This window comes from Gossypium arboreum, chromosome 4, assembly GCF_025698485.1.
Source record: "Gossypium arboreum isolate Shixiya-1 chromosome 4, ASM2569848v2, whole genome shotgun sequence".
NCBI classification, from domain to species: Eukaryota; Viridiplantae; Streptophyta; class Magnoliopsida; order Malvales; family Malvaceae; genus Gossypium; species Gossypium arboreum.
Genome location: NC_069073.1, coordinates 34,535,448 through 34,607,536, shown reverse-complemented (window position 1 = coordinate 34,607,536; position 72,089 = coordinate 34,535,448). Strand labels below are relative to the sequence as shown.

The following is a 72,089-nucleotide window of genomic DNA, read 5'->3' as shown; positions in this document are numbered from 1 at the left end:
TAAATTTCATATTGGAAATGGATTGATCTGATTAAAATTTATACAAGCTTACTAAGTATTCATTGCTTACGTAGTTATTTTTCTTTACTTTTCAGACTATTGGAAGCTCGTCAAAGATTTATCACACTATCCAGCAATTATATCGGTAGATTTTGATATCTTGGTTAAGGTTAGAATGTCATGTATAGGTATTTTGACTAATGTTAGCCTATTTGTTTTGGTTGTGGAAATGACTATTTGGTTAGTTTGCATTTTGGCCTTGTGTTGGTAAAATGATATATATTATAAGGTGTATATAAGTAGCCTTGTAATGGTTGATATATGACTTGTTATGGTTGAATGATGGTAGATAGAAAAGTAGTTGAATTTGCATATTAGATATGACATATAACTTGTTGTGAATTGGTGTTTTGCCATAGTAAGCATATATGTATTTTGATACTAATGATTATGTGGTATAGTTGGTACCAAATGGTATGTTTTGGTAAGTGATTTACATGTTGTGTAATGATGCAAACTTAGTTAAAAGTTAATCAGTTATTTTGGTCAAATTGAGTACATGGTTATACATGTTTTAATGTTGTCATTTGAGATGCCTTTGGGCATATTGGTTAGATGTTATTATACCATATGTGTTTGGCTCGATTATGCATGATTTTGGTGCCTTTTGAGGGCTTAATTATATGTGTAAAATGGATTATAGGTGTAACACCCCAAACCCGAGACCATCGCCGGTGTCGGACCCGAGGGTTAACAAACCAAGTTCACATGTTTTTGCCCACCAATTTGACATTTCCAGTCAGGCTGGAAAACTGCGTCACTGTCGCCTTAAAAATCATATCTCGAGTTTCAAAACTCGGAAACTGGTTTTGTAAATTTTCCCTGAATTTAGACTCATATATACATCCATGGATTTATTTCTAGGATTTTGGTCGGGCCAATTGGTACAGTTTATTAGTTAAAGTTACCCCTGTTACAGGGATCGACTGCTCTGACCTTCGCGCGGTATAACTTGAATATCTCTCTGCACAGGGCTTTAATGCTGGTGTCGTTTGTTTCTAATGAAACTAGACTCAAAATGGAATCTGTACATATAAGGTATATCTCCTAATTCTTTTGGATAATTTATAGTGAATTTTTAAAGTTGCGACAGGGAACCCAGAAACCATTCTGGCCCTGTCTCACAATAGCTTTAATATCTCTTAACCTGTAACTCCTATGACCGTTTCGTTTCTTCCATATGAAAATAGACTCATCAAGGTTCATTTACATAGCTTATTTACTATCTAATTCCATTCCTATGAATTTTGGTGATTTTTCACATTCATGCCACTGCAGCTGGCAGCATCTGTTTTAAGATAGGACTTACCTATTTGGTGGTCTCCATGATTCAACTAGCCTTACCATACATAGGTTCATGTATGATCATTTTAACCATGCCAATGGCTGATCATATGACCAACATTCCCATTTCCAAGCCATAGCCACATCATGACACAAAATATATACATACAACCCACAATTAGTCTAAGTTCATGCTTCCTTTTCGAGCCATTTTCGCACGGCCGTACATACTTACATTACAACATATTTAACAAACAAGGGTAGTCCTATACATGCCATCTCAAGTTCAACCAAAATTTATACCAAAATGGAGGCTTGATAGTGTGGATGACTTGACTTCAACGATCCCAAATCCGATTGCCTCGAGCGAAATCTAGAAAACTAAGAGCCAAAGCAACGGGTAAGCATTTTATGCTTAGTAAGTCTCAAGGAATATAATGAACTATAATTTACAGCAATACATTCACATAGCCAAATGCATCATTTCATTAATACACATTCTTACTTCATACTTCATCATTATATAAGTTCGCAAAGCATCAATCAATTCAATAACTGAAATTCATTAGTCGATTGAGCGAATGTTGCTCAAACACGCCGACTTTCCAATGCACATATAACGTACCTTATCCTTTGGGCTGTCCGAGTGTACTAATTAAATTCATTTCAGCAACCAACACTCACCTCCAGCCCAAGATTCTTCGAATATAACCGGATATAATCACGTGCACAAATGCCTTGGTCTTAGCCGGATAGAATAACTCATACGAATGCCTTCGGCCTTAGCCCGGATATAGCCACTAGCACAATTGCCTTCGGTCTTAACCCGGATATAATTTCCAGCATAATTGTCTTGGGCTTAGCCCGGATATCATTCAATTTCTCATGCACACATACATCAATAATCATTGGACATACATATTTCATTTTCGTTACTAAGGCTCAAACACAATTAATATCATTAGCATATTCGCCGGGACTTAGCCCGGTGGAATTCAATTACTCATACACACATAATCAATAATCATACACATCCATATTTCATCTCACATAATTCAAGTAAGGTCACTTCTTGAGGACTTACCTCGGATGTTGTCGAACGGCTTTTTCGGCTATTCGATCACCTTTTCCTTCCCTTGTCCAATTGTGGCCCTCTTAGCTCTTGAGCTAATTCAAACAAATTCAATTTATTAAAACCTCATTGTGCTTGCTTATGGCCGAATATGACAAGGATTTTAAATGGTCATATGGCCACTCTTTAGCTTGAATACACAATGGTCATGCACATTTTATACTACATCAAGCAATTCAATACAATTTATTTGAGCATCAAGGAAATGCTAAGGCCTTCAATAGGCTACCCAAGGCGAATATTCATGTACATGTTGAGGTCAATTTTGCACTTAATACCTCACAAAAACAGCATGCAATCTACTAATTGATGCTTTGCACATTGTGGCCCAAAACTTATAATATAGCATCAAGCACTTATATGTGTGCTAGGCAATTGTGCTTGCAATTTCACAAGCATTCTTCCACATTTTCTTCTTTAAATCAATATATTCATCACTTAGTTCATAACCAAACATAATGTGCAATCATATATATGCATATATGAGCATGGCCGAATTTTCAAGGTGTCCATAGCCATCCAAAACACAAACTTTTAACTAACATGCAAGAAGCATGAATCATGCTCAAGAATGCATCATGGCCAAGTATGACAATCATGCTCCTTTTCAACTTTAATCATGATAAAACAAAGAGAAAACTCAAAATCTTACTCATGAGTAGAAAATCCATCATTGCATGCATCATCATCAAGCTTCACACTTAGCATGCAATGGCTTTATCACTATAACAACTTTGGCCAAATACCATTTCCATGGCATACCAAAGATTTGAGCCATGGCTAACATGCACATCAAGTTAGCAACCAAAACATGCATGAAACTCCCAACACAACCTCATACATACCTTAATCTTGATGCAAATTTAGCCAAATCACCTTCTAGATCTCTTCTAAACAAAGGAAATGAAGCAAAATCCCTTCTTCCTCTTAGTATTTTCGCCAAAAGGGAGAGAGCAAGCATGAACAAATTTTTTTGTTTTTCTCTTCTTGGTTGCACGGCAATGGGGTATGCCACTCTCACACACATTTTTTTCATTCTTTTCTTACCCATGCTTATTTGTTTACTATTTCTCCCTAATGCCCAACAAAACATGTTTCATGACATGTTTAACCCATATTTCTTTGTCATGGCGGCCATTACTTGTAAAAGGGGAATTTGACATGCAAGTCCATTATTTTGCATGCATGCTTTAATTAGTCATCACATATTTCCCTATCGTACTTTCAAAGTTCACTACTAAGTCCTTTCTTATAAATTAGCACCTAATTAATAAAAATCGAGACACGAAATATTTACGCATACCAATTCCACATACAATAAGTACGGAATATAACACTTAATTATTCTTGTGACTCGGTTTCGTGGTCCCGAAACCACTCTCCGACTAGGGTCACATTCGGGTGTCACAACTCTCCCCACTCAAGAGATTTTCGTCCCAAAAAGCTTACCGTAAATAGGTTCGGATATCGCTCTCTCATAGAGTTCTCGGTCTCCCAAGTAGCTTCTTCTATCCCGTGCTTGAGCCATAACACTTTCACTAGCGGAACCCGCTTGTTTCGCAACTCTTTCACTTCTCGTGATAGGATACGAATTGGTTCTTCCTCATAACTCATATTAGCTTGAATTTCAATTTCTGATGGACTAATCACGTGCGATGGATCGGATCTATAACGTCGAAGCATCGAAACGTGGAAGACATCGTGAACCTTTTTGAGTTCAGGGGGCAAAATCAAACGATATGCCACTGGACCGACTCGCTCTGATATCTCATATGGCCCAATGAACCTCGGGCTCAACTTGCCCTTACTACCGAACTCGAGTATCTTTTTCCAAGGCGATACCTTGAGGAACACTTTATCACCCACCTGATACTCGATATCCTTACGCTTCATATCCGCGTACGACTTCTGACGATCGAAGGCTATCTTCAAACTTTCACGGATTACTTTCACTTTCTGTTCAGCATCCCTAATCAAATCCACCGAAAATCTTGCTTTCACCAAGCTCGGTCCAAAACAATGGTGTACGGCATTTACGCCCGCACAAAGCCTCGTAGGTGCCATCTTAATACTCGATTGAAAGTCTGTTGTTGTAAGCGAATTCAATCAACGGCAAATACCGCTCCCATGAACCACTAAACTCGAGGACGCAACATCTTAACATATCCTCAAGTATCTGAATTACCCGCCGGATTGACCATCGGTTTGGGGTGAAAGGCGGTCTTGAAATGCAACTTGGTACCCAAAGCTTCTTGCAACTTTTTCCAAAACCGCGAGGTAAATCTCGGATCTCTATCCGACACGATAGAAATAGGCACCCGTGTAATTTCACAACTGAGAAACGTACAATTCCGCTAATTTGTCCATTGAAAAATTCAGACGTCGACGGGACAAAGTGGGCCGACTTAGTCAATCGATCTACCACGACCCAAACCGCATCCTTCTTACTTGTCGACAATGGCGGTCCGGATACAAAGTCCATTGTGACTCGATCCCATTTCCACTCGGGTATCGTGATTGGTCAAGTAATCTCAAGGCACCGATGTTCCGCTTTCACTTGTTGACATATTAAACATCTTGAAACAAAGTCGAGATGTCTCGCTTCATACCATGCCACCAAAATCGACGTTTCAAATCATTGTACATCTTCGTACTCCCGGGTGGATTGCCATTTGGCTACAATGGGCTTCATTCGAATTATCGAAATGAGTTCAATTCCTTGGGACACACAGACGACTTTTGAACCTCAAACAATCGTCATCGCCGATTTGAAACTCCGAGTCCTTGTTCGAACACACGCAGCCCGCTTTGCAACCAACTCGTTGTCGACTTTCCGAGCTTCTCGAATTTGGTGTGTCAATAGTGGTTTGGCTTTCAATTCAGCCACTAACACACCGTCGGATCGGACGGACAAGTGCACATTCATCGTCGTAAAGTGAATAACGATTTACGACTCAAGGCATCCGCAACCACATTCGCCTTTCCCGGGTGATAGTCAATGATCACTCATAATCCTTTAACACCGAGCCAACGTCTTTGTCGCAGATTTAAGTCTCTTTGGGTCATCAAATATTTGAGACTTTTGTGATCCGAGTATACATGGCACCTTTCACCAAATAAGTAATGTCGCCAAATCTTTAAGGCGAATACGATGGCGGCCAACTCGAGATCATGAGTCGGATAATTTTTCTCATGTGGCTTTAATTGCCTCGACGATAGGCCACAACTCGACCTTCTTGCATTAATACGCAACCTAACCCAAGTAGAGAGGCGTCGCTATAGATAACAAACTCCTTGCGGACTCGGGTTGCACTAGAATTGGGGCTTCATCAAATAAGTTTTCAGTTGATCAAGCTTTTTGGCATTTCTCCGTCCATTCAACTTAACATCCTTTTGGAGTAGCCGTCATCGGCGTGGCTATCGTTGAGAAGCCTTTACAAATCGTCGGTAATAACCTAAGCCCCAAAAGCTCGAACCTCGAGAATATTTCTGAGGCTTCCAATTAAGTATGGCTGAAATTTTATTCGGTCGACTCGAATACCCGATGCAGATACCACATGACCCAATAAGCTAACCTCTCTTAACCGTAACTCACACTTGTTGAACTTAGCATATAATTGCTTGTCCCGTAAAATTTGCAAGACTAACCGCAGTGTTCAAAGATGTTCGGTCTCATTTCTTGAATAGACCAAGATGTCATCAATGAACACGACTACTTAATCGATCCAAATATGGTCTAAAGATCCGATTCATTAAATCCATAAATACCGCAGGGCATTAGTGAGCCCAAACGGCATCACTAGGAACTCATAGTGACCATATCTCGCTCAAGGCGCCTTGGGCACGTCTCAATCTCGGATTCGCAATTGATAGTAGCCCGATCTCAAATCTATTTTCGAGAACACCGAGGCTCCTTCAGTTGATCGAACAAGTCATCAATACGTGGCAACGGATATTTGTTCTTTATCGTCGCTTTGTTGTCGACGATAGTCGATGCACAATCGCATGGTTCCATCCTTCTTCTTCACGAACAACACCGCGCACCCAAGGCGAAAAACTCGGGTGAGCAAAACCTCTATCCACCAATTCTTGCAACCGAGCTTTCAACTCCTTTAATTCGTTGGTGCCATACGATACGGAGCTATCGAAATTGAGTGGTACCAGCACCAATTCGATGCCAAATTCTATTTCCCGAACAGTGGTAAACCCGCAATTCTTGGGAAAACATCCGGTATTCACAAACCACGGGCACAGATTCGGGTTTCTTCTCGATTCCTTGTCATCGAAAGCACGACGCAAGGTACGCTTCGCACCCTTTTCTTACATATTTCTGGGCCAACATCGCTGATATTACAGCTGGCAACCCTTTTAAGTCCGTGGACTCAACCCGAATTATTTCATTATTCGCGCACCTCAAATCGATAGTCTTGCTCTTGCAATTTACAACCGCATCGTGCATGGTCAACCAATCCAAACCAAGAATAACATCGAACTCATCGAACGGCAAAAGCATCAAGTCCGCGGAAAACAAGAACCTCGAACACTAGGGACTTTTCTTGCACACTTTGTTAACAAGCACGTAATGACCCAAGGGGTTTGACACCCGAATTACAAACTCAGTAGACTCAATGGGCAAAGTCTTACTGGATGCTAAGGTTTCACATATATATGAATGAGTAGAACCAGGGTCAATCAAAGCAATTACATTTGTATTGAAAAGAGTGAAAGTACCGGTAATAACATCTGGAGAGGCAAAGATCCTCGGCGTGCGCGTATGGCATAAGTCCTAGCAGAGCACGAGCCTCGGATCCGATGGTAGCATCTCTAGATCCTCTCGACCGCCAATCGACATTGCCCATATTTCTAGGTGGTCTACCTCGGCGATGGTAGCACCCGGTTTGCACTCGACTTGCATTCTGCTCATGCATCCTCGGGCAATCCTTCATAAAGTGGTCGGCCGATCCACACTTATAGCAGGAGCGATCACGAAACCAACAGCTCCCGAATGCCATTTGCCACAATGTGGACACTCCGCCTCTCTCGGCGATCATTTCCGCCACCGGCGATCGAGGTGACTCGTGTGGTCACAGGGGTCGATCGCGTCCTCGTCTAGAAAAGCCCAAACGCCTCTAGACCGGCTCGCATCATCTCGAAATCTCTTCGATGCTTGTTGAAGAGACTTTCCGAGGACCTCTTCGAATTCTCCAATCCCCACATCAGCTTTTTGTCTCTCCTTTCTAAGCTCTTCTACTTTACAAGCTCGCTCAACAAGTACTACGAACTCTCGTATCTCGAGAATGCCAACAAACATCCTTATATCATCCTTCAGCCCATCCTCGGCGTTTGCACATAATAGCTTGGACGAAATGCATTCTCGCAGCATCGGCTAAGCCTCACAAACTTTCGTTCAGAGTCGGTAACGGACATAGAACCTTGCTTAAGATCAAGGAACTCCTCCGCTTTTGGTCGATGAATCTCGATCGATATACTTTTTCGAACTCGGTTAGAAAGAATTCCCAAGTCACTTGCTCTCTAGGCACCACAAGTCGAGTACTCCACCAATAGTAGGCGGACTCGCGTAGCAAGGAGATGGTACACTTTAAGCACTCATCGGGTGTACAGGATAGCTCATCAAGCACCGGATAGTGTTATCTAACCATAATTCACTCGCTTCGGCATCATCATCATCCGTAGCCTTAAATTCAGTGGCCCCATGTTTTCAATCCTATCGATTGGGGCTTACCCGACCTTATTGGGTCGATCCACCGGAGGTATTGTAGGTGCGGGGTTGCATTAAATCGGGAATGGAGGTGGTGGAACAGTAGTGTTGGTTCGAATGTATTGATTAAACCATTCGTTCATCACACTATAAAAGGCTTGCCTAGCCTCATCATTAGGATTACGGCCATAGGTTGAGAGTCCGCCGCGCTGTCCCTTGCGCGGAGCAGGCGCCACACTCTCCACATCATCAGCTATCGCTTCGGTTGGGATCGGGATCCATTGCTATAAACAAACATGAAGTCAAATTGTCGAATTCATCACACTATCGATTCATCATTTAATGGCATGTATAGCTAGACCCCAAACACATCACGGTAGTCCTAGAATCGACTAAACCGTGGCTCTGATACCAATAAAATTGTAACACCCCAAACCCGAGACCATCGCCGTGTCGGACCCGAGGGTTAACAAACCAAGTTCACATGTTTTTGCCCACCAATTTGACATTTCCAGTCAGGCTGGAAAACTGCGTCACTGTCGCCTTAAAATCATATCTCGAGTTTCAAAACTCGGAAACTGGTTTCGTAAATTTTCCTGAATTTAGACTCATATATACATCCATGGATTTATTTCTAGGATTTTGGTCGGGCCAATTGGTACAGTTTATTAGTTAAAGTTACCCCTGTTACAGGGATCGACTGCTCTGACCTTCGCGCGGTATAACTTGAATATCTCTCTGCACAGGGCTTTAATGCTGGTGTCGTTTGTTTCTAATGAAACTAGACTCAAAATGGAATCTGTACATATAAGGTATATCTCCTAATTCTTTTGGATAATTTATAGTGAATTTTTAAAGTTGCGACAGGGAACCCAGAAACCATTCTGGCCCTGTCTCACAATAGCTTTAATATCTCTTAACCTGTAACTCCTATGACCGTTTCGTTTCTTCCATATGAAAATAGACTCATCAAGGTTCATTTACATAGCTTATTTACTATCTAATTCCATTCCTATGAATTTTGGTGATTTTTCACATTCATGCCACTGCAGCTGGCAGCATCTGTTTTAAGATAGGACTTACCTATTTGGTGGTCTCCATGATTCAACTAGCCTTACCATACATAGGTTCATGTATGATCATTTTAACCATGCCAATGGCTGATCATATGACCAACATTCCCATTTCAAGCCATAGCCACATCATGACACAAAATATATACATACAACCCACAATTAGTCTAAGTTCATGCTTCCTTTTCGAGCCATTTTCGCACGGCCGTACATACTTACATTACAACATATTTAACAAACAAGGGGTAGTCCTATACATGCCATCTCAAGTTCAACCAAAAATTTATACCAAAATGGAGGCTTGATAGTGTGGATGACTTCGACTTCAACGATCCCAAATCCGATTGCCTCGAGCGAAATCTAGAAAACTAAGAGCCAAAGCAACGGGTAAGCATTTTTATGCTTAGTAAGTCTCAAGGAATATAATGAACTATAATTTACAGCAATACATTCACATAGCCAAATGCATCATTTCATTAATACACATTCTTACTTCATACTTCATCATTATATAAGTTCGCAAAGCATCAATCAATTCAATAACTGAAATTCATTAGTCGATTGAGCGAATGTTGCTCAAACACGCCGACTTTCCAATGCACATATAACGTACCTTATCCTTTGGGCTGTCCGAGTGTACTAATTAAATTCATTTCAGCAACCAACACTCACCTCCAGCCCAAGATTCTTCGAATATAACCGGATATAATCACGTGCACAAATGCCTTCGGTCTTAGCCCGGATAGAATAACTCGCATACGAATGCCTTGGCCTTAGCCCGATATAGCCACTAGCACAATTGCCTTCAGGTCTTAACCGGATATAATTTCCAGCATAATTGTCTTCGGCTTAGCCCGGATATCATTCAATTTCTCATGCACACATACATCAATAATCATTGGACATACATATTTCATTTTCGTTACTAAGGCTCAAACACAATTAATATCATTAGCATATTCGCCGGACTTAGCCCGGTGGAATTCAATTACTCATACACACATAATCAATAATCATACACATCCATATTTCATCTCACATAATTCAAGTAAGGTCACTTCTTGAGGACTTACCTCGGATGTTGTCGAACGGCTTTTTCGGCTATTCGATCACCTTTTCCTTCCCTTGTCCAATTGTGGCCCTCTTAGCTCTTGAGCTAATTCAAACAAATTCAATTTATTAAAACCTCATTGTGCTTGCTTATGGCGAATATGACAAGGATTTTAAATGGTCATATGGCCACTCTTTAGCTTGAATACACAATGGTCATGCACATTTTATACTACATCAAGCAATTCAATACAATTTATTTGAGCATCAAGGAAATGCTAAGGCCTTCAATAGGCTACCCAAGGCCGAATATTCATGTACATGTTGAGGTCAATTTTGCACTTAATACCTCACAAAAACAGCATGCAATCTACTAATTGATGCTTTGCACATTGTGGCCCAAAACTTATAATATAGCATCAAGCACTTATATGTGTGCTAGGCAATTGTGCTTGCAATTTCACAAGCATTCTTCCACATTTTCTTCTTTAAATCAATATATTCATCACTTAGTTCATAACCAAACATAATGTGCAATCATATATATGCATATATGAGCATGGCCGAATTTTCAAGGTGTCCATAGCCATCCAAAACACAAACTTTTAACTAACATGCAAGAAGCATGAATCATGCTCAAGAATGCATCATGGCCAAGTATGACAATCATGCTCCTTTTCAACTTTAATCATGATAAAACAAAGAGAAAACTCAAAATCTTACTCATGAGTAGAAAATCCATCATTGCATGCATCATCATCAAGCTTCACACTTAGCATGCAATGGCTTTATCACTATAACAACTTTGGCCAAATACCATTTCCATGGCATACCAAAGATTTGAGCCATGGCTAACATGCACATCAAGTTAGCAACCAAAACATGCATGAAACTCCCAACACAACCTCATACATACCTTAATCTTGATGCAAATTTAGCCAAATCACCTTCTAGATCTCTTCTAAACAAAAGAAATGAAGCAAAAATCCTTCTTCCTCTTAGTATTTTCGGCCAAAAAGGGAGAGAGCAAGCATGAACAAATTTTTTTGTTTTTCTCTTCTTGGTTGCACGGCAATGGGGTATGCCACTCTCTCACACACATTTTTTTTTCATTCTTTTCTTACCCATGCTTATTTGTTTACTATTTCTCCCTAATGCCCAACAAAACATGTTTCATGACATGTTTAACCCATATTTCTTTGTCATGGCCGGCCATTACTTGTAAAAAGGGGGAATTTGACATGCAAGTCCATTATTTTGCATGCATGCTTTAATTAGTCATCACATATTTCCCTATCGTACTTTCAAAGTTCACTACTAAGTCCTTTCTTATAAATTAGCACCTAATTAATAAAAATCGAGACACGAAATATTTACGCATACCAATTCCACATACAATAAGTACGGAATATAACACTTAATTATTCTTGTGACTCGGTTTCGTGGTCCCGAAACCACTCTCCGACTAGGGTCACATTCGGGGTGTCACAATAGGTACATGTTGAAAAGGGTGAGAAAATGGCTTGTAAAATAGCTATTTTCGTCCACACAGGTAAAGACACGGGCATGTGTCTCAGTCGTGTGTGACACACGGCCAGGTAGCACGACCGTGTGTCCCCTATAGTTTTCAAAAGGTTGCAAGTTAGGTTTTACACGGCCTAACACACAGGCGTGTGAGGTTATTTCAAAGGGTATGTGTGACCCAAGTCAGTGAGTTACACGGGCACGGACAGGGGCTGGGACACGACCGTGTGTCCCTATTTCGAATGCTTACGTAGCCTAAGACATGGGTGTGTCTTTTGGCCGTGTGACCCCTTCAGTTTGTAAATTTTCATCTTTTCCCTAAAATTTCTATATGTTCCTGATTTAGTTTCGATTTGTTTCTAATGTATTTTTAGAGCCTCGAGGGCTCTTATAAGAGACAATATGTATGCTATTGATTGGTTTTACTGTGATTGATGATATGAATTAGATATACTAAAATTTTTTTATAGTTCTGAAATTTAAACTCCGGTAATGCTCTGTAACCCTATTCTGATAACAGATACAGGTTAGGGGTGTTACATAGAATATATTATCTTGTTATTTTTTTATTTGAGTATTATTTACAAAAAAAAATCAAATAATAATAACAGGAATAACAACAACAATAAGGGTAAACTACACTTGTAGTTACTCAACTATTGGTAAATATTTTTTTTAGTCACTCAACTATTTGATTTTTTTTTTTGTCAGCGAAGGTTAAATGACTGATGGGAAGATGACTCGACAACTTTTAAAATTGATAAATAACAAATTTAACCATCGACATTTATGCATTGAGTCAATTTAATTTTGGTTCTAAAAAAAATTAATCTTCAACGTCTACACATTGTGATTTTTTTTTTCAATTTTGATTTTTGTTTGTGACGCTTTCACCTAAAAATCTAAAAAAAAAATCTATCAACTAATTTTGATCGAAAATATATCAAAAATAAAAACACCAAATTCAATATAATAGTTTTCATCTTCTTTTCGTTCTTTTAAAATTAACCATAAATGTCTCAAATAAAAATAAAATTACAAAAAAAATTATAAAATGTGTAAATATTAAGAGTATTTTTTTAAATTAAAATTAATTTAATTTAATGTATAAATATTAACAGTTAAATTTTAAAAACTGTGAAATTATATTTGTGTCGGTAAAAACGGATGACTAAAGAATTTTGGAATAATGGAATGACTAAAAAAGTTAAAAGGAATTTGACGAGTAACGCTAATAATAACAATAATAATAGTAAGACAACTTTTTGTAGTGTACTTGCTTGGTGTTGCCGCAGCAGTTATGTTTTGTTGCTTGTTTTGGTTAATTTATTTTAAAGTGGTCTATGGGACATTCTGGGTCCCAACTTTTCTTAGTTATCCTCTGCAAATGCCAACCTGTTCTTTTATTATTATTTTCCGCCATTTTTGCTCTCTTTCAAGCATTTTTTTTTTTTTGCCTAGATCCACTTCTCTCTCTTTGATTTTTAATTACTGCATTTTTGTTTTAATACACAATAAGAACAACTAAGAGATAGAATTGACTTATCAATCTTTTAACTGAGATCTGTGAGAATTTTTCTATGTACCAAGGTATTGTAAATTTTCAGTAGTTTCCTGGGTACATTTTTGTTTTCATTTTGAACGTATTTATTGAGTTTTTGTCTTAATAAAAATGTTCAAATTTGGAAACTTTGATATGATTTTTTTTTTTTTTTGCTTTTAGTGAAGATCTTCTATTTCTGGAATCTGGGTTGTTCTTCATTTCTCAGATTGAATTCATTTTTCTTTTATAAATATTAATTCTCATTGAATTTCATGTTCTTGAAGAACAGGAATTATTTACAGATGGGAAAAAAAGGTGGCTGGCTTTCTATTGTGAAGAAAGCTTTGAGCCCTGAATCCAAGAAATCTCAGGTTTCAATGATTTAATTCATAATTTAATGGATTTCTTTTTTCGGTTTGGGTTTTCTTAGATTTGTTGTTTTTAATTAATTTCAGCACCAAACTCCAAAGGCAAAGAAAAAATGGTTCGGAAAAAGCAAAGATTTGAGCCCTGTGTCTGTGCCTGAAGAAACTGAAGTGATAACTGAAGATGTAAAGCTAAAAGAAGCTGAAAACGAACAAAGCAAACATGCCTACTCTGTGGCTCTTGCCACCGCTGTGGCGGCCGAGGCAGCGGTGGCAGCTGCTCAGGCGGCTGCTGAAGTTGTCCGTCTCACTTCTCAGCCGCGCCATCTGGGGAAGTCAAAGGAGGAAATAGCTGCTATCAGGATTCAAACAGCATTTCGTGGATATTTGGTATATATATATATATCATTACTTTTCTTTTCTTTTTTGCTTAATTTTGATGTTTTATGTTCTTATTTATTACTTAATGAATTCAAACATTTTTGAAGGATCCGAAAATACATTGTGTTCGCCTGTTCTTTATGTAAACATATACGTATGAACTTTAACTGGATTTTCCATTGTTGTCGTCCATGTCGGTCGGTGCTATTGCTTGAATTGAAAGTTGTTATTGATTTTGAAATGATCGTTGGACATTTTGTTCGTATCGGCCTTTCTTGATGATTACTTGTGGCTAATTATGTTGATGATGATTACGAAAGGTGTTCTTGAGTGTTGGTGATGTGTAGCATAATCATAATTTCTCCTGAATCATTTGTTTTGTGAGCGATTAATCATATTCATGCTATGAGTTATGGCATTTGAGTTCTCAGGCTAGGAGGGCACTGCGAGCTTTGAGAGGGTTGGTAAGGTTGAAATCGTTGATCAGAGGGCAATCCGTCAAACGCCAAGCAACTACAACGTTAAGATGCATGCAGACTCTAGCTCGTCTGCAGTCTGAGATTTCTGCAAGGAGGATTAGAATGTCAGAAGAGAACCAGGCTCTTCAGCGCCAGCTTCAACAGAAATGCCAGAAAGAGCTCGAGAAGTTGAGAGCTCCCGTAAGTGCCTCGATTTTAGCACATTTTATGCTTTGAGCTCATGATTTCCTAAATCTTCTTCGACTTTTCGGCTTTCCTTGGACCATTTTTTTATGGATCTTGACCCTATTTGGACTTTACTGTACCTTTCACCAAACTCATAACACAATCTGTCCTCTAGAGTTTTGCATACAAAGACTGAATTTCTAGAGAGTTGAGCCCTCATGTTTTTCTTTGAAGTAATTTTCTTCCATTTGATGATCGGTTTTGGTGTATTTTCCACTACCTTCAAAACTCCTTTAGTGAAAGATCCGACCTTCCGGAAAACAATGAAGTTGGTATTACGTATGAGACCTGTCTCATACTGAAAGACTACCTTTCCCAACATTTGGACTTTGTGGAAAACCTTTTAAGGCTGATTTCAGAAGCATTTTACTTATAAGTCCTACTGTTTCTACTATTTAAGCAGAATGTATATGAACGCTGTTGAATCTACGGATTTGTTGTTTAAACATGTAATTTGCAGATGAGAGAAGACTGGAACGATAGTACACAGTCGAAGGAGCAGATAGAAGCAAGACAACATAATAAGCAAGGAGCTACTATGAAAAGGGAAAGAGCATTGGCTTATGCATACTGTCACCAGGTATCAGGTTCTATTGACTTTTTGTTTGCAAGAATGTAAATAACTGTGTAATGCTTTTCATATTTACAATCCAAATGTAGAATCATGAATCTAAATTTGATAAGAGTTAAATGACCCTTCTTTTTCTTTTCCTTTAACAGCGATCGTGGAAGAACTGTTCTAGATCAGTGAATCAAACATTTATGGATCCGAGTAATTCACACTGGGGTTGGAGTTGGTTAGAGCGATGGATGGCAGCCCGACCATGGGAAGTCCAAAGCACAACTGATAACAATGACCGTGGCTCAGTCAAGAGTATGGGTGCTTGTTCGATATCTATAAGTGAAATCAGCAGAGCTTATTCTCGAAAAGATCTTAACAATGATAACAAACCATCTCCAACACCTCAGAAGTCAAGTCGAGTTCCTAGCCGCCAGTCTCCATCGACTCCACCTTCAAAGGCACCTTCGATTTCATCGGTTTCTGGTAAAACAAGACTGCCAAGTCCGAGAGGAAGTCAATGGGGAGGGTATGAAGACTCAAGGAGCATACTCAGTACCCGGTCTGATCGTTATAGGAGACATAGCATTGCAGGGTCCTCAATGAGAGACGATGAGAGCCTTACAAGCTCACCTGCAGTTCCAAGTTATATGGCACCAACACAGTCCACAAAGGCCAGGTCCCACATACCAAGCCCCTTAGGAAGTGGCACACCAGATAGGAGAGTGGCAGGGTCTGCAAAGAAACGGCTTTTGTTCCCAGCATCCCCAGCCAGTAGTAGGAGACATTCAGAGCCTCCTAAAGTGGACATAAGTGAGGCTAGAAAGAATCAGCATGCACCAAGCAATGGAAGGCAAGTGGCTTGGTGAAGAGTGCAACAAAAGTTAGATTGAATAAACATGGAAGGGTTATTACAACTTGAAGTTCTTGTAGTGTGGTTGTGATTATCTTTTTCTTCCTAGGTTTTATGATTATTAATTATGAAAGGGTTACTTTTTTCTGGGTGAGATTTAGTTTATTGTTTGTGGTTGACAAACATTCTTAAAAATCTTCAAGTTTAGTTTCAATTCATGAAATTTGTAATTATTATGAGTAGACCTAAATGAATTTATGTCCAACTTTGCTCTTATAATCAATACTTATAATTAACTTATTTACTTTGAATTTAATATTTTGCCTATCTTTAAACAATAAAAATGACTCCAATTTGATATCTTATAATTTATTTTATATAAACTTTGCAATAAAAAGTTTTTATATTATTAAAATTAAAATAAATTATTTTTTTAAAAAGAGATATTTAAATTATCATATTTATTTTTATCTAAAACTATTCAAAATTGTTATAAAATAAAGAGAGATGGAGAGAATAAAGAATAAAGAAAATATGAAAGCAATAGAGAATGTACTTTATTGATAAAAACTTCATCGAGTCTCTATTTATAGGCATAAAAAGTATAAAAGAAGTAGAGATCTAATTCTAATAACTATTAGAATTTAAAGTGCATTAAAACTTTATATTGGTCATGACGGACATCTTCTAAATAAGATATTCATAACACTCCCTCTTAAAAGTCCACTGGTAGATAATGTGCCTCATCAAAATCTTATTAGAAAAAACCATGTGGGATAAAAAACTTAATAAAGGAAAAAGAGTATACAATCTTCTATTACAAGCTGCCTTGTTAAAAACCTTTACCCGGAAAAACCAATGGGACAAAACCTTGGTTAAAGGAAAAGAGTACAACTTGTTTTTAGACTCCCCCTAATGGCAACATTACATTATATCTTTTAGTCAAAGCATTCCAATCTTATGTAGTAGTCTTTCAAATGTTGAAGTTGGTAATACCTTAGTAAAAAGATTTGTTAAATTTTCACTAGAACGAATTTGTTGAACATTTATATCACCTATTTTCTCAAGATCATGGGTGAAGAATAATTTTGGAGAAATATGTTTCATTCTATCACCTTTAATATAATCACCCTTCAATTGAGTTATACATACTGCATTATCTTCATATAAGATAGTTGGCATCTTTTTCTATAAAGGTAAATTACATATCTTTTGGATATATTGGGTCAATAATTTTAGCCAAACACACTCTCAACTTAACTCATGCATTGCAATTATTTCTGCATGATATGAAGAAGCAGTAGCTAATGTTTGCTTTGTTGAACGCCATGATATGGCAGTTCCCCCACATGTAAATAAATATCTTGTTTGAGATTGACCTTTATGTGGATCTGATAAGTATCCAGCATCAACATAGCCAACTAATAAGGATTTTGAATCATTTGAATAAAATAACCCCATATCAATGGTCCCTCTGAAATATCTAAATACATATTTAATTCTATTCCAATGTCTACGTGTTGGAGAAGAACTAAATCTTGTTAACAAGTTTACAGTGAAAGCTATATCAGGTCTTATGTTGTTTACAAGATACATCAATGCCCCTATGGCACTTAGATATGGTACTTTAGGACCAAGAAACTCTTCATTATTCTCGCAAGGACAAAATTGATCTTTATTCACATCTAACAATCGTACAACCATAGCAGTACTTAATGGGTGTACTTTATCCATATAAAAAAAATTTAATATCTTGTCCATATAAGTTTATTAATGAACATAAATTTCATCTTTTAAATGTTCGATTTGTAAGCCAAGATAAAACTTTATTTTTCCAAGATCTTTCTTCTCAATATCTTTCTTTAAACAATTTATTGTATTTTAAAGCTCTTCGGGAGTTCCAATAATATTTAGATTATCAACATAAACAAAAATTATCACAAAATCTTATCCAAACCTTTTTATAAAGACACATGGACAAATTGGATCGTTTTTGTAGCCTTCTTTTAACAAATATTCACTAAGACGATTGTACCACTTCTATATAAACTTTTCTTTAATCTGATCGAGTAATTTCCTCAAGAAATTATATATCTTTTTGGGATTTTAAATCCTTCAAGGATTTTCGTATAAATTTCACTATCAAGTGTACTATATAAATAAGATGTAACAACATTCATTAGATGCATTTCAAGTTTTTCACGTACTACCAGACTAATAAGATGTCTAAACGGGATTGCACCCACCGTAGGAGAATATGTCTCTTCATAATCAATGTCGGGCATTTGCGAAAATCCTTGTGCTACAAAGCAAGCTTTATATCTTACGACTTCATCAATTTCATTTCGTTTTCGTACAAATACCCATTTATATCCTACCGGCTTTACACCTTTAGTTGTTTGGACTACAGGTCCAAAAACTTCACGTTTAGAAAGTGAATTTAATTCTGTTTGAATTGCATCTTTCTATTTTGGCCAATCTTTTCTATTTTTACTTTTCTTAGTAGATTTACGCTCAAGATCCTCATTTTATTTTGTTATTTCAATAGCAAAATTATAAACAAATTTATTGTTGACAACTATATTTTTTTTGGTTCCATCTTTTTCTCGTATTGACATAACTTATCAGGATCTCTTTATTTTCATCATTTCCATTTTCACTTTTAGGTACTTGAATCTCTTCTTGATTTTTACAATTAGTTATGTCATGTGTCTCTTCAAGAAGCCCCGTCTCTACTATATGACTATCCTGAATATTTGCTCCTTTTTTACAAGGATTTTTATCTTTGAAACCAATCGGTCTTCCACGCTTCAAGCATGGATTACTTTCTTTTGCACTAACATTTTGCCTTATTAGAACATCAATTCGTATTGGAGCATTTTCAACTGGTATATGAGATTTAATGAATTTGGAAGTTGATTTGTAAAATGAATTATTTGTTGAACTTCTGGTTCACATTGCTTTGTATGAGGATCCTAGACATTGATAGCTCATTTCAAGTACTTTATTAATCCAACTTTTTATTCTCTCCCCCTAATGTTGGGAAAATTGACAACTCATGTCATAACCAAATATCGAATTAATAGCTCAAAAATATTATAAGGAGACTCATATAAATATAGATTCCTAATCTCTTATGATGACCCATCTTTGTGTGTTGTGGTGGAGCAGTTGAAACATATAACGCACATCCAAAAATTATAAGATGGGAAATATTTGGCTTTTGACCAAAAATCAGTTGTAATTGGGAGTATTTATAATTTATTGGCTTGTGATAATACTCTAAAATGACATATTTTTATATATTAATTATATGTTTATTTTGAGTATGATCTTACTAATTTGAGCTATTTATGGTTTTTTATATTTCAGAGACTATATTGGAGGCAAAAGGAAATTCAAGAGAAAAAATTGCAAATTTGAAGATAAAATGGGCCAACATGCAACATAGGAAAAAATGTGATGCCAAAAATGCAAGCATGGACGACATAAGGGCTAAAGTGCAAAAGAAGAGATTTTATATCACAAGACTCTATTTTAATTCCAATTATATTAGGATAATTATTAAGGATTATTATTTAGATTCAATTTTAGGATTTATTTTTATTTATTTTATTTATCTTTATTTATATTTAATTATTTGTATTTATCTTTTGGAATTTAAGTAAGACTAAACTATCTTTCCTAGTACTATAAATAGGGGATGAAGTAACATAAGTTTCAGATTATTTTTTTCTGTAAACACTCTCTCCTCATAAAGTTTAGCCTTTTTGTTCTTTCCATATTTTCTTTCAATAAAAAATTCATTCCCATTATATTTATTTGTTTTTCCCCAAAAATCATGAGCCATTAAATTTATCTAGTCGAAGGTTTTCAAAATTCCCCAAAAAGGGTTTTTGAGGCTTAGAATCCGTACTTAGCCTTCTTGACGAATATCCATCGCTTCTCCGCATTACGGGGCTGATACTTCTGTCCATATCCCTTAAAATGTGATCTTTTCAACATGTGCAAAGGCGGCCGCTTTATATATTTTGGGAAGGTTGCACAGCCGGCTCGTTAGCTTACTGCGTCAGAAGTTGGCGAGCCCAAGAGACAAAATGGCGAGGGATTCGCCATTGAAAAGTGATGATCTCGCATAACATGATCCCAAAGAAGTGATTGTTGGCTAGAGTCAGGTTCCGCTAAATTGTAAGTCTAAATTCTTGGAGCTGGTGGTCGTAGGCGTCCTCTTCCACAATAACTAGCTTATTCTGTTTGAGAAGGATCACCTAAAAGCCGATGATAAAACCCAAGGCGGATCGAGACAACCGGAGGCTGGAATCTCTCTATAAGAACACCTTTTCCTCAACTTTATTTATTTCTATTATTTTTAATTTTTGAAATCCCAATCAAAACTTTTAATTCTGTTTTTATTTTTTTTCCAAATCAAAACTTTTAATTCTATTTTTTTTATTTCTTTTCCAAGTACGCAGGTTTTCTTGGGCACAATTTTGACCAAGATTCTGAGGAACAAGCAATTGTGCAAATTCGGTCCCTGAGGATTTGACCCTACTTCCCTTATACTATTATTTTTATTATTTTATACGGATAAGATATTTTTGGTGCTCTCAACGACCGCATCAGCTTGATACGTACAACATGTAAATCAATACAATTTCATGCTGAAATAGAAAGTTTTGTTCTTATAAGTAATGATTTAGCTATTAGTTGGAGGCATTTGATAAAAAAATTCAGCTAAATCATTTTGTGTGTTAATATGAGCTATAGGATGTTCAACTTTTATCCCAATTGACATGCAATAATCATTGAAAACTTGGGATGTAAACTCACCAATATTAGCAAGATGAATTGTTTTAATTGCATAATCTGAAATTAATCATTTAAACAAGCAATCTCGCAAACGACAAGTTGCGAGTTGATAACAAATGTGATTATTTTATAGATGCATCTATCAAAATCATATAATATCAAAACCATCCACATGGTGGATGAATGGGCCCATATTTGTTTCAGAAATGCAAGACATTAAATCTCAACTTTAGCTAGTGAGTTTCTAAAAATCAATTTTCATTGAGAATAAGTAATAAATGAGAATTCTTTAAATTAAAGAATCTTCTGGTTGTTTAATGAATGTCATTATGAATTCTCAATTAATTTTTGTATCATATATGATCAATGATGGTATAACTGGTCACACCAAGTAGTAAATGTATTTGTATTAGTAAACTTCTAGTTTAATTTAAAATGTGTTTCAATTGTACTAAATTGTAACAAATTGCTAATTTTATTATCATTCATTTTAATTTGTATCCACATATAAGTACTATTATGACATTTACTACTGGAAATGTCTAAATCAATGTGAAATTTATAATGTCACTAAGTCAATAAATATAATTTCCTAATAACAGTATTCGCTTCAGGTGTGCAACAGGTACACAACCAATGACTTTTCATACATAAGTTTTCTCTCTTACAAGTTCTCATCAGTAATATTTTACCACGTAATTTTAATTAAGAATTTATTCTGAATACTGTAGAGTTATACTCACAATTTTTAAAAACTTACAACTTTAGGTATATCCAACCATAATAAGCTTTAGATAGATAGAATTATCATATTCTATTGCTTATAAGTAAATTTTTCACAATCAAATATTTTGCTTTCAACCTTTTTAATAGGGATGATGACGAAAGAATATCACAAAGATTAAAAGATAAATATAAATTAGTAACCCAATCCCTTTTTATTCATATGAAATATAATATTTTTTCATTCACAATCTCAATATGAGGTCCATTATGAATATATTTTAAAACTAATGCATTAGCCATCACAAACTTTGTGCTTTTTAGATATTGATATATTAGCTATTATAGAGCTTTCAACTAATTTTGTAGCATCAAATATTGGAATAATATTTTTTCAATACCAAATAAGATAAATATTTTTATCTATAATAATAGAATTCATTATTACATTTTCATATCCTCCTCAAAGAATATTAATAGAAACAAAATATTTAAGCATGCGTTGTGGCCAATAATATTTCATATAACATTGATAACATAAGTTATATTTACCCTTTTAAGAGTTATCCTGGGAACTCTCATTGTTCTCTTATTTATTACTATGTTCCCACTTTTGGTGGTCCATAATTATATCTTTTATTTTCTTTATGTTTGCATTCACTTCAGGAAATGTAACAAATTTGGTAGGGCAGACTTCTAAACGCCTTTATTGATTTTTTTATTTCATAATCACCTTTGTAAACATACATGGATTTTAAATCGGAATCTATCCATTCATTTTGTCATGATTATGCTCCAATTATAATAAATATGATATAATAAATTTAACATAGTAAAATAAATCTTAAGATCTTTAACATCATCGTCATCACCTTGACTATTATCACGAGCATCCATTCTGAGATTGAATCTTTCAACATCCTAAAGATGAAGTTGTAAGGGTGGAAGTTTAAGGTAAAAAGGAATTTGATTTGTGGGATGACTTCGAAAAATTTTGAAAAAATAGAGAACCAACGTGCTGATAACGTGTTATAAAATAAAGAGAGATGAAGAGAATAGAGAACAAAGAAAATATGAAAGCAACAGAGAATGTACTTTATTGATAAAAGGGATTATTACAATACTTCATCAGAGTCTTTATTTATAGGCATAAGAAGTATAAAAGAAGTAGAGATCTAATTCTAATAACTATTAGAATTTAAAGTACATCAAAACTTTATCTTGATCATGATGGACATCCACTTAATAAGATATTCATAACAAAAATAATATATTAATAAAATTAGAACTAAGAATACATGTCATGAATATCTTATTAAGTGGATATCCATCAAAATCAAGATAGGTTTTGATGTACTTTAAATTCTAATAGTAATTAGAAGTAGATCTCTATTTCATTTATACTTCTTATGCTTATAAATAAAGATTTTAAAGAAGCATTGTAAATATTTCGATTGATTAAATAAAATAAGCTCTCTTTTCTCTCTCATTCTCTTTGTTTTTGTTCGTTGTTCTTTGTTCTTTATTCTTTATTCTTTGTCTTTTATTTTATAACACGTTATCAACACGATTCTATTTTAATTATTTTTCTCCATAAGTCACAAAAATATCCCAAAATTTACTGTTGTTGATTGCCTCCTAAAGATATTGCTATTTCAATTAAGGCTTGCGCACTATGGGTAATTATTAGAGCCTACACATAAATTTCTAAATTTTTTTGCCCTTTTATGCAATATGTTTTTTCCTTTGTTGATTGATTTTTGGTAAATTTATTTTATGGGAAAATATTATTACTTTGAGGTTTCTTTTAAACTAAGATTCATTTATTAAATTATAGTATGCATAATATTTAGATGTTTAAATATTTTATTATTAAATTCTTGTTATTAAATATTCTTGTAATTTGATTAAAATTATGGCGGAAAGTTTTATTAACCTACCATAGTTGATTAAAAGGAAATTTAATAGGATCTATTGAGTCTTATTAACTTACTAATGTTGAATGATTGTATTATGTCTTTTAAATTAAATTTATAAAATTTGATTAGAAGCTTCATAAGATTTTATAACATATATGTGAAATTAAAATTTGGTATAATGTGTATCGATAACTTTCAAGCATCGTATATAAAAAATTTGATTGTTTATTAAACGATTTTTACTATTAGATTATAAATATTATTATGAAAACAAAGTTGTTTTACTACTTGCAATAGTACTCGTGATAATTGCAAAGTTATGACAATGATGTTAAAGATCTTCATGTATATTTTACTATAATGTATTTATTATATCGTGATTATTATAATTGGAGACTAATCATGACAACATGAATAGATAGATTTTGATTTGAAATCCATACATGTTTACGATGGTAATTATAAAATAAAAATCTATTGGAACTTTTATAAGTTCATCCTAGTAAATTTGTTGCATTCCTCAAGTGAATGCAACAACAAAAGAAAATAAAATCAATATTATTTCAATATTTGGTAGTATAAAATTAGTCAAAGCTCCAAAAGAACTAATATATTAATATCTTGTAATGGCTAATCCATTGGTTTTAAAGATATTCATAATGGATTTCATATTGAGATTGTGAATGAAGAAAATATTATATTTCATATGAATCAAAAGAGGATTGAGTTATTGATTACTCTTGTTATTAAATTGAATTGACTGTTACTATATTTGTGATATTCTTTTGTCATTATCCCCAAAAGGGTTGAAAACAAAATATTTGACCGTGAAATATCTATTTATGAGCAATAAAATATGGTAATTCTATCTAAAGCTCGTTATGTTTGGATGAACCTGAAGTTACATTTTTTTTTTAAATTGTGAGTATAACTCTACAGTATTCAGAATAAGTTCTCAATTGAGGCTATGTGGAAATATATTATTGATGAGAACTTATGTATCAAAAGTCATTCGTTATGTACCTGTTGTACACTTAGAAAATAAGATTCGCTCTCAAAGTTTTGCTATTAATAGATATTGATTGGATTCAAAATCTACTACTGGAGTTTAATTTGCTTACTCTTGATAAAATCATCAAGACTCAGTGCAAATTTTTTGACATATTCCCTAAAGCAAATATTGTATATAATTGTTTAGAAATTATATTTTGTTGACTTAGTAACATTATAGATTTCATATTGATTTAGACATTTCCAGTAGTAAATATCACAATAGTACTTATATGTAGATACAAAGTAAAAGGAATGACAGTAAGATTATCAATTTGTCACAATTTATATTGACATTATTAACACAATTGAAATGAATGTTAAAGTAAACCAGAAGTTTACTGATTCAAATGCATTTACTACTTGGCATGACTAGTTAAACCATCTTGGATCATATATTATGCGAAAATTAATTGAAATTCATATGGACATTAATTAAAGAATCATAAGATTTTTTAATTTAAAGAACTCTCACTTGCTGCTTGCTTTCAATAAAAATTGATTATTAGAAACTCACTAGCTAAAGTTGAGATTTAATGTCTTGCATTTCTAAAATGAATATGGGCACATTCATCCACCATGTGGATGGTTCTAATATTATATGATTTTGGTAGATGTATCTACAAAATAATCACATATGTGTTACCAACTTGCAACTTCTTGTTTGCAAGATTAATTGTTTAAATAATTAATTTCAGATCATGCAATTAAGACAATTCATATTACTAAAGCTGGTGAGTTTATATCACAATCTTTTATTGATTGAATTTGAAAAACTTCCATAAAAACTTGTTATTTATGTGCATAATGGTTTAGAGAAATTATTGATTGAATGCATCTGATTAATATCTAAATTATTACTTGTGAGAACTAAACGTCCTATTTCAACATGAGATTACGTTGATTTACATGTTGTACGCATCAAACTAATACGTTATAAATACTCCTCATTACAATTGGCTTTTAGTCAAGATCTAAATATTTCTCATCTTTAAATTTTTGTATGTGCATTTATATTCCAATTGCTCCACCACAATGCACAAAGATGAATGAATCCTCAAAGAAAGTTGGGAATATATATTAATTACAAGTCTCCTAGTATTGTTTAATGTTTTGAATGTTTTGGAGATTTAATTATGATATGATTTGTTATTGCTATTTTGATATAGTTTTCCCGATATTAGGGGAGAGAAATAATAACTGAATGAAATCACTACTTGTAATGAGTTATCATTATCTAGATCCTTATAGAGAGTAATTTGAACTAGAAGTTCAAAAATGATAACTCACTTTATTACAAGTTAACTATTAGATGTATATACCATCTAATATTTTGAATAAAAGTCCCAGTAGGACAATCAGTTAGAATAAATAATAGATTGACCGGTTCCAAATATGAAAATACTTCTAGATGGTCATATAGTGGAAGCGGGCACTTTAGAAGAGACCTAAGAAATAACTAATAATTAAAACTCTAGAAGAGACTCAGGTACCTGAAATTGAAGATTAAAATAGTAAAAATAAGAGATCTCGATAAGTTATATCAATTTGAGAAAATATGGAACCGATAATAAAAGTGGTCAATAATGGTTTTGCATGCAATATTATTGTTGAAATAATGAAACAAAAAGAGGATCTTGAATAAATATATGGAATATATTGTTCAAAATAGAAAGATACAATTCGAGTACAATTAAATTCGAGGAGTTTTTGGACCAGTAGTCCAAATATCTAAAGGTATAAAACAAGTGAGGGTACAAATGAAGTAGTTTTGCAAAAACGAAATAAAAATATGAAGCTTTTTGCTAAGTCCTGGTATTAATTATGAAAAGATATAATATTCTTTTATGGTGGATGCAATACCCTTTAGCTATATTATTAAACTGACAGTTTATAAAAAATTTAACATGCGTCTAATGGTTGTTGTTACAACCTTTTATGAATCATTACATAGTAAAGTTTATATTAAAATCCTTGAAGGATTTAGAATGTTAGAAACATATTGAAATTCTCGGGAAATTGTTCATTTATATGAATTGAAATAATTTGAACATATGTAATAAATTTGACTGGGTGAATAGCAGTTGAAGGAGGATTATAAAATGATCCAAAGTACCTATTTATATTTTTATACAATAATTATGATTAAAGTTTCCAATGATTATTGTTGATACTCTTGAAGAGATCAAAATATATTTCCCCCAAAATTTGAGAAGCTAGTATTCAAGATTGAATATGCATAATATGAGATATTATGTGATTTTTTATGAGGGAGAGTAAATTCGCGCTGTACTCTTTTTTCCTTAACTAAGGTTTTGTCCCATTGGATTTTTTTTGTAAGGTTTTTAATGAGACAACATATTATGCATATTATAGATATTGTACTCTTTTTCCTTTCCTAGGAATTTTTTTCCCACAGGATTTTTATCTTAATAAGGTTTTAACGAGACACATTACCTACCAATGGACATCTAAGGGAGACTGTTAAGAATATCTTATTAAATGGATGTCCATTAAGATCAAGATAAATTTTGATCTCTTTTGTTTTCTCATTCTCTTTGTTCTTTGTTCTATATTCTTTGTCTTTTATTTTATAACAAGATATAAGTTTTAAATATTAATATTTAGTTTTATAAAGCAACATTTATATTTACTAAATTATCAAATAATTTTTTAATATCAATTTCAGTATTAATTATTTAGTGATTAAATTTTCAATTTATTTAATATTAAAAAGTAAAATTAGTTTATATTACTAATATTCATAAATAAAATACAAATATGAAGTAGTAATATGAAATTGTAAAAGATTGGGGGACCCTAAAAAAGTTAAAACTGGTGAGGAGCATGGCCGGTCTAGACCACCTTTTAAATGAAACCAAATTACCTAAACAGAGCCCAAAACCTCGCTCGATTTTTCGTTTCACGGACAGAACCTGAAATACGAAAGCCGGAAGCCGTTTCAACATTTTCATCTTTGGATTTCTGAGGTTGTATCCCAAATCCCGTTAAGAAAAATGGTAAATTTCTAGATCCTTTTTATTAAAATTATTTCATTTTCCCATTTTTCTCTGTTTTGCCATTATGTTTTTGTTTGGATCTAATTAAATGCTTAATTTGGAGTATGAAAGTTCACCTTTTTTTTAGGAATTATTTTACTATGGATGCCATTCAGTTTCATAACATGAATAGAGAATTTGTTTCAGCTTAATATTTCTAAAAGTAAAAAGATTATTTTTTGGGGGGAGAAGTTGTTATGGCGTTGTGTACTTTCTTTTTAGTTCCAAGTATAAACCGAACTATGTTACCTGAGTTATTATTATTTAATATTCTGTGTCCAACACATATTTTGACAAATATATGGAATAATTGAGGTTATCTGTGTCGAAACATACCCGTTTTAGATACTCACCTTCGCGTCCAGTTATAATTTGTTTTGAATAAATCTGATGCTGATAGACTCCTCTGAGTTCAGGCAAAAGCCCCTTTTGTTTATGTTGTTGTTTAAAGTATGTCTGTTGGTAAACTCATGGAGATGTTGGGATTTGGCAGTTGATGTGATTTCAATGGTAGAGAAAGAGCCAAGGGAAGCTTCAGCCTTAGCTTATGTTTTTAAGTACTTGAGAGATATTTAATCTTCTTATCAATTTATTGCTTTCATGGTATGAAACGTTAGTTTCTTGTTTATCCTATGACTCCAGATTTCTTTCTAATGTTGCTTGAATTGAATATGAGAATGTGTCTGCCATAGGTATGTGTGCGTATCTATATTGAAGTTTTTCATGTATTTTGGGGGTCATATCTCCATATCTTAATATGCATTGGACACAGATACTTCACAAAAAATGAAAGAGTTGAGGAAACTTTTAGTTTATGGCATTTGGCCAGTTTGTTAGCCTTCAAAGAATTAGTAAAAAGATGAATCTTGAATGAATTAATAGCTTGTTGGCATTCAAAACCTATGTAACCTGGTCTCAAGGGGTGAGTATCAAATACAGGTATGTGTTTGACACGGATACTTTAGAGAGAATGAAGAGTCTGGAAAACATAGCTTAAAACTTATTAGAATTTGATGCGAAGTTAAAGAACTGCTTATGCTCACTAGTTGAACTCAAATTGTCTTTATTATGTGTCTGATACGGGTACTTTAAGGAATGAAAAATGTGGAAAAATCGGTGGAATAAAATGTGACTTTCAAGAGCTGCTTATGCTAAGTGATAACTTGTCGAACTAAAACTTTTTAGCTGCAATTGAGGGTTAATAGTGCTTTTTTTTTTTTCTTTTGTAAAATAATTAAAGACTTGATTCTTCTGCTGCAATATATATAAACTTTAATTAATGAATTTCTAGATGTTCATCAGGCTACACCATTTTTTGCTGGGCTTGCAGTTGCTGCGGCAGCTCTTGCTGGTAGATATGGAATACAAGCTTGGCAAGCATTTAAGGCAAGACCACCAAAACCTAGAATGCGTAAATTTTACGACGGTGGTTTTCAACCTACAATGACAAGAAGAGAAGCCGCATTGATCCTTGGTGTTCGGTAAGCTTTGTTCCGCATAAATCATTAAGGCAATGATATATTATGAATCTGTTATATATTTGTAATATCTATTTGAGAGCTAATATTATGGTTTTAGATTCTTGAGCATACATGAATGGCTCATTTATGAACTTTATCCCCTAGAATATTAAGGCAATCATATACTTTGAATATGTTATATATTGGTAATGTCTATCTGAGAGATAATATTATGATCCTCAAGTTTTTGGTGATGGAAGTTCTTATTTGATTACTTCCTAAGTTAATGTTTGAAGTTTCGAAAAATTTTCCGGCATCCGAATCCAACCCTTGTCACTACCTTAGTAAGACCGAAGGGTGATTGAGAACTATGAAGTAAGCCCCAATACATGTATCTTCAATTAAATTTTTTTTTCATATATTTGCCCAAATATATATGTGGGACACGAGTACTTTAGGGACATGCAGTATAGATTAGGATTGGGGAAATGAAGAATGAAAGCAAGCATAGATGATTCTTGTGGCATGCATTTCTTTAGTGTTTTTACAGATTTCCATCTTTGTGATGATGTTTCTTTTCTACACCATATGATTTAACAGGGAGAACGCGACAGCGGAGAAGGTGAAGGAACAACATAGGAAAGTAATGGTAGCGAACCATCCAGATGCGGGTGGGAGCCACTACCTGGCCTCGAAAATCAATGAAGCTAAAGATGTGATGCTTGGGAAGACGAAGGGCAGTGGATCTGCATTTTAAATCCAAAATGGCCTTTGCTTTTTATTTTGGGTTTCAAACTTCTAAACCATTTGCCTACTTATATGGAAGCATACCAAAATTTATTTTTAATGAAATAATATTAAAAAAAAAAGGTATGAAAACTGTGGCTTTGCAAAAATATTTAAAGTGGTGTTGTTACACTGAAAAATATGCGGATGTTACGTCAAAATATGGGTGTCGTTGGGGGAATAAAATAAAATTTAAATGCCACATCCAACTTTCATCTATAAATACCTCAATTCTTTCATCTAAAACACAAACTATCAATTTAATAATTTCAAGATCAAACACATTGTTTTTGGTGTTTTAATTATTATTTAATTTAACTTATTTGTCATAATAGTTATGTTTTTATAATTTTAGTATTTGTTTGTTGATCAGATATTTGAATGCTTTTATTTAATCTGTTCTTTAATGTTTGTTAGAGCCATGGCTGTTTAAGGCTGGTCACTCACTCTTGTGTTTCAACATAACTTGTTTAAATACTTGTTCAGATAAAACATTTGGGACAACAATGTTGGTATTTTGACTTGGGCCTACATATATATTTTTACCATATGCAAATGGATTTCATTATGTGTTTCTTTTCATCTTAAATTTCGGTGTTCGAGTATGGCAGACTTATGGAAGTTGAGATCGACATCCCTTATCACATAAGGCTTATCATTATCATTTAAGCTATTTATTTTGTAATTTATTTGCTGAATTTACTTGGAATTTACTTGGATAATAAAATTGTATTTTGAGATAACTTTTGGAAGTTTTTATTTTAGATTATTATGCACCAAATTGAAGTTTTTATATCAACAAAAACTAATTTGAAAGGTTGTCTCGTTTAGCCTATAAATAGGTAGCTTATTCATATGAATCAATGCATCTTTTGGAGAGTGTTAATGCTGATTTTGTTAGTTTATTTGTTGTCTGTAACATGCCGATTTTGGGGCTAGTTGAAAAAGTGGTTTCAAAACTACTAACTCGAGGTCAAGGAAATTATTTTAAATATTATTTTATGTATTGTAGCAAGATTAGATAAGTTCATGAAAATTTTGGTGAATTAATTTTAGCAATTGCTTGCTTAATTACGAAAAAGGACTAAATCGGATAAAGCGCAAAAGTCCTATTTTGTTAGATAGGAGTGTCAATTAGCTAAAGAACCTAAATTGGGGGCTTTTAAAGAGCAATTAGACCCCCAATACTTAGGCTAGTTGGCTATAGGAGACAAAAGAAAGAGAAATGGCCAAAATTAGGTGGGTTGGTGACCAATTTTGACTAGAATAAGAATAAAATAAAGAGAAAAAGATGTCATCTTTTCCTCTTCTTCTTCATCACCGAAAAATGCAGCCATTAGAGGTTTTTTGAGCTTCAAAATTTTCAGCCACTTAGTCTCTCTACAACTAAGTGATTTTAATGAGTTTTCTTAATAATTTTTACATTTTTGAAACCCTTGTGTCATGAGCTTTCTAATGAAGGGACTATTTTACAAAATGGTTGAAAGTCTGAGGTTTTTCCATGAGAGCATTTAGGTTGTTTTATGAATTTTTGTGGAAGAATATGAGTCTTAGATAAGTAATAAACAACTTTTGTGAAGAGATTTCTTATGAAAACCCTAATAGGGACTATTTTGCATAAGTTGTAAAATAGATGATAAATGTGTGAAATAGAGGAAATTTTTAGATTGCTATAAGAGTAAAAAGGGTTCGGCTAGGCTTATAATAGAGAGAAATTCGATAAAAAAATCAACTTTAGAGCATAGGGGTAAAATGGTCATTTTGTGAAAGTCTAGGGGCAAAATAGTCATTTTGCCCAATTATGAAATTTTGAGTGTCTAAATTGATGTGCTGATGAAATAAATGAATTTTATTAATTTAGATCAAGAGAAGTGTGATTCGGGTCTTGATCGAGGTAAGAACAAAGTTTACGAGGATTAAGCTCGTCTTCATCATTTTGTATCGAGGTAAGTACATATGTGAATAATGTGTTATTGAAGCTTACTTTGGAATATTTTGATAATATACATGTGTAACTGGCTCATTGTTGTTATGTATCTAAATTCTATTTGTTGCCATGAATGTATTAATGACATGTTATGTGAGTAAAGTACATTGTGAGCAAGTACGATACCATTCGGCTAGTTGTGAAATCCCGTTGGACCTTAGACATAGCATAGGATACAAAAAGGGTATGTTATAAAAAATTATGTAGTCTGAACTCATGAGTTGAGTCTGAGTTCATGAGATGAATGTTATAGGTAACGTGGGTTCAGGTACTGACTTTGTGTACAGACTTATGAGTGGCTCAATGAGCGAACATTGCATGATAGCTATGGGGTCCGGGTCCTAACCTGATAAAAAGGCCCGTCAATAGCTCAAATGTGAGCGTTTCATAGCACGAGGTAGCCCTGATTTCTTATATGGTAATTAGATACAAATTCCCCGCGTATCCATTTGTATTCCGAGAGTTCAACGGGTAACATTGAAGATTTAATGGGTGAAAACTTGATGAGGTATGTATACTGAACTTATGGATAGTACCTGAGTGAGGGACGAGATGCATTAAGTATACATGAATGAAAGGAAGAGTAAGATAGAGATGTTAAAGGGTTTATATCTTTTAAACATGACAAGTTACCGTTCGACGAATATGATTTTCTTTTAATTACACTTTATTTGCATACCTGTACTTACTGAGCTCCCACACTTACCCTCATTTCCTTTCTTTCCTTATAGTGCAGCCAAGCTAGCATTGGGGATCTAGTGATGTCTTAAAGCTTCGATTACACTATCACTTAAGACCTTGGTATAGCTAGTTTAATTGTTTTGTTTTCTGACATGTATAGGGACTCGAGTCTTTTGCTTATTATTTTGTTAGTTAGCCATAATGTGTTGGCTTATATGATAAAAATGATACTCATTTTGTATAGACCATGAATGTTGGCTAACACCAATTATTATTCAATGCAATGTTGCAAATTTCTAATGGTTGTGGCTGTTTTTGTTATGCATATTATGTTCGTATTGATCTTGGTTGATCTAATGTAGATAAGGGTATGCAAAGGTGGCAAAGAGGCTTGGTAAATAACCTTATTTTGTCCACACGGGTAGACACACAGGCGTGTGTCTAGGCCGTGTGTGACACACGGTCAACCCCATGGGTGTGTTATTCAGTAGTGTGTCCCCTGCATGTAAAAATTTTAATTCAGTATGCATGGTAGCAAACACACGGGCAGAGACATGGTCGTGTGTCCCAGTCGTGTGAAGGGCACGGCCAAGCACACGGGCGTGTGCCTTGGCCGTGTGGCTATTAAGAATTGCTAACGTCCAAAACAGAATGTCCAAGTTTTTGCACACGGGCTAAGACACGGGTGTGTCATGGCCATGTGAAAGACACGGTTCATGGACGCAGGCGTGTGTCAAGAAGTGTAAAAACCCTTATAGGTTCGAATTAGAAAATAAATCCACACGGGTAAGGGACACGGGCATGCCCCAATGTGCTTAGGCCGTGTGAGCCACATGACCCATCAGTACGACCATGCCTAAATGGTCACACGGATGTGTTGCCCCTCTCACACGGGCGTGTGCCCCTGTGTTAAGTGTTATTTTCAGAATTCTTTGAAGGACTCGGATTGATTCTGAATGGGTTCCAATGTATATTTTGAGCCTCGTAGGCTCTTATTAAGGTATTTATAATAAAAAAAAATTGAAAAAGTTTTTAATTTGACCATGTTTTGGTGATATGAAAATGTTTGTATCCATGAGTTCAAGTTAGGTAATGCTTCATATTCCGTCCCGGCGTAGGGCATCGGTGTGGGGTGTTACATTTAGTGGTATCAGAGCTACAGTTCAGTCAGTTCTCGGGCTAACATAGCATGTGTATGAGTCTAGCTATACATGCCATAGATAAATTGTGATAGTTTGACGGCTCTTATTTTTTTTAAAATTGTGTTTTCATATACTAATAGATCCTGGTCGAAATATGTCAGATGATGTAGAAAGTAATGCGCCGGCTCCTGCTGAAGGGGCGATGCCATCCGATAATCGACCTCCCACAGTTAGTCAAGGAGGAGGAGAAGAGACTCGAGAGGTCTTTCTCCACATGATAAATCAATGGTACACAGAGTTCGTCTGAGCTAACCTGAATACTCAACCCCCTCCACCCCCACCTATTCCTTAACCTGTCCCTATAGCACCCCAAGGTATGGACTTTGAGAGGTGAAATAGACCTCCAGTGGACAAGATCCTGAAGCGTGGAGCCGAGGAGTTCTATGCTAATAAAGTGATGACCCTGAAAGGGCAAAATTCTGGCTTGAGAATACCATCAAGGTATTCGATGAATTATCCTGCACTCCCGAAGAATGCTTGAACTGTGCCATATCTTTGTTGAGAGACTCGTATACTACTGGTGGAATACATTAGTCTCAGTGGTGCCTCACGAAAGGGTCACATAGGAATTCTTCTAAGAGGAATTTCGAAAGAAATACATCAGTGAAAGATTTATGGATTAAAATTGTAAGGAATTTTTTGATTTGAAACAAGGCTGCATGACTGTTACTGAATATGAAAGAGAGTTCGTCTGTCTCAGGAGTGTGTATCCTCCGAGGCTAAGATGTGTCGAAGGTTCGAAGACAGACTTAATGAGGACATTACACTGTCAGTGGGAGTTCTTGAGTTGAAAGAGTTCATAGTACTTGTTGATCGGGCCTGCAAAGTCGAGGAATTAATCAAGGAAAAGAAGAAAACCGAAACTAAAATTAGAGATGCAAGGAAGAGGCATGCGAGCAAGTCATTTCCATCTCAGCCTAAAAAATCCAGAGATGTCTACTCTCATTTCCACGCATCTGCTGGACATTCGTACAGAGATTGTAAGAAGCAAGATTTGGATTTTAAGTCTCAGGCTATGTCAGTGGCTAGTGTGGGCAATGTCAGATCTTCCAAACCAGAGTGCCAACATTGTGGTAGAAATCACTTCGGCAAGTGTAGAATAAACGATGGATCTTATTTTCGATGTGGTTCTCAAGACCACTTTATCAAGGATTGCCTTAAGATGAATGATAAAGAAAAATTTCAAAGTACAAGGCTAAGTGGCACTAATTTTAAATGAAGGTCTCAGAAGAATGTTGGAGTTGGGGCTGGTAGCAAGAATATGATGAGAGACACCACCGTAAGGTCTGAAGCTAGAGCTCCGGCTAGAACCTATGCCATACGTGCACATGAAAATGCATCATCTCCTGATGTGATCACCGGTATATTTTCTCTCTATGATAATACTGTTATTAATTTGATTGACCCTGGTTCTACTCATTCATATATGTGCATAAAATTGGTGTCTAGTACAAATATGTCTATTGAGTCTACGGAGTTTATGATTAAAGTGTCTAACCTGTTGGGCAAACATGTAATAGTTGATAAAGTATGCAATAAATGTCCTTTGGTAGTTAAAGGTTATTATTTTCCGCCCGATTTGATGTTGTTACCCTTTGATGAGTTCGATGTCGTATTGGGTATGGATTGGTTGACATTCCATGATGCTGTAGTAAACTGTAGACAAAAGGTTATTAGACTAAAATGTGAAAATAGTGAAACCCTTTGGGTTGAATCAGGTGTGCCAAGGAACTTGCCTATTGTAATACCCTCAATGTCTGCCCAGAAATGTTTGAGGAAAAGATGTGAAGCTTATTTGGCTTTTGTTATGAATACTAAGAAATTGGAGTTGAAGATTGAGTCAGTGCCGGTAGTAAGTTAATATGTGGATGTATTCCCGAAAATATTGCCTGGGCTACCCTCTAATAGAGAGGTTGAATTTGGTATAGAGTTAAAGTCAGGGACCACGCCTATTTCGATTGCTCCATATCGGATGACCCCGATTGAGCTGAAAGAACTAAAGTCACAGTTGTAGGAATTGACCGACAAAGGTTTCGTGAGACCAAGCTTTTCACCGTGGGGTGCTCTTGTGTTGTTTCTGAAAAAGAAAGATGGATCTATGAGGTTGTGCATAGATTACCGGCAGTTAAATTAGAGGACGATCAAGAACAAATACCCGTTGCTGCGAATAGATGACTTATTTGACCAACTGAAGGGAGCAGCATGGTTTTCTAAGATAGACTTGAGATTTGGCTACTATCAACTACGAGTTAAAGAAGCAGGTGTGCCTAAAACCGCTTTTAGGATGCGGTATGATTGCTATGAGTTTCTCGTCATGCCTTTCGGCTTAACAAATGCTCCCGCCGTGTTTATGGAATTAATAAATAGGGTATTTTGGCTATATCTCGATAAGTTTGTTGTTGTGTTCATTGATGATATCCTGATCTATTCTAGAGATAAGGTAGAACATGCTGAACACTTGAAAACCATTTTACAAACTCTGAGGGACAATTAGTTGTATGCAAAATTTAGTAAAAGTGAATTTTGGCTTCGAGAAGTCAGCTTTTTGGGTCATATTGTCTCAATTGATGGCATTAGGGTTGATCCCAGCAAGGTTTCTGCTATTGTTGAATGGAAATCACCAAAGAATGTAACTAAGGTTAGAAGTTTTTTAGGGTTGGCTGGTTATTACAGAGGATTTGTAAATGACTTCTCTATGATTGCAACTCCCATGACAAGGTTACTGCAAAAATGAGTTAAGTTTGAATGGTCGAATAAGTGTCAGTAGAGTTACGAGAAGTTGAAGATGTTATTGACTGAGACTCGAGTATTAGTACAACCCGAATTAGGAAAAGAGTTCGTGATTTATAACGATGCTTCTCTAAATGGGCTGGGATGCGTACTTATGCAAGAGGACAAAGTTGTGGCTTATGCCTCGAGACAATTGAAACCTCACAAGAAGAATTATCCAACACACGACCTAGAGTTGGCCGCCATAGTGTTCACTTTGAAAATCTGGCGACATTATTTTTTTGGAGAGATATGCCATGTATACACCGATTATAAAAGTCTTAAGTACTTGTTGACCCAGAAGGATTTAAATCTGAGGCAACGAAGATGGTTGGAACTATTAAAGGATTTTGAGTTGATTATCGACTACCATCCGAGAAAAGCAAACGTGGTAGCCGATGCATTAAGTAGAAAATCATTGTTTGCATTGAGAGCAATGAACGCCCGATTGACCTTGTTAGAGGATGGTTCGATTTTAGCAGAGTTAAAAGTTAGACCGACATTTCCTCAAGAAATTTGCGAGGCTCAGAAGAGTGATAGTAAATTACTATCTAAGAAAACCTAGTGCAAATCGGATGTTGAATCGAATTTTCATATTGGTTCCGATGGTTACTTGAGATTTCGGGAAAGGATTTGTGTTTCTAAGGACACCGAATTGACTCGGAAGATTTTAGATGAGGCACATAATGGTTGTTTATCAGTGCACCCCGGGAGTACGAAAATGTACAATGCTTTGAAGAAAATATATTAGTGGCCAGGGATGAAGAGAGATATTTCAGAGTTCGTATCCAAATGCCTAGTATATCAACAAGTGAAAGCCGAGCACCAAGTACCTTCGGGTTTACTTCAGCCTATTATGGTCCTAGAGTGGAAGTGGGATCGGATTACTATGGGCTTTGTAACAGGTTTGCCGCTGACCTAGAGGAAGAAAGATATTGTGTGGGTTGTGGTTGATCGACTGACAAAGTCGGCTCATTTTATTCTGGTACGCACTGATTTCCCACTCGACAAGCTAGCCGAGTTATATATTTCAGAAATTGTAAAGTTACACGGATTACTTTTGTCCATCATATCGGATAGAGATTCGAGGATCACATCGCGGTTTTGGAAAAAGCTCCAAGAAACTTTGGGTACAAAATTAAATTTTAGTACGGCTTTCCATCCGCAGACCGATGACCAATCAAAGAGAGTAATTCAGACCTTGGAAGACATGCTCCAATGTTGTGTATTGGAGTTTCAGGACAGTTGGGAAAAGTATTTGCTGCTGATGGAGTTTGCTTATAATAACAGCCTTCAGTTGAGTTTGAAGATGACACCTTATGAAGCGCTGTATGGGTGTAAGTACCAAACGCCTTTGTATTGGACCGAACTTAGAGAGAATCAGATTCACGGGGTCGACTTAGTCAAGAAGACTGAAGAAAAAGTTAAGGTGATTCGTGATTGTTTAAAGGTCGCTTCGGATAGACAGAAATCTTACGTGGATTTGAAACGAAAAGAGATTGAGTTTCAAGTCGGTGATAAGATATTTCTAAAAGTATCCCCATGAAGGAAGGTTCTTAGATTCGGCAAAAAAGGTAAACTGAGTCAACGTCTTATCGGACCTTATGAAGTGATTGAAAGAGTCGGGCCTGTAGCCTATCGGTTAGCTTTACCATCAAAATTTGAAAAGATCCATGATGTATTCCATGTGTCCATGTTACGCTGATACCGCTCTGACCCTTCACATGTGATTTCTCCAATTGAAGTAGAGATTAGATCGGATATGTCTTATAGTGAGAAACCTGTTAAGATCCTAGCTCGAGAAGTTAAGCAATTGAGAAATAAGAGCGTTCCCCTTGTGAAAGTGTTATGGCAGAGACATAGGGTTGAAGAGACCACATGGGAGCCTGAAGAAATCATGAAAAGCCATACCCAAACCCTTTTATCGGTAAGATTTTTGGGGACAAAAATCCCTAAAAGGGGGAGAATTGTAACAGGCCGATTTTAGAGCTAGTCAGAAAAGTGGTTTCGAAACCACTAACTCGAGGTCGAGGAAATTATTTTAAATATCATTTTATGTATTGTAGCAAGATTAGATAAGTGCATGAAAATTTTGACGAATTAATTTTAGCGATTGCTTGCTTAATTACGAAAAAGGACTAAATCGCATAAAGTACAAAAGTCCTATTTTGTTAGATAGGGGTGTCAATTAGCTAAAGAACCTAAATTGGAGGCCTTTAAAGATCAATTAGACCCTCAATGCTTAGGCTAGCTAGCCATAAGAGACAAAAGAAAGAGAAATGGTCAAAATTAGATAGGTTGGTGACCCATTTTGACTAGAATAAGAATAAAATAAAGAGAAAAAGATGTCATCTTTTCCTTTTCTTCATCATCAAAAAATGCAGCCATTAGAGGGTTTTCGAGCTTCAAAATTGTTAGCCACTTAGTCTCTCTACAAGTAAGTGATTTTAATGAGTTTTCTTAATGATTTTTACATTTTTGAGACCCTTGTGTCATGAGCTTTCTAATAAGGGGACTATTTTACAAAATGGTTGAAAGTATAGGGTTTTTCCATGAGAGCATTTAGGTTGTTTTTTGAATTTTTGTGGAAGCATATGAGTCTGAGATGAGTAATAAACAACTTTTGTGAAGGGATTTCTCATGAAAACCATTATAGGGACTATTTTGCATAAGTTGTAAAATAGATGATACATGTCTGAAATAGAGGAAATTTTGATTGCTATAAGATTAAAAAATTCGATAAAAAAAATTAACTTTCGAGCTTAGGGGTAAAATGGTCATTTTGTAAAAGTCTTGGGGCAAAAGAGTTATTTTGACCAATTATGAAATTTTGAGTGTCTAAATTGATGTGCTGATGAAATAAATAAATTTTAATTAATTTAGATCAAGAGAAGCGTGATTCGGGTCTTGATTAGGGTAAGAACAAAGTTTACAAGGATTAAGCTCGTCTTTATCATTTTGTATCGAGGTAAGTACATATGTGAATAATGTGTTATTGAAGCTTACTTTGGAATACTTTGATAATATACATGTGTAACTGGCTCATTGTTGTTATGTATCTAAATTCTATTTGTTGTCATGAACATATAAATGACATGTTATGTAAGTAAAGTACATTGTGAGCAAGTACGATGCTATTCGGCTAGTTATGAAATCCCGTTGAACCTTAGACATAGTATAGGATACAAAGGGTTATGTTATAAAAAATTATATGGTCTAAACTCATGAGTTAAGTCTGAGTTCATGAGATGAATGTTATAGGTAACGTGGGTCCAGGTACTGGCTTTGTGTACAGACCCGTGAGTGGCTCAATGAGCGAACGTTACATGATAGCTATGGGGTCCGGGTCCTGACTTGATAAAAAGGCCCGTGAGTAGTTCAAATGTGAGCATTTCATAGCACGTGGTAGCCCTGATTTCTTATATGGTAATTAGATGCAAATTCCCCACGTATCCATATGTATTCCGAGAGTTCAACGGGTAACATTGAAGATTTAATGGGTGAAAACTTGATGAGGTATGTATACTGAACTTATGGATAGTACCTGAGTGAGGGACGAGATGCATTAAGTATACATGAATGAAAGGAATAGAAAGATAGAGATGTTAAAGGATTTATATCTTTTAAGCATGACAAGTTACCGGTTGACGAATATGATTTTCTTTTAATTACACTTTATTTGCATATCTGTACTTACTAAGCTTCCACGCTTACCCTCCTCTCATTTCTTTCCTTATAGTACCGCCAAGCTAGTATCTGGGATCCAGTGACGTCTTAAAGCTTCGATCACACATTCACTTAAGACCTTGATATAACTAGTTTAATTGTTTTTTTTTTGGCATGTATAGGGACTCGAGTCTATTATTTATTATTTTGTTAGTTAGCCATAATGTGTTGGCTTATATGATAAAAATGATACTCATTTTGTATAGACCATGAATGTTGGCTAACACCAATTATTATTCAATGCAATGTTGCAAATTTCTAATGGTTGTGGCTGTTTTGGTTATGCATGTTATGTTCGTATTGATCTTGGTTGATCTAGTATAGATAGGGGTATGTAAGGGTGGCAAAGAGGCTTGGTAAATAGCCTTATTTATCCACACGGGTAGACACACGGGCATGTGTGACACACGGTCAACCTCATGGGTGTGTTGTTCAGTCATGTGTCCCCTGCACTTAAAAATTTCAAGTCAGTATGCATGGTAGTAAACACACGGGCAGAGACACGGCCGTGTGTCTTAGCCGTGTAAAGGGCACGGCCTAGCACACGGGCATGTGCCTTGGCCATGTGGCCCTTAAGAATTGCTAACGTCAGAAACAGAATGTCCAAGTTTTTGCACACGGGCTAAACACGGGTGTGTCATGACCGTGTGAAGGACACGGTTCATGGACATGGGCGTGTGTCAGGTAGTGTGAAAATCCCTGGAGGTTCGAATTAGAAAATAAATCCACAAGGGTAAGGGACACAGGCGTTTCCCAAAGTGCTTAGGCCGTGTGGCTCATCAGCACTACCATGCCTAAATGGTCACACGGACGTGTTGCCCCTCTCACACGGACGTGTGCCTCTGTGTTAAGTGTTATTTTCAGAATTCTTTGAAAGACCCGAATTGATTCTGAATGGGTTCCAATGGATGTTTTGAGCCTCGTAGGCTCTTATTAAGGAGTTTATAATAAAAAAAAATTAAAAAAGTTTTTAATTTAACCATGTTTTGGTGATATGAAAACGTTTGTATGCTTGAGTTCAGGTTACGTAATGCATCATATTCCATCCCGGCGTAGGGCATGGGTGTGGGGTGTTACACTATCGATTTTTTTTTGTATTTATGCTCTCGTTTTATAGACATTTTTTGATAGTGTTAAATATGATTGAAAGTGAGGTGTTGAATGAGTAGTTGTAACAAATTGGGACTAGTTACTAGGGTTGGAATTACTTCTTACACGTGTAAGAGTGGATTGAGTTTTAACAAACAGGTGATTGGATCAATTGTTCAATGAACCATTCACTGAGCAAAGCTTGTAAAATAAGATCATTTTTTAACTGCGTTAGCAAATGCTGTGTGCTTATATATATATATATATATATGTTTTAAATTGTTATATATTTTCCATATAAGTGTTTGTATATATATATATGTGTGTGTTTGATATTTATATTTTAAAGACAAAATGTTGGTATTATATTGTTGTATTTATTTATTACATCTTTATGTTAGTATTATATTAGTTGGTTGAAATTTTTATATTTTATGTTTGTTAAGGTTTGAAAATTTGGATATGATAATGTGATTTATAGTAAGGTTTTGAATTTTTATGATATAAATTGTTTTAATTGTCATTAATATTTTTTATTTTTAATTTATTTTACAAATTTAGTATAAAAATGAATAATCAATTCTACTTATATGTCTATCTCGATGGGATAATTTGTCGACAAATTGGTTGTGTATTTGAACTGCGTCATCACTAGAATGAAGTTTAATATAAGAGTAAAACTTGATGAAATGAAAGAAAAAATCGATACAAAAATCACTCAATATTATGATAGAATGATGTCCAAACTATTTTACAAATTTCTAATTTACCATAATATTACCATTTGTCACCGTCCCAAGTTAGAACAATTATTTTTTTAGTTGAAACTTTTTAATACATAAAGTATCACAATGTGTTAATATGATAGTGAACTCACCGCCAAATATTATAGTTTCAGCTTACACAAATAAAAATGTGGACTTTTTAAAATCAATTAAAACTAACTTTTATGTTTAAATAGTTTCTTGTTAGGGTATATATTTGTATATAAAACCCAATAATGGTCACGTAAATTATTCAATAAGCAAAAGAAATTAAAATATTAGTTATTATCTATTTTCACCCAGCACATGAAAAAGTTCAATATTTTGTGGTTTTCATTTTTTTAGGCATAGAAATATGGAAATTAATATTACTTTTTGTTTAATGTTAAATTTAGTCCTTAATGTTTATATTTTTTTGTCAATTTAGTTCTTATCTTTTTTTTAGTTAAAATTGACCGTCAACCTTTTAAAATGAGTTAAATTTGATCATTAACATCTTAAAAAGAGTCAAATTATTTTTTAACAATAATACTAATTAGAATGTTAAATTTTTAAACGTTGCAACCCACATATCCACATGTACTCGACAAATAGTTTCATGTCAACATCAAGTATACGTAAACTGCCACACAAGTTGCCATTCCAATATTGTTTAAAAAATTAACGTTTTAATTTTCATTTTCGCTAAAAAATGTAATTTGACCCTTTTGAAAAGTTAATGGTCAAATTTAGCTCAAAAAAAAAAGAATAAATGTCAAATTGATAAAAATTGTAAACCTTAAGTGTTAAATTTGACATTATGTGTTCGTTTTTCAAGGTTAATATGTAGTTAGTCTCCTAACTTGTCCAAAAGTACGTATGTGGTACTTGAACTTTTTTTGGACCTAGTTGTTACTTAAACTAATACTATTAGTTTGTGTTGACATGGTATTGACTTTTTTTGGACCTAGTTGTTACTTAAACTAATACTATTAGTTTGTGTTGACATGGTATTGATAGTCAATCTAGTGGTGACACATGAAAACCTCTCAATATGCCATGTGGTGGACATAAATTAAAAAAAGAACTAAAAATATTTACAAATATATAAATTAATAAAAAAGTATAAATTTTTCACATCAAGAATGAACTTGTACAAATAGTTGTCCAAATATATCTAGATGTATCATTTAGTTTGTATATTTTAATTACTTTTGTAAAATATTAGTTTGTATGTTATTATTATTTTTAAAAATGTAAATTATATATATTAAATATAAAAAGCATATAATATTTTTAAAAATATAAAAGTTTGTAATATATAATAAATGAACTAATTAAAAAATAGAATTTATAAAAATATATAAATACATAAAAGAACTAATAAGCACATCCCGATGAATTTGGATAAACGATTGTCTAGATGCACTTGAATCAATAAGTTCATTCTTGATGTAAAAACCTCCGAGTCCCTCACAGCACCGATCCTCCTAATGCTGGGGATTACCTGCACAATTAATAAACAGGGTGAGTTTATGAAAACTCAGTGTGTAATCCCTCCTAAACTAAAATAGTTAATAAAATGCATGTAATTGAGAATCGATCAGGCTGGAGCCTATTATAGTAATGTAACAATGTGTGGGCCAAAGCCTAATACAATTTCACTTGTGTCTCAAATTTCATCGAATCAATTGGGCCTAGCCCATTCTCAAAATCGATGTGATTGGGCCTAGCCCATTAACAGAATCAGTGGGCCTAAGCCCAAGATGAGAATCAGATAGATGCAGATATGCAGATAGATTCCCAGCCCAGTCCAACCAACACACTACCCGTACCAACCAACACACCATGTGGGGATAAAATCGACCCACCTAGCCAACATACCAAGCTTAGTATCGGTTGCGGCACTAAGTCAACATGACGGCTCAACGCCGTAGACAAGACGACTTAACACCATAAACAGGATGGCTCAACGCCGTAGGCAGGACGACTAAAGGCCGTAAATATCACAGCAACGCTGTCAGTTAATAGAACGGCTATAAGCCATAAGTATCACAGAAAGGCTAAAGCCTTATACAGAACGGCTACAAGCCGTACACTATCTCCATCCATAACAACCCAACCCCATGCAATATGTCATGTCATAAATATTATGTGCATGCAAAGTCATACTCAGCACAATCATATGTGTAAATCATAGGCACATTAGTCATACGGAACATAAGGGCATAATTGTCATTCTACCATACAGGGGTATTATGGTTATTTTACATTGCAACGGTATTTCGGGGATTTTACAAACCGGGGTCTTAATGACTCAACAGAAGGTCCACCGTCGCCTCGAGCCATTTAAGTAACCTAAACAGACATAACGGTGCAAATGGCCCTAAGGCCCATTACTCGGCCCAAGTGGGCCCACACCCTTGTGTGGCCTGTTTAGCCCAAATTTAGATATGGGTATGTGACCTACATAGCCTAGTCTAATAATTATCACAAGTTACAGATTCAATCTGTGTGGGGCCCACGAGCCCATTGGGCCCATATGGCCCATCTAGGCCTAACGTGGCCCAGAACTACCTAAGTCGTGTGCGCGACATATTAAGTCTATCTACATCCCACTTAACAGTGAAGTTTACACAAGCAAACCCACGGGCCCATCGAGGCCCAGAATAGCTTCAGCACACGAGAACGCTTGTGGCGGCCTCTATAGTCTATCGCCCATGATTTGTGGGCTCGGTTCACCCCTCATGTATTCGCACGCTCGTGAGGCCCCAGAAGGGCGTGAATACACACCTGTTTATGAAAACGCGCCGAAGACCATGATCACCAACCTTGGCACATCCTACATTGAGTTTTAATTACACCAACTCATCTGGTTCGCTCTATTTAAAGACAGCTTCTCACCAATTCTCATGTTAGCTTCCCGATGTGGGATTGCTTTCAACCATTACGAAAATTCCTTATTTTTATATGACTACTTCAACCACAGAGTTCCAGTCCAACTCCACCTCCTACACAGCTCAAACAGCAAAATAAATATCCCATTGCGCATCCCAAGACTTGAACCTTAAACCTCACAGTTACACAACATGCCACCTTGCCATTACACCACAAGGCTCTTTGTGTCACCATTTTAGCCTCAATTAATTATAAGGTCTATAGGCCAAAGTCCAGGTTCCTTTAAAAGAAAAACCTAAATAAATTGCAAGAGCCAAGACTTAAACCCAGGCTCCCTTGCAACCTTAATGACGCTGCAACCACTAGACCACATGCTTCCTTGTATCATTTATTTACCACAATAATTTAAAAGGCCTTCATCCAAGCACCCAGGGTTTTATTCACTTAAAACCAAATTTTTTGCTAAAGCCCAAGTTTGAACCCAAGATTTCTCCAACACTTCTCAGAGCCATTAACCACCAAAGCAGACATTTAATTGTGTAATTTCCTTTTACAATTAAATGCTTATATACAACCTTTTTACGGACCCATACTCAAGACCCATACTCAAGGCCCAATAATTTTAGGCCCAAATTCGGGGTGTTACATCTATAATCTAGGCATTAGAATAGCTAGTAATGGTTGTTTTTGATATACTTGTAATGTCATACTATGGTAGTTATATTCACGTTAAAAGATTGTTCAAATTTATGCCTACTATATGAAATATACCAAGGTAAGATTATAAATATGTATGCATGTAATGATATGTCATGTTGAATGATAGAGTTTGCTTAATTTGAATAGTTGAAATGATTGGTATTTGGATGTGAGTTTAAGTGCAGGTCATTGGTGTGGTTTTGGGTGAGAAATGAAACTAGAAATGACTTTATTTTGTCCACACGGGCGTGTGTCTAAACCGTGTGTGACACACGGCCTGGTACATGGGCGTGTGGTTAGGCCGTGTGTCCCCTACACCTTAAATTTGAGAAACAGAATGCTCAGAATTGAGCACACGAGCAGAGACACGGGCGTGTGTCTCAGCCGTATGTGCTACAGGGCCTAAAACACGAGCGTGTGTCTTGGCCGTGTAAAACCTGCACCTAATTCCGAAAGAATTTAATTAACCACACGGCCTAGCACACGGGCGTGTGGCATGACCATGTGCACAAGTCAGAGAGTTACATGGGATCAAACACGGCCTACAGCACAGGTGTGTCCCTTGGACCATATAAGCGTGTAAGCTCTATAACTTAGAAAATTTTTAAAATGTTACAAAAAATTCTTAGAGTTTCTGATTAAGTCCCGACTTGATTCTAATGCTTGTTTTGGGCCTTGACGGTTCATGCAAGGGACGATATCAATAATCCTAATCAATGAGTAGTAATTTATGTAAATTATCTGAAAATGTTCTGAAAGTTCCAATAATATTCCGTAACCCTGTTCTGGCGATAGATACAAATTAAAGATGTTACAAGTTCATAGATCAATTTACACATTAACCCTTCTTTTTAATTGGGTACAAATATTCAAATAATAAACATCAAACATAAAACAGAATGGAATGAAGAGGGCAGACGCTAAAAATTTTGCCATGATGCCTGCTAAATAGAAAGCATGTCTTACAAGATCCACCTTGTTTCTCAAATGATTGGATAAAATTTTCTCACACAAAAAAATATTTTCTTATTATCATTACAGCCTAATCTTTCCAACCCAGATCACCATACAAGAGAAAAAGGGGTTAAAACAACAGAAACGGTTCAGAAATTCTAGTCGAGACCAAAAGCTTGGCCATTAAATTCACAAAGATGTCAATAGCCCCAGTAGTCATTCCGCATCTCATCATCGAATTTCTTTTTAAGCTCGGGATGTTTCTCAAAGTACTCATCTGCGGTCATGGTGCTGATCTTTTGCTGTTCATAAAAAAAGATAAAAAATTCAGCAATTGTGATTTGGAACACAACAACACACATTTCGGCATTGTTTTATTTATTACCTTAAGTTCTTGAACCTCAGCAATTTCTTTCTCCAATCGCTCTGCCTCTTTCAAGGATTTCTCCTCTGCCTCTTTCAATTCTACAAGCTATAACCACGAATAAATAGCACATCATTCAAGGAAAAAACTTGGGAGACAGGTACGAGAGTCAATTATCCTGTTGATTCTCACCAATGCATCAAATTTTGGTTTGTATTGAGGAGTGACGGTGTCAACGAACTTGGGGATCTCTACATCTGCAATGGAAGAGTATATAACATTTGTCGCGGTGAATCCCTCAAAACTCCATCCAAACTTATAACAAGCATGATAAATATGATTACTTCGACTGCTAGAAATTGCAGACAAGTGAGAATTGAGTAGCTAGATGTCTATATTTTCTTCATTCTACTTTGAACATAAGTATAGGAGTAGGTTTGGTGTTCAGAAGAATCTGATCACATAATAGCATTATTGAAATGAAACATCTACAGCATTAATCTGAAATTGTTAAATGCTAATAGCATTCAACAAGTGAATTGCATTAGCATACACATATAAGAATTCTATTTGCAAACAAAATAGCAGCCAATTTAAACAATGTCCTCATTGGCAATTGATTTCCATTTAACTTTCAGTGAAGTATGGGGCATGGAACTGATCTAGGAAAGATCAAGGAGATCTGGAGCTGGAAAATGATTGATAACTGTGTTACGCAGACTCGAGTGCAAGTGCCAGATCAGGCTAAATGTCCAAAATGGGTATGTTCAACTTTTTTCCAAGAATTTGTAGCGTCCTTAAAGGGTCATATCCCCATATCTATGGTCCAGATATAGGTCAGGCATTGATATTTCCGTAAAAAAGAGTAAAAGAAATATAAAGCAATAGCAATAAAATCCGTACTTTACTAATACCCCTTCCAAAACCCCAAAAACTGAGAGTGAAGAAAGGAAAGAGCTAGCTACTTAAGGTGACCATATCAGCATCAAACTAAGTAATAGTTCCCTTGTACAATAGAGATAATCTTCAAAGTAACAAATTCAGGAAGTGGCACCGCATGAAGCACACAAACATGAGGAAGCCAAACAATTTATGATTTTACAGAGCTGCAACTGATCTAAGCATAACCATATATAGGATGACTGGAAAATTGGATAGAGAGTAAGCCAAATATGATAACTATCGAATTAACTTACTCTCATATGCCTCTTTGTACATATCTACCAGGCGTGAGCCAATTCCTTTTCTATAGTACTCCCAGTCAATGGGTTCAGGTTCCTGCTTAAGAAATCGGATTATTAACAAGATAGGACTGAAACCTTGAACAAAACTAAAATTTCCTTAAAAATGAAAAAAAAAAAAGTTCCAAAATCAAACCTTGAACAAAAGAATTCAACCTTACTGAAAAATTTAATTAAATATAAAATATTAAAATCATCATTAAAAAACTAAAACCCTAAAGATCTAATCAACGGATTAACCCAACAAATCTATGAAAAAAATCAATAAAAATGCTAAAAAGGAGCTAGGGATTAGAGAGAATATAAGAAAAAGACCTGGCTGAATTTGGTTTGTAAAGTAGAGTTAACTTCATCAAAAGTGCGACGAAGAGTGGCGAACTCTTTGCGAGCCTCATCGGAGACCAAAAGCTTAGCCATCCCTTCCCAATCAATGTTCTTTGATGCTTTGAACGCCACATCGACGACTTTCTTCCCCGGTCCGCTCATTTTTCTCGCACTTTCTCGCTTCCCAAACGCTAAAATTTCAGGATTTTGTCTTCCTTGATTGCTGCACCATGAAGTAATAGTCTGAATTGGGATAAAATTGGAACTTGAGACAGTTAATGGAGCCGGTTTGAAGTCCTTAAATTGAGCTTGACCCAATTCGATGATAGACCGTACTTCCGTCCGAAGGGTGGCTTGTTTGATGTCCAATTATAATTTTGGACGGAGTTATTAATTGAAGCTGGAACAATGGAATGGGGTTGGGGAGAAAATTTACCTGTTTTTCCTCAATAAAAAATATTATAATGGTTTTTTAATGGGTGATTTGAAGTACTCTTCCCTTTGTAAAAATCTTAGCAAAATAGTTAATGAATTGTTATTATCCTAAAGTCTTTTATTTGGTGCAAAGATGGTGATTTTAGGATTAGAATTTGATTTTTAATTTTGTTTAAATTACATCTTAAAAATGATTGTATAAATCGGTAATTTTTCTTTGAATATTTATAATCATTACAAAAATGAGATGGAACCAATATCCCAACTTAACTTTAAACAAAAATAAAAACCTACATAATTAGATTTGAACAGTAAACACCTTATTTACAAAACTTAAAACTCCTTTAAAAATTCATAAAATGCAATTGAATATTAAAGTAAGACATTGAATAATGTAATTAAAAGGTTAAGGTAATTCTTGATATAAATCATGTATTGGTTATCCCATGTCAACTGGATCACTTATTTCTAAAATATATTTATATTTCGACTACAAAAGATATTGTAATCAACACATCTTGGGGTAAATAAGCATTGCACAAGTTAATTACATCATGCATATTTAAATTATAAATTGCCTCAAAGATTCTAATTACATCACTAAACTATAAATATTATATTAATAAGATCTTGCCATTATTAAGATCGTTCATTTAACCTGTAAATGATACATTAAACCTTATGTGAGAGTTTAAAGAAAAATATAAACTGTAAAAATATTAGTTTAGAGGTTTTAAGGTATAAAAGTGATAACGCTCACTTTTTTTTTTAATTTTCACTTTTAAAAGTTATTTAGTAAAATTTTGTTTTTCTTTAAAATTTTCATTTTAAATTATACCACATAAAATTTAATTATGTTATTTAAAAATTAAATTAAAAATTTTAATAATTGAAAGACTTAATTGATATAACATTGATAATTTGAAAATATAATTAAAACACCCAAGTCTGAGGCCTCATTTCTTTCTTCACCACATATCCCAAACAATGGCATGCATGCATGAAGAAAGTCATGAATCTTCATTTTCTCTCATAAAAAAAAGAAAAGAAAAGAGGTAAAATTGAATTATTAAATAAATATTGTGAAAAAGAATGTGCGTTGAAGAAGAAATAAATTAAAGCCCGTCAAGTGGGTTGTGCAATGTGAAGTCAACTCTGTCTCTGAATGCTTTTCAATTTGTTTCATCATAGATGCCTCATTTCATTATCTTTATTTACACTTACCTCTTCTCTAATTTATGTTCATATTCAATTTAATTTAGTGTGTAACGTGTTGGATTTAATATATATACACAAAAGTATTCTTTATTCAATTGTAAGTAATTATTTATTTTCATATGAGATGAATGTAATTGTTTGTATATGAAATATTTAAATGTAAAAGTATTATTAGGTCTATAATAATATTAGTAAAATTAAATTTTATGTATATAATTACATAAAATTAAAGTTTATGTATCACATTACATATTAAATCAAAATTTATATATAGTTTTGAAACTTTTCTTGTTTATTATAAATCTTTTTATAATTTATAATAAAAACATTTTTAAAATAATTTCATTTAAAAAAAAACATGGGATGCAATCAGAGTTGTTTGTAAAAATTATATACTCATAATTATTAATATTATTATATTAAAACATAAGAATCAGCTCTAGTACAATATTTCTTTTGAAACCCTAGTTACATTGCAATTAATTTAATGAAACTTTGTTGATGAAATTAATTTTTCGGTATATATACATAATTAGTTGTTTTTTTTAATCTATGCGATTGCGTCATTAAGTTTTTTGGAATATATTATATGCTTTAATGTTAAGGAAGTAAATTATTAAAGATTAAACACTTAAAACATGTAAAAAAAAAAAAATAAGTTTTGAGAATATTTTAATTAAGTAATATTGAAAGGAATAAAAGATTAGTTAAAACATAAAAAGAAGAAGCATATATTCGATTAATAACCTATAATGCATAAAATTAAAATTAATTAACAATAGACTAAATAAAAATAAACAGCATATGTATATATAAAAGAATAGTAAATCATATGATTATTTATAAATTGAGTGCAGTTAGAATTAAATGATGACTAAATTGAACTAGGAATTAAATTAAAAATATGACCAACTATGAAGGACCAAATAAAATGATCTCATTTTCCCAAAAACACATGAATCCTTTTAAGTCGATTTCTTTTTTAAAAAGTTTTATTTAATATTAAGAAAAAATGAAGTCAGCTCAGCTGTTATGCGTCAATAATCAAAAGGAATAATTAATAGTTAATGCCGCCAATCTTTGCTGTTATCAATATTCACTTATTGCACTCATTTTGTCCTACTTTCACCAAATTTTGGGTCTGAGCACTTTAATTCAATTTTATATATAAACCTTAATTCTACAATCTAAAAATAAATACATTTATTTATTTTTATATTAAATAAATGTAATTGTTTGTATATCAAATATTTAAATATAAAATGTTATTACGATTATATTTGTTTCATAAAAATAATTTTTAAAAAATAGATTTATTTTTAGTATTTAGATGATTATAAATAAAATATTTTTCATTGTTTGATAAAATTTCCTAAAATCATATTTCAAAACCTCTTCTTTGTAAAATAAACACAACATAAATATATTTGTTACATAATATTATAGTAGCATCTTCTTTTAACAATCAAAATTTATTTTATAATAAAATAATAAGTTATAGTGATTAATATCATAAACTTTTATTGGCCAAATATATCACATATATATATATATATATATATATAAACTTAATAATAAATAATGCTTAATTAAAATTTAATTTGAATTACATATACTACATATATGAGAGTGGATAATGGCACATTAGAGTTATGAGGATAAATAAAGCTAAGTATGCTTTAAACAAAAACCCATATTTGTAAGATTAATATATTCTATTTTATACTATAAAATATTTATTATTAAGTATTTATAAATTATAATTTCATTATTAAAATATCAATATAAATATTTTTCAATAATACATTAAGAATATTATTTGAAATTTAAACTTAACATTAAAATAAAATTGTGATATTAAATAATTTATTAAAATAACAATGTTATTAAATATAAATAATTAAATATGAACGTTCAATATTGAACATTATAATATTTATTATTAAAAAAATTTCTTTTATAAACAACTATTACGACTTCTAGCCAAGAATCAAAAGTTAAGGCGGAGTACCAAAAAAAAGTTGTGACCAATGGCGGAGGAGACAATATCTCGACTGAAGATCACAATACCATAAAAGTTTGGTTCAAAGGTTTGGAAATGGATACGAGTAGTGACATGGCTGGGGATTTGTCTCTAGCGCCGATGATGTCATGGAGGGATAAAGTGATTGGGAGGGGCTCCCTTAATCCTGTCTGTGATGAAGATTTTAAGTTTTATAGGCAGATATAACTAGATCTACTGTAAATGGGTTACCAGCGATAGATTTCTCCGAGAGAATCAAGCAACTTTTGGTAAGGGATATGGAGACCACAATGGCGGTGAAACTACTAGGGCGGAATTTAGCATATAATTCTCTCCATAATAGGATCTTTAACCTCTGGAAACCTGCGCACCGTTCCATCTCATGGACTTCAAAAATGGTTATTTCTGGTTAAATTCCAGAGTAGGGAGGACTATGAAATGGTGCTTACCCAGGGTCAATGGATTATTTTTAGGTAGTACCTCATGATCCAACCATGGACTCCAGACTTTAATCCCCTCCAACCATTTCCTAAAACTATCATGGCTTGGGTCTGGCTACCTGGATTATTGGGTTTTCTTTATAAGCATCGAATTTTGGAAGAAATTGGTGGATTGGTTGATAAGGTAGCTAAACTCGACTTCAAGATGGATAGTGGGTCAAGGGGAAGATTCGCCCGAATGGCAGTGTTTATCAACTTGGAGAAACTACTAATCTTGTAGACTCTGGTTAATGGTATGGTACATAAGGTTGAGTATGAGGTGTTATCGACAGTTTGTTTCGCTTGCGATAGGTATGGTGATGCAAACCCGGTCGCATCATGTTACGACCCAACTTGTAGACACCGAGATTGGGCTAAACTTGAAGGACCTAAGTGCAAAATGAAGTTTTTAATTTTAGTTTGTTAATTTGGCTGCTGGAAAATAAGAACTTTGATTCATTTATTTTAGTTACTTTAGTTATTTTAGTTTGTGTCTTTAATTATGTCATAGTTTGAACATTATTAATATGTGTTCTGCATTTAATAAAGTCATGCATTATGTAACTCCCATGTTAGTTAAAGTTTGCATCATTAAATTCAGTCATGCATTAAGTAACTCGTTTGTTCATTTAGTTTACATCTTAAACCATGCATTTAAGCATCTTAGTTGTTAAATATGTTTGAGTTTGTTTATATAAGTATGCTATTTAATTTGGCTGTTACTTTTTACTACATAAATTAAAGTGTGTTTATTTTCATTTTAAATAAGGTGATTTGAGCTGCATGTTCATCAATAAATTTGTGTATGAGTATTTATAGTGTGCTGATTCTTATGAGTGTCTTTAATGCTTGTGACTGTTCACATGGCTAATTGGTTCTCCAAGTTTTGGACGTTTTTCAAGCCTTCAAAGCTTATTATGGTGGCTGTTCAAATAGACCAAGAGTGGCTCTTCAAGTCTGATCAGTTTCATGCACTTAAAGCTAGTTATGGTGCCAATTAAAAAGAATCACATTAAGGGTTCATTAAGTCAATTATAAAGTGAAGAGACATGCCTTTTCATCTACACCATAATCAAGTGAAGAGACATGACTATTGACTTCCCTACATGACTTAAAAATAAAATTAAATCTTGTAAAAACCTTAGTTAATTGCTGAAGGTGAAAGGTCACAAATAGGTATTCGAATAGTCATAATAGTGCTTATAAATAGATTGTAAGAAGACATTATTTTGGTTAGAAGACTTTTGATCCTTTGATTAATGTTTAAAACATTTTGTAAGTTTTTTCAACTCTCCTATTTTTTTAGACTCAGCATGATCTAGCTTGCTAGTGGCGTCATCCTGTTCTTTCTAAACTTATCACTTTTAAACAGAGTGTGTCATTCACCCTTATACCGACTGGTTCCTATCTTCATATAGATAGTGGGTCACGGTTTAGCTATCCTTCTATCCACCTTTAAGTGTTCTATAAGATTTGGGTTAGTACTCTATTTTAGTACTAGTTCTTTCTTGACCTTAAAGCCATTCAAACCATACACATTACCATTTTTCAAACCACCCGAGTTCCTTTGTTAAACCAAACCATATCCCTTAATTATCTTAAACTATCACATACCTTTTTTTAAAAAGCTTACTTAGCCGAATTAGACCAATACTCTGTTCAAGAATGACACTTCTCCATTTTAATGATCGGACAACAAACGACTTTAATCATCATCGAAATGAGTTCGTATCATATGGTCATGTACAAGATTTGTGCCCTTTTTTCGGTTCAATGGCGGACAGCAGTGGGAGCAAACCTGAAACAACAGTTAACGTACCTAAAGAATAGAAGATAAAGGAGCTAGCAGATTCGTTTGCACCATGGATGCTCATCGAGAGGAAATCTTAGTTTAAACTGAGGGTGAATCCGAGCAGTAATGTGATGAATCCAACTATAACGGGGGTAGGTTCCATATTTAACGCTCATTCCTCTTTAGAGAAAGAAGAGGCTGAAAATAAAGCGGTGGCTGCTAGTTTATTAAAAGTTAAATTTAAAAAATAAGAGTTTTTGAAGAAGAAGGAATGTGTTAACCTACATGGGTTGAATGTTTAGAATGTTAGATCGCCAACACAAGGATCAATTTCTTTGTGTAAAGTGGGCCTGACTTTCAAAACTAGGCATGAAGCTTTTAATAGGATAAGCTCTCAGTTGGTAAATGAACTTCTAAGGAGTGGTCCAGTTTGGGTTCTGGGCCTCCATTTAAAAAACATTAACTCCTTACTTGACGGGGCTGCTAAACAGGTTCAAAGTGGCATGTTGGGGGTCGAGTCCCTTTGATTAGTATTTTGGAATCACAAGGGAATGGTACAGTGTCAATGGCTCATTCAAACCCCATTGACTTAAATAATCCAATCATTCTTTTGGAGGATAAAAAGTCAGTGATTCCATTGATTATTAATTCTCATTTTAATCCCAACTTTGAAGGTACGGTGGAAACAATGGTGGAATTAAATTTAGGTGTGATTGATCCTAAGAGGCACTCGACTGTATCTTTTAAAGAGAACTTTATTTCTATTTCTTCCAATTCCTCGGTTTATGTTGAATCGATTGGGATTGGTAAAGGTAATTTGACAGTTAAACAGATAGGCTCTAAGGGAAAAGGTGGTGTCTCCCGTAGTGGTAATGTAACAACTTGTTTTCTAGTGGTGTCAGAAACAATGGTTTCAGGATAAAAAATTCAACGAGTGAGTTTGTAGATATTATTATTTAATATTTACGAGTCAAATATAGTATTATATAGAATTTTGATTTGATAATTTTTACTATTTGAACGAATAGTTAAGTATAAATGGGTTGTCCCTAAAGTCAAGTGGTTTTGAAAAATGAGATATCAAGACCTCATTTCTGTAAACCGAGCTCTTAAATATTCTTATTAAATATTTACAGAGTTACTATGTAGGTATATTGAAGTTTGGTCTGGAAATTTTAGTGATTTGATAGTTAATTAAAGAAAAAGGACTAAATCATAAAAACTGCAAAAATTAATCGCTATTAGTGTTTAAGTGCTAATTGAGTATAAAAGAAAAATGGGGTGGATTTAAATGTCAATTAAGCCATTTCTAATGTTAATGGTCGGTCATATACTTTAAGAATTTATTTTTATATTGGTTAAAATGTTTATTAAATTAAGTTAAAGTAATATTATTAAAAAAAAACAAAAAGAAAACATGGCATCATCCTGTTCATTCTTTTTGGTTAAAACCAAAAACTCCATTTTTGGAATAGAGAAGAATCGACCAAGCTTTAATGTTCATGCATGGTATGTTTTTAAGCCCGTTTCTTGTAAATTTATGTTTTTGAGATTGTTGTAGCTTAATCTATCTAGCCTAGAGACTATTTTGCGAAACTGTCAAAGTTTTGAAAACTGCCCATTGATTTTCTTGAAGTTTTCTTGATGTTTATGTTTGATTTTAAAGCTTGATGATGATTGATGATGAAATAAGACTATTTTGTAAAGTAATTTTGAATAGTTTTGAAGTTAGGGACTAAATTATTAAATTGTTGAAATTGGCTTAAAATTTTTGTAAATTTCAAAACTTGAGGGCTTTTTAGGGATGTTAATGAATTCGATACAACGGTTTTGGGTTTGATTGTGAAAAATAAGCTTCTTTCAATTTTAGGAACTAAATTGAATAAAATACATAATTTAGAGAAATTGTGAAACATGTCAATAAAGAAGTCATTTTCATCAAATGGGCTTTTATAATGATATCGAGACTGATTAATTGAAATAAATACAGTATCAAGAACTGGTAGAAAATTGTGGAAAAAAGTAAATTGCTGACTAGTTCCTTATATTACTATTTCTGTAGTTTGGCCTGGTAAGTTCATACGGTTTAATTTGGTATAATTTTTAATATTATGTTGATTTCTGAATTGTGGTATGCTTAATATATATGTATATATATTTGAATTTTTACAAATTAGTACAATGAGAGAAAATAGATTGAATTGAAAAGTGTTACACGATTACTTGTATCGAGCTCGGATGAACATAGGATAGGATACAATTATTATGCCAATAGGTTATTTTGTGTGATGTATGAGATTGATATGTGATGAAATGATGTAACACCCCTTACCCGAGACCGTCGCTGGAGTCGAGCACGAGGCGTTACTGGACTTAGCTTACTAATTTGGGGCATAAAAATTTGCCTTTTAAAATTAATTTAGTTTCATTAATTTAATATGTCCCTAAAAATGGTCCTCGAGACCTAAAACATGAAATTGAAACGGTTCGGGAACAAATCGGAATCAATAAAAATTTTCCGATCACTTAAACAAATCAAAACAATTTATTTCATCTTTCATAAATAAACTGTCCATCTGCGTCATAGTCACTAAATAAATCATAACTCGAGTTACAAAACTCGAAATTCAAATCCGTAAATTTTCTATGAAACTAGACTCATATATATTCTTACTAAATTTGTTTCAAATTTTTTTTATCTATCCAGTTAGTACAGTTTATTAGTTAAAATTTCCCCTATTTTAGTGTTTGGCTGCTTTGGCCTCTGTTCACTACGAATTAATTTTCTCCCTGTAAAGAATTCAAATAACCATGTTGTTTATTTCTATTAAAAGTAGACTCAAAAATTAATCTATACATATAAACTATAACTCCTAATTATTTTTATACAATTTTTAGTGAATTTCTAAAGTCAGAATAGGGGATTCAAAAATCACTCTGACCCTATCTCACCAAAATTTAAATATATCATAAAATACAACTCTTTTATATAAACTCAATAATCTTTAATTCTATATCTCATTCACTATCTAAATCTATTTCTACTATTTTTAGTGATTTTTCAAATTCACGTCATTACTGCTGCCCGATACTATTTTAAAGCTAATTTCACCTTTTTCATGATTTAAATGGAATAACTATCATTTAGGCATACATAACACCAAACATGTCCTTGATTGGTCATTTCAATAGCTAATAATTATCAAGCATTTACATACCATTCATTAGCCATATCATAAGATCATTCACACAAAATAGTACGATGCTATACATGCCATACTCAAAATGAAACGTCTAGCTATACCAAAATAATCCTTGTGATAGTGTGCCCGGACCTCCGACGTACTTTACGATCCCGGGTTAGCTTGAAAAAACTATAAAAAGAAGGAAAATAAAGGAGGTAAGCATTAAGCTTAGTAAGTTTGCATGCAAATAAATAACAACATTCATCTTATCTTACTAGTTGGCATGATACTACTTAATGCAACTTCATTAATTGTCATAGACATATTTTAAACTTCTTCACTTACTCACTTACTTAAATACTTACTTAATCAAATTTATTAATACATTTTACTTACCTTTTTCCTTATCAAGCATACATGAACATTACATACTTACCTTTGCTCTTCTAGCATGAATTTGTCTTACCTTTTTAGTATAACTCATCTTACCTTACCTTACCTTGATATTCTCTTTAAATTTTCCCTTTGAACCACTTGGAATACTAAGGATACACGGGTACCTTACCATTGCCATGACTTGTCATGGTCTTACGTGGTATCATTTTGAAACTTACCTGTAACAGCCCGTTTTTAGGGTTAATCGGAACAGTGGTTTCGGGGCCACTAAATTCGACGAGTAGGTTTGTAAATATTATATTTAATATTTACGAGTTAATTGTGATTTTAAAAATGTTTTTGATATTGTGATTTTCGTTTTATAAGCGATTTATTAAGTTTAAGTGGTATGACCTTAAGGTCAAGTGGGTTTAGAAAATGAGGTATCGGAACCTCGTTTCTATAAACCAAGTCGTAAATATTTTTATAAATATTTACGGAGTGGCAATAAGATGGTATTAAAGTTTCGTTGAAAAATTTTATCATTTCAATAGTAAATTAAGCAAAAAGGACTAAATCGCGTAAAGTTTAAAACTTGTGTGCTATTAATTAAGGTTTCTAATAGCTATGGTTTATTAAAGTGAAAGTATTTATAAGAATATTAGACCATTTTTGTGTTAATGGATGATAGTGGAAGGGTAGTTGGAGTAGTTTTAAATGTTTTTGAAGGTTAATATTGTAAAATAGCTAATAAGTGTTTTAATAAATAAAACAAAATAAAAATTTGGCTTCATTCTCATCATCTTTTGCCGAAAGTTTAAAGAAAAAGAAGCCATTGAAGCTTCAAAGTATTCGGCCATTGCATGTTAAATTGGTAAGTCCATTTTGACTCGATTTTTAGTGATTTTTACGTTTTTGAGATCGTTGCTTCGTAATCTAGCTAGCCCGTACCTCTAATTTTAAAATTGTTAAAGTATTTGGATGATGCCATTATTGAATGTTTGAGTATCTTGATGTTTAATGATAAAAAATAAATCTTTGATGTTAGATTAATAAGTTTTGTTAAGTGAATTTTGGTAAAAATGTCAATTTTGGATTAAATTGTGAAATATGAAAATTTAGTGGTTAAAATGTGAAATTGTGAAATATATGGGTTGTGTGAGTGTCTTTGAAGGTGTTTGATGTTTTTGGTATTAAATGTGATGATAGATGAGTTGAGCTTGATGAAAAAGGATAGTTGTGGTTAGATAGATAGATGGTAATCGACTATTAGAGTATAATGCAAGAATTGTACATGGTAGTTTAAAATAAGGCTTGAATGGGAGATATAATTGCGAATGATCAAATAGTTAATGAATTGAATAAGTGTTTAAAATGTTATTCGGTATTGGTGTTATGTGCTAGCATGATATGTATGTGTGATTTAGGTGAAAATGTTTAAATGATAATTCTTTGAATAATTCTTGAATGACATTTTGGTGAATGAAATGAGTGATTGTTTGCAAAGTGAGATTATTGAAAGTTGAATTAGATGATTTATAGTAATCGGCTAATGTGTTATTGTGGATATAGATGCCGAATGTCGACTTAAGAAATTAATTGGAAAATTTGTTGTTTATTTAGGTGATAGAAAGTATGAAATGGTCTTATGTGATACGTGTATATAAGTAGATGGAAATGAAGTGTCGTATATTTTTGTGTATGAGATTAATTGCACTTTGATTATAATGTGCATGATTATTACTATGTTTAATATGTGTGAAAGCCGAATATACTCAAAATACAATGCTTGATTAGTTGATTAACAATAAGTTAAATTTGTTTAATCCAAGCTCAAGAGCATAAGGAGCCAATTTTGGATAAAGGGAAAGCAAAACTAGTCGATTAGTCAATCCGTAGTTATTCGATTAAATCCAAGGTAAGTTCTTAAGTGTTTGTGTTTGATCATGTTATATGCTTAAGAGTTGAATAATCATAACTAAGAAGATGTTTGATTGTATATATATATATACATATGTTCTTTGTGTTGAATGAATATTAAATTAAAGTTATGAGTCGTATGTGACTAGCATATCTAGTCGACTTTGATACTATTAAATGATGTACTAAGATATGTGTTCCAATGTGGAAATTAAACCCTATGTGGTTGAAAGGATGAAAATCTTTGTTCATAGATATGTATTTCAGTTATACGTAATTGAAGTATAAGTTATGAAAGTATGAAAGAACAGGTGAATTGTTTATCGAAATGTGATATTCGGGCCTCGGCCTAGCAAGCTTTAAGATGGTGAATAATATTATCGGGCTTCGGGCCTAGCAAGTTATAATGCCAGTAAGATAATATCGGGCTTCGAGCCTAGCAGGCTATAATACCGATGAAATGATATCGGGCTTCAAGTCTAGCAGGCTTCGTGCCGGTGATGAATTCGGGTTTAAAACCTAACAGGGTAAATGCCAGTGATTTGATAAAAGTCTAAGACTATGAGACCTTGTGTTAAATCGGTAATTGAATTCATTCAATACATTAAGTTGGCCAGGTATGTGATATATACTTATGCATGTTAGATCGATTGGAATTGAATCATGAATGTGAAATGAGAAGCATGGGTGAAGATGTCATATGTGTATGTGTGTATTCGGTCATTGTGAAAGGTTATATGAATTATGTGAAATACCATTTAGATATGAATGACGAAAGTAACTGTGGTTATGAAATGGTACAATGGTTGAATTCGGTTGAATTAAAGTTGACACTGAAGTATTTAAATGCCTATGTCATATATGTGAGTAAGGGTAAAACCATCGTAAATTATCGATAAGGGTGGGCTATGTGCGGAACCATCTTATAATTGCTAATTTGAACGGTTGTGTGCGAATCATTGAGCATGATGTATTGTATTGAATTATGCTTAAGTGAAATTATAGATATGTGATGAAATTGATTGGTGATATACATGTTTAAATAATGTGAATGCAAAGAATGTGTGAAAGAGTAAATTTGTAATAAATCTGCTTGGGACAACAGCAGTAACGTGATTTTGGAAAATCACCATAAATTGTGGGAGTTGATTTAGAAGCTAAATAAATTATGTAATTAAAGCTTAATGAGTCTAGTTTCTTATAAAAGAAGCCGTGTAAGAAAAGAATTGCTGATAATGAGATATTTGAAGTGGCGGGGGACAGAGTCAAATGACTTCGGGGTCCCCTATTCTATTTTTTAGAAAATCATTATAATTTGTACAAAAATAGTTATAAGATAAAATTTATATTCTTAGACTCTTTAATGAGTCTAGTTCCAAATGAAATCAATGACAACATATTTTGAATTCTGTACAATGAGAAATTTGATTCGTAGTGAAGAGTGGTCAGATTAGTCAAACAGTGAAACAGGGGAAACTTTAAGAAAAATCTGGTATTGATTGGCCAAACCAAAAATTCTGAAAATTTTATGGACGGAAGATATATGAGTCTATTTTCATGAAAAATTAATGTCAATTGATTTGAAGTTTCATAGCTCCAGTTATAAATAATTAAGTGACTGTTGCTCAGGAAGACAACTTGTAGTGAATTTGTGATTATGTTGTAAACATTGATAAAACTTGTTAATGAGTTGCTTATTGTTTTCTTATGAACTTACTAAGCGTAAAGCTTACTCCCTTTTTCTTTCCCATATTCCCTAGGGTTGCCAGGTTAGTTCGGGTTGGAGGCCGTCAGAGATATCATCACATTGTCGAGTCTACGCTATCGGCGTAAGTAAATCTTAGTGTTTCGAGTCTATGGCATTTATAGGGTTGTAAAGTTGAGTATGTAATATTATGATTAAGCCAAAGACTTTGGCTTGTTATTAAGGTAGTTTGATTATTCATATGCTTGTATGTTATTATCTCCTGTGATGTGATTTATAGCATGTATATTTAGAATTTGAATTGTGATTTATTGTTGAGTAAGTAAATGATACAAGACTAAGATATTGGTAAATATTTAATAATGCCTCATGAATGTTTTGGGGCCTTGTAAGCCCGATTATAGGATAATATACTCGTGTACGAAAAGTTTAAAATTGATCAAAATTTTTTTTATGGCCTGGTTTTATATAAATGGTTGAGTTTAAATCTGGTAGCACCTCGAGCCCTGTTCCGGCGAGGGATACGGGTGAAGGGTGTTACATTACCATTTCCATGTGTCGACATGGTCTTACATGGTATCCTTGCCTTATGAACTCACCAATGCCATGCCTTGGCATGGTCTTACATGGGACCTTTGCCTTATAGTATCTTATCAATGCCATGTCTTGACATGGTCTTACATGGTATCCTTGCCTTAGAAACCTTCCCAATTGCCATGCCTTGGCATGGTCTTACATGGTATCCTTAAACCCTAATGTCATGGCGTTTGTATCCTACACATTCCTAAGGTTCAACCGGGACTTTCTGAAATTACTACTTCGTCAATTCATGCTTGAGTCTTCTTTGAATAATTTCATAAAATACATATACACATGCTGGAAATTAACAACATTAACATAAAATAATAGAATATTGCATTTATTTACCGCAAACTTACCTCGAAACAAAATACGATCAACTATATCGATTTAGTCCACTATCTTTTTTTTCTTTCCCCGGTCTAACTCCGGATTTCATTCTTCTTGATCAATAATAAAAAAATTAGCTTATTTAATACTCACATTTATTAAAACAGTCCTTCACTCAACTTTGGAAAAATTACACTTTTGCCCCTAAACTTTACATATTTATACTTTTTCCCCAAGGCTCGGTAATTAAACTTCATCCTATTCTCTTATGTTTTATAACACGCTGATCATTTTTCCCTTCTATGGAAACATCAAATTCTCACTCTAACATGTACTTATGAATATTAGGTATTTTTACCGATTGTGTCGTTTTACTCGTTTTCATGTAAAATCGCTTAGCAAAAGTTGTTTAACAAAATTTCAAGCTTCATGTTATACCATAAAACATCAAAATAAACACATTTCACCTATGGGTATTTTTCCAAATATAAACCCTAGGTTAAATTATTGCTAGAATAAGCTTAATCAAGTTACAGGGACTCCAAAAACGTAAAGAACATTAAAAACAAGACTTGGAATCAGTTACTATGGAGCTTGGAAGCTTGAAACAAACCCTAGCTATGGAGAACCCTTGACATTCTGCCTAAGGAAGAAGATGAGCACATTTTTGCCATCTTTTTCCCTTTTTAATTCTTTTATTTGACACTTTACTAAAATGCCCCTCATTAAAATTTTTGGTTATTTCTACCTATGTATATCCATTTTTTTCCATGAAAATATAATGGTCTAATTGCCATTTAAGGACCTCTACTTCAATTTTGCACTTCAATTTAATCCCTTAGCATTTAGAACTCATATTTATCAACTTTTGCAATTAAGCCTAATATGGAAATCGGACATGCAATCACTGAAATTTCTTATCGGTATTCTAACACGTGCATCTAATCACTCAGTAAATCATAAAATTAATCGAATAAACTTTTCTATCTCGGATTCGTGGTTTCACAACCACTGTTCCGTTTAGGCCTTATTTCGGGATGTTACAGATGATGTTACATGACTTGATTTTTATACACTGAGTATACCGGAATCTAGCATTTGTTGTGGATTTTCGAGTTATATGTACAATGATTTTGGCATGTTTCTAGGGGTGGATGTAAAGTCTATGGGCTTGACACTTGGTGCCCAGACATGTTACTGGAGGGATGTTAGCTTACGAGCTAAGCACTCAGTGCCTAGGCGTGTTCTTGGTTGGACTAGCTCAGTTGAGCATTTTGACATGTCTTGGGTGGATAACCGAGTATTTGTATCTAGTTATACCGTTCACCGGGTTGAATTTTAATGGTTAAATGATTTAATGATGATATGTAATTGATATTTGGTTATGATTTCTTGTGAAAGACTTGTAAATGAGTTCATGGTTTTCAATATTATATCGTGACTTGATAATGGTCGATACTGTATAAATTACATGATTAAATGACTCATATTTACAGAACTCACCTATTGAATGGTTGTGATTGAAAGGGTTAATGTTAGTTGTTGATTTTTTTTAATTATAAAACTGTGGTTATACGATAAGTTATAACATTTCAACATGTGAACTTACTAAGCTCGTAAAAGCTTACTTATGTCATTTTCCTATTTTCTTGTAGATCTTGTTTTGCATAATTGGGCGATCGGATCAACTTGAAGATCACACTATCCACCTATCTTTTGGTAGACTTTGAAAATGTTTAATTTGGGACATGTGGCATGTAATAGGAGTATATTGTATTTGTTTATAAGTTTTCTTTATAAGTGACATATTTTGTGCTTGTATATAAGTTGAGTGTTTGTGGCAATTAATGTGATTGATCATAGCTTGGTTTAAATATTTGAATGTGATATTTGCTTGATATGTAATGGAATATATATCTATGATGGAATGAAATGCATATAGATGAAATAAATATGATAGGTAATACTTTGGTTGGAGTTGTTTTGGATGTTATGAATTGTTATATATATGTATGACTTTTTTTGTTAGTTAATGTGTGGTACATATACTTTGTTAAAGAGTGTAATTGATGATTATGTTATAGCATATTGTCATTTTATATGACCTTGTTTTGTTATTGAATTGGTTAAAAAATTACCTTAGATGTTGGATTTGATTATTATATGTGATGGTGCTTTATGACACATTGATTAGGTATTTTTAGGTTGAAATGTACCATGTTCAAGTTTGATTAATTTATAGATGATGGTGTATGGAACTAAGATATAGACTTGGCTTGAAATGAATTTTCAACCTATAATTTTCACTAAATGATAAAAAGTATCAATACCTAAAACCTAGAGTATCGACATTATATCAAATGAATAATTTTTAAATTTACAGAATATAAATTTGGTATCGATAGTTTTATTTAGTATTGATACTCTATAACTTTTACAGATACCTTGATAAATGTTACTGATACCTAAATTTGACAGAACGCCAAAATGGTATCGATAATGTTTTTCATATCGATACTTGTTAGAAAATATTGATACTTCTTAATTCAAGATCGATACTTTATACTTAGTTTTAAAATTTTATAAATAGGTCATTATTCATGTTTAAATCTAAATTGTAAGTGGTTTAAGCTCTATAAAACTTTGATAATGTATGAATAACATGTCTTTGATTAAATGATTGTTGAATGATTATCATTCAAAGAAGTATGAATTGATATCGCTTGATTTTGTTCTTTGTAGCATCTTGTAACCCTAATTTGGTGACAGTGTAACACCTTAAATTTTGGGGTTAGAAGTTTTGCGGTTTGGTGGTTATGGTCGCAGAGAAGGGTGTACTTTTGTGTTTAGTTGTGTGTTTATGTGTCAAAATGGGCCTGCTGGTCTGATGGTTTGGTTGTGTGTTAATTCGCCTCTGGGTTCTGGGTTCGAGTCCTTGTGTGCGCTCTTTGAGTGAATTTTCTTTTTAGTTTTATTTTTCTACTTATTTTCTTCTATTTAGTTTTAGTTTAGTATTATATTTTTATTTAATATTATTTAATTCGTAAAGGTACGTTCCTTTTTGGTCTTTATTTTATTTTATTTTATTTTTTTTTGCTTCTTTGCTAAACTTTTAAAAACGGTGGTGTGCGATTTCGGAAGAGTCGTTTCCTCGTCGCCAAGTCAGTGTCAGAATGTCGTGGATTGCAAAATAGGTGCGGGTTTTGAACCTTTACTATTTTATTTGCGAATTTTAATTTGACTTTACGAAAAGTCGACTGTAGAGGTGATATCGTTATTTTATGCTTGGAATGTGTTGATTTTGTATAATTTTGATCTAACGAGGAGCGGGAAGTGCTTTGTGGCTAAAAGCATGTTTTCCAGGGTTGTTTTAGGGTGGTTTCGTGACCACACAGGGGTCCACATGGGCGTGTGATGACTCACAAGGCCGTGTGCTTTTAGGAATTAAGGTTCCGGGCGAAATTTGGGTGCAACACGGCCTAGCCACATGGCTGTGTGGCTGACTTGGGGATTTTTATCGTTTCTCACATGACTGTGTCCCTCAAGCACACGGGCGTGTGAGTTTGGGGATTAGGTTTGAGTGATTTGATGCCACACGACTTGGCCACACGGCCATGTGGCTAATTTGGGGATTTAGGGTTTCTTCACGGGCATGTATTTTGGACACACGGCTGTGTCTGGTTAGTGCACAAGTGTGTTAAACCCTTACACGGCTGTGTCAGCCCTGTACTCAAATTTAGTCCAAATGGACAGAGAGTTACATGGCCTGTCTCCACGACCATGTCCCTAGTCCACAGGGGCATATGCCTTAGTCACACGGCCGTGTGGCCCACTTCACACGGGCGTGTGCCTTTGCCATACAGCCGTATGCCCCTCTTTATACGGGCTATTGACCTCTCACATGTTCTAGGCTTTTCCACATGGCTAGAGCACACGGGCGTGTGGTTCTAAGTCACCTATTTTGATTTTGTAAGTCTTTGATACTAGCATTTGTCTATGTGTTTGCCTTGGCTGATCTTTAGTTAGGGTGGCTAAGAATTCTGAACTGGGCTTCGACCTGAGTGTATCTGTGACTGTCATGCAAGATGTTTGAATTTGAATCTGTTCTGCTGGGTGTGTGTGCATAGCTATTCTGACTGATTGTCTGATATTGTGCCTCTATTCTGTGAGATTGCATGCATACATGCACCTGCATAAAATATTTTGGGGTGGTTTTGAAGAGAAGGGAGTCTGATTCTGGTCTGATCTGACAGTTCAAATTGCAATTTGTTTGTACTGCGGATTACCGACTGCACTATACAACACATACATCAGCCTTGCTGCGTATATTTATTTGATCTGACAGTTAAACTATAATATACCGGTATAGCAATTTTACCACATCGCACTATACAGTACGTACGTTAGTTATGCTACGTACCATTATCTGATCTGGCAGTTGATCTGTAAATTACCAGTATAGCAGTTTTACCGCACCGCATTATATCATACGTACGTTAGCTATGCTACGTACCATTATCTGATCTAGCAATTAAACTGCAAATTACTGGTAAAGCAGTTTACCGCATTGAACTATACCGTATGTACGTTGGCCATGCTACGTATACATATATATTGCTTTGGCAGTTAAACTGCACTTTGATAAGTCATTGTTGCTAGGCAACCCAGGATGGCTTTATATGGTGTGCAGGGTTGGGTGGGCCTACTTGGTCCTAAATGGTGTGTTTGGTTAGATGAGCTCAAATAGCTCTTACGAGGTGTGATCGAGGGATGAAGAGGTGTGTTGGCTGGATGGGTGGGTTCTTTTAATATCAGACAACATACATATGCATCTGTTTGAGTGTTCTGCGTGTGAGATTTTCTAACTGTTTTTGTTTGTTTGATTAGCACATGTGACAGTGTGCCTATGAGTGTGACTTAGTATGCTCGATTGTTATTTAGTTTTGAGATGTTGGTTTTGGGTTACCTTTTGGATCTGTATGTCTTTGTAAGTATGTTTCTTTGTTGTACTGTTATCCGGCATCCTTGTCTATGTTTCTGTGGTTAGATTGGTTTTGAACTCACATTGAGCTCGAGAAGCTCACACCCTCTTAGTGTTTCCTTTATAGTTACACTTCGGTTTTCTGTGACTGGACTCGACAAGTCGGAGGTCTGAGGATCATCGCATTTTTTTAACTAGTTAATAAAGCGTTTCTTTTAATCTAAGTTTTATGTAAATGGTTTTGGATTGTAATTTCTATTTTAAACACTATGGAATGAAATGTTTTGAATTAAACTGATTGAATTAAAATACCTTGCATTGAATAATGGGATTTGATAACTGAAAAGTTTTATGTAACTTAAATGAACTGGGTGTTTTCTAACTGGATAACTAAAATTTTACCTAGATCACTTCAGTGATCAATGTAACCTCCGAGATTTGGTCTAAGCTCCTAGGCCGGGTTTTGGGTGTTACAAACAGAGACAGGTAAGGGATGTTACAGGTAAGACTTTTAGTAAAATTATCTGGAACTGTGGGGGCCGTTTTAAAAATTCAGGTAATGTGAGAGTCTCTTTGTTTGACACAATGAACTCCATGGTCAAACTTATCAGTTCACAAATCGAAATGAGATTGGTAAGGAGGTGTTGAACAGTAATGGGAAAGGTCATGAAGAAAAACATTTGCTCGGGCATTAAATGCTAGCCTTTGGATTTTTTATTATTTTTAAATAATGTGTTTATCTATTTTTCGCCAGAAGTAAATTTCTACATTTTTTTGTAAGTATAAATAGGAGCACAAGATTGATATTGTGGGTATTTTAGAGACTAAAGTTAGTGGTGGCAAAGCTGATTCAATCATCGCTAATCTTGATTTTCAATTTTCTCATCGAGTGGAGGTAATTGGTTTTTCTAGGGGTATTTGGATAGGATGAAAGGAGTCAATTCGTGTTAAAGTCCTTTGGAGCCATCTTTAATTTTTTTTTTTATAAGGGTTTTTGGTAATTCTTTAGAATGACCTATTTTTTTTGTTTTCGTTTATAGCAGTCCTGATAGTCGAAAATGAATACACCTTTGGGAATATTTGAAGTTGATCATTTCGAGCAACGAATCTTTTTGGTTGGCAATAGGGGACTTTAATGCATTTCTTTCTTCTAGTGAAAAGAGAGGTAGGAAAATTAATGGGAAAAGATGTCCATTTTTTTGTTGATTTTATGGATTTGACTTAATTGCATGATTTTGGGTTTAGAGACTCTTCTTTTACATGGCATAAAGGTGGAGTGTTTGAGCGTCTAGATAGAGCCATTGATAATGATGAGTGGATTGTTTCTTTCCCAAATTATTCAGTGACTCATCTTTCAATGCTCAAATCTGACTATAGACCCCTCTTTTTGTCTTTCAAACCATCATTATGCTTTTCTAAGGGTTGTGCATTTTATGTTTTGGTTGGATGGGTTGAGCATCTAGATTTCTCTAAGTTTGTCATGAAAAAGTTGTGCCTTACTGTGCATATGTCAGATTCTCTATCTTACATCACGAGTCAACTGAGAGACTGGAATAAAAATGTGTATGGTCATATTGGGACATGTAACAAAATGTTGATTAAGAAACTCTCTAATATTCAGAAGGTTATGGATTATTCGTAATCAGATTCTTTATTTTAGTTAGAAATGGAGGTCCAGGAGGACTTGAAAAATGTCCTTAAACATGAGGAACTTCTTTGGAAACAAAAGGCGAGGTGTGATTGGCTTCTTTTGGGAGACAGAAATATAAATTTTTATCATCGATGCACATTTCAAAGGAAAAGCAGAACCAGGTTATTGTATTGAAGAATGATTTAGGAAAGTGGATTTTTTATGAGAAAGAATAAAAAAAATGAGGCGATTAGGTTATTTCAGAATTCGTATGGAGAGACGTTAGGGCCAATGTGAGATTTGCCTTCTAGTTCGTTTCTACGGATTATAGAGAGAGATTTTCAGCTCTTGTGTAAATTCATCTCTAATGAGGAAATAAAGATTGTTCTGTTTGATATGGACCCATTAAAGGTTCCGAGTCGTGATGGGTTTCATGCTCCCTTTTTTTAGAGTCAGTCGGATCGAATTGATAATGTCGTTTGTTCTTGGGTTAAAATGATTTGTGTAGGGGAGTGTATTGATTTTGAATTGAACAACACCCTTGAACAACACCCTTATAGTCCTTATTCCTAAAGTTCAAAATCTTGAGAAGTTTTTGCAGTTCAAGCCTATAAGCTTATGTTCAGTTCTATATAATTGGTTATGAAGATAATTGCTAATCGATTTAAAGTGGTCTTCCCAAGGATCATTGAGAAAGAGCAGTCTAGATTTATTGCTAGAAGGAATATCACATATAATATTATAATCACACAAGAAGTGATCCATTCTATGAAAAGCAAACAAAAGAAAAGGAATTGGTTGGCAGTCAAGATAGATCTTGAAATGGCTTATGATCAGGTGAGGTGAGATTTCATCAATGCACCTCTTTAGGCTTTAGGTATTCCTAACTCTCCCAGTAATATTATTATGTTAGTCATTACAAATTCTACTATGCAGATCCTGTAGAATGGAACTTCAACTCAGAAATTTCGTCAGATAATAGGCATTCGACAGGGGCATCCTCTATCCCCTTACCTTTTCTTCTATGCATGAAATGGCTTGGATATAACATCCATTTGGCTATCAACTTTGGGCAATGGGTTCCTATTCGTCTGTCTCGATTAGGTTCCCCCCTTTTGTGTATTTTCTTTGCTGATGACTTAGTTCTGTTTGGTCAAACCGATGTGAGTCAAGCTAGGGTCCTACAAAGTGTGTTGGATATATTTTATGGCTATTAAGGGAATAGGATTAAAGCGCACAAATCTAATATCTGCTTTTCTAAAGGTGTTGGTGATGTTTCAAGGGAGAAGTTATGTAATATTATTGGATTCCACAGAGTTCAGAATCTTTGGACCTCTTTGGGTGTGCCTTTATTTCATGATAGAGTTACAAATAACACTTTGAGGTTTGTAGTTGACAAGGTTAAAAAAAAAAACTACATAGCTGGGATGTTAGAAAGTTTTTAGTAGCAGATAGGCCGATCTTGGCTCAATCGGTATTGTTGTCAATCCCTAGTTTGTGACACCCCTAATGTGACCCTAGTCGGAGAGTGGTTTCGGGACCACGAAACCGAGTCACAAGAATAATTAGGTGTTATATTCCGTGCTTATTGTATGTGGAATTTGTATGCGTAAATATTTCGTGTCTCGATTTTTATTAATTAGGTGCAAATTTATAAGAAAGGACCCATGTGCTAGGACTTGAAAATGTGATAGGTGTATTTTTAAGTGGCCTAATAATGCATGAAGTGAAATAAATGGAGTTGCATGTCAATTATCCCATTCCCTAAGGTGGATGGCCGGCCATGACAAATTATGGGCAAGGGAAACATGTTCCCAACATGTTTTACTAATGGATGATGTTAGAAATAATAAACAACTAAGCATGGGTGAGAAAAGAATGAAAAAAAATGTGTGAGAGAGTAGCATCCCCCATTGCTTGTGCAACCAAGAAGAGAAAACAAAAAATTTGTTCATGCTTGCTCTCTCCCTTTTGGCCGAAAATACTAAGAGGAAGAAGGATTTTGCTTCATTTCCTTTGTTTAGAAGAGATCTAGAAGGAGATTTGGCTAAATTTGCATCAAGATTAAGGTATGTATGAGGTTGTGTTGGGAGTTTCATGCATGTTTTGGTTGCTAACTTGATGTGCATGTTAGCCATGGCTCAAATCTTTGTTATGCCATGGAAATGGTATTTGGCCAAAGTTGTTATGGTGATAAAGCCATTGCATGCTAAGTGTGAAGCTTGATGATGATGCATGCAATGATGGATTGTCTACTCTTCATAAGATTTTGAGTTTTCTTTTGTTTTATCATGATTGAAGTTGAAAAGGAGCATGATTGTCATATTCGCCATGATGCATTCATGAGCATGGTTCATGCTTCTTGCATGTTAGTTAAAATTTGTGTTTTGGATGGCTATGGACACCTTGAAATTCGGCCATGCTCATATATGTATATATATGTTTGCACATGATGTTTTGGTTATGAAGGAAGTGATGAATAAGTTTGTTTAAAGAAGAAGATGTTGAAGAATAATTGTGAAATTGCAAGCACAATTCGGCCTAGAACACATATAAGTGCTTGATGCTATATTATAAGTTTTGAGCCACAATATGCAAAGCATTAACTAGTAAAATGCATGCTGTTTTTGTGAGGTATTAAGTGCATAATTGGCCTCAACATGTACATGAATATTCGGCCTTGGGTAGCCTATTGAAGGCCTTAGCA

At 34.2% G+C, this 72,089-nt stretch overlaps 3 protein-coding genes and 1 long non-coding RNA gene across 6 annotated transcripts; 3 read left to right on the top strand and 1 right to left on the bottom strand.

Moving 5' to 3' along the window:
* Positions 1-13,099: 13,099 nt before the first annotated feature.
* LOC108457861 (protein IQ-DOMAIN 3-like) lies at positions 13,100-16,526 on the top strand. Of its 3 annotated transcripts, none has more exons than XM_053026697.1 (6): positions 13,100-13,139; positions 13,675-13,756; positions 13,841-14,140; positions 14,563-14,790; positions 15,296-15,415; positions 15,556-16,526. In XM_053026697.1, exons 2-6 carry the CDS (start codon positions 13,688-13,690, stop codon positions 16,261-16,263), a joined length of 1,425 nt encoding a protein of 474 aa, XP_052882657.1. In that variant the 5' UTR covers positions 13,100-13,139; positions 13,675-13,687; the 3' UTR covers positions 16,264-16,526. The 3 variants fall into 3 exon arrangements, with proteins under 3 accessions (XP_052882657.1, XP_017612534.1, XP_017612535.1); XM_017757045.2 differs by lacking the exon at positions 13,100-13,139 and adding an exon at positions 13,153-13,432; XM_017757046.2 differs by lacking the exon at positions 13,100-13,139 and adding an exon at positions 13,153-13,432 and having other exon boundaries at positions 13,670-13,756.
* Positions 16,527-27,582: 11,056 nt separating this feature from the next.
* Positions 27,583-30,146, top strand: LOC108458477 (mitochondrial import inner membrane translocase subunit TIM14-1). Its single transcript, XM_017757897.2, has 3 exons — positions 27,583-27,768; positions 29,110-29,288; positions 29,868-30,146. Exons 1-3 carry the CDS (start codon positions 27,766-27,768, stop codon positions 30,022-30,024), a joined length of 339 nt encoding a protein of 112 aa, XP_017613386.1. The 5' UTR covers positions 27,583-27,765; the 3' UTR covers positions 30,025-30,146.
* Positions 30,147-46,848: 16,702 nt separating this feature from the next.
* LOC108458192 (ATP synthase subunit d, mitochondrial-like) lies at positions 46,849-49,216 on the bottom strand. The gene is made up of 5 exons (XM_017757487.2): positions 48,722-49,216; positions 48,362-48,443; positions 47,358-47,422; positions 47,187-47,273; positions 46,849-47,103 (listed from the first exon to the last, which is right to left on the bottom strand). Exons 1-5 carry the CDS (start codon positions 48,890-48,892, stop codon positions 47,002-47,004), a joined length of 507 nt encoding a protein of 168 aa, XP_017612976.1. The 5' UTR covers positions 48,893-49,216; the 3' UTR covers positions 46,849-47,001.
* Positions 49,217-59,027: 9,811 nt separating this feature from the next.
* LOC128291644 (uncharacterized) lies at positions 59,028-62,217 on the top strand. The gene is made up of 3 exons (XR_008281455.1): positions 59,028-59,111; positions 60,070-60,155; positions 61,918-62,217. It is a non-coding gene; the product is annotated as an uncharacterized LOC128291644 (long non-coding RNA).
* The last annotated feature ends 9,872 nt before the right edge of the window (positions 62,218-72,089 follow it).

Bases quoted from the DNA above. Each gene is read 5' to 3' on its own strand.
- LOC108457861 (XM_053026697.1), top strand. From the start codon at position 13,688: ATGGGAAAAAAAGGTGGCTGGCTTTCTATTGTGAAGAAAGCTTTGAGC. The intron at 13,757-13,840 runs GTTTCAATGATT...AATTAATTTCAG, and splicing joins CTGAATCCAAGAAATCTCAG to CACCAAACTCCAAAGGCAAA. The intron at 14,791-15,295 runs GTAAGTGCCTCG...TGTAATTTGCAG, and splicing joins TCGAGAAGTTGAGAGCTCCC to ATGAGAGAAGACTGGAACGA.
- LOC108458477 (XM_017757897.2), top strand. The intron at 29,289-29,867 runs GTAAGCTTTGTT...ATGATTTAACAG, and splicing joins GCATTGATCCTTGGTGTTCG to GGAGAACGCGACAGCGGAGA.
- LOC108458192 (XM_017757487.2), bottom strand. From the start codon at position 48,892: ATGAGCGGACCGGGGAAGAAAGTCGTCGATGTGGCGTTCAAAGCATCA. The intron at 47,423-48,361 runs GTAAGTTAATTC...CTTCCATTGCAG, and splicing joins GTACAAAGAGGCATATGAGA to ATGTAGAGATCCCCAAGTTC. The intron at 47,274-47,357 runs GTGAGAATCAAC...TCGTGGTTATAG, and splicing joins AACCAAAATTTGATGCATTG to CTTGTAGAATTGAAAGAGGC.